General features: G+C 36.2%; 2 protein-coding genes and 1 non-coding gene across 4 annotated transcripts; 2 read left to right on the top strand and 1 right to left on the bottom strand.

The window, feature by feature from the left end:
* The first annotated feature begins 30392 nt into the window (after positions 1 to 30392).
* On the top strand, positions 30393 to 35378 carry LOC104087730 (lipid phosphate phosphatase delta). Of its 2 annotated transcripts, XM_009592287.4 has the most exons (8): positions 30393 to 30726; positions 30832 to 30927; positions 31008 to 31082; positions 31208 to 31338; positions 31880 to 31983; positions 32060 to 32188; positions 33502 to 33617; positions 34810 to 35378. In XM_009592287.4, the coding sequence occupies exons 1-8, from the start codon at positions 30565 to 30567 to the stop codon at positions 35218 to 35220; spliced, it is 1224 nt and encodes a 407-aa protein (XP_009590582.1). In that variant the 5' UTR covers positions 30393 to 30564; the 3' UTR covers positions 35221 to 35378. The 2 variants fall into 2 exon arrangements, with proteins under 2 accessions (XP_009590582.1, XP_070053024.1); XM_070196923.1 differs by lacking the exon at positions 30832 to 30927 and having other exon boundaries at positions 30424 to 30726.
* A 5893-nt stretch (positions 35379 to 41271) lies between these two features.
* Positions 41272 to 44407, bottom strand: LOC104087731 (fatty acyl-CoA reductase 2, chloroplastic). The gene is made up of 9 exons (XM_009592288.4): positions 43659 to 44407; positions 43362 to 43465; positions 43073 to 43272; positions 42888 to 42988; positions 42600 to 42810; positions 42342 to 42503; positions 42174 to 42255; positions 41682 to 42079; positions 41272 to 41605 (listed from the first exon to the last, which is right to left on the bottom strand). The coding sequence occupies exons 1-9, from the start codon at positions 44026 to 44028 to the stop codon at positions 41440 to 41442; spliced, it is 1794 nt and encodes a 597-aa protein (XP_009590583.1). The 5' UTR covers positions 44029 to 44407; the 3' UTR covers positions 41272 to 41439.
* Positions 44408 to 49464: 5057 nt separating this feature from the next.
* TRNAG-UCC (transfer RNA glycine (anticodon UCC)) lies at positions 49465 to 49536 on the top strand. The gene has a single exon. It is a non-coding gene; the product is annotated as a tRNA-Gly (tRNA).
* The last annotated feature ends 22553 nt before the right edge of the window (positions 49537 to 72089 follow it).

Genomic DNA, 72089 nt, shown 5'->3' with positions numbered 1-72089 from the left:
TCATCTGATGCTGCGATCACATATATAATTCCAGTTTGCCATAGAGATGCTTCAGTTCTATTTGATAGAGGATCTACTTATTCCTACGTGTCCTCCTATTTTGCTTCATATTTGGTTGTGCCTTGTGATTCTCTGAGTGCTTCTGTGTGTATCTACACCGGTGGTAGACTCTGTTGTAGTAGATCATGTCTATCGTTCATGTGTGGTTACTATTGTTAGTCTTGAGACTAGTGTGGATCTTCTACTTCTTGATATGGTAGATTTCGATGTCATCTTGGGTATGGATTTGCTGTCACCTTATCATGCTATATTGGATTGTCATGCCATGACAGTGACTCTAGCCATGTCGGGGTTACCTCAGTTAGAGTGGAAAGGAACTCCTGTCTATTCTGCCAGTAGGGTTATTTCTTATATGAAAGCTCGGCGTATGGTAGAGAAAGGGTGTCTCGCTTATTTGGCTTATATTCGCGATCCAGTGTGGATGTTCCTTATATGGACTCAATACCAGTTGTTCCTTCTATGGCCCCGTCGGAGTTGAAAGAATTGAAAGAGCAGTTACAAGACTTGCTCGATCAGGGATTCATTAGACCCGGTATCTCGCCCTGGGGTGCACCGGTACTATTTGTAAAGAAGAAAGATGGCCCTATGCAGGTGTGTATAGATTATCGGCAGTTGATCAAGGCCGCTATCAAAAACAAATATTCGCTGCCAAGAATTGATGACTTATTTGATCAACTTCATGGTGCCAAGGTATTTTCGAAGATTGATTTGAGGTCTGGTTACCATCAGTTGAAGATTAGGGCATCTGATATCCCTAATACATCTTTTCGGACTCGGCATGGGCATTACAAATTCCTAGTGATGTCATTTGGGTTGACAAATGCCCTAGCAGCATTTATGGATTTGGTGAATCGGGTGTTCAAGCCCTATTTGGATTCTTTTGTGGTTGTATTCATTGATGATATCTTGATTTACTCCAGCAGTCGAGAGGAGCATGAGCAACATCTTTGGAGTGTGCTTCATACTTTGAAGAATAATTAGTTATATGCCAAATTTTCAAAATGTCAATTTTGGTCAGACTCAATTGCCTTTTGGGGGCATGTTTTATCGGCAGAAGGCATAAAGGTGGATCCTAAGAAGATAGAGGTTGTTCAGAATTGGCCTAGACCTACTTCAGTTATAGAGATCCGCACTTTCCTGGGTTTGTGTGATGATCCAAAATGTCATATTTAAATTTAATAATTAATTTTTTGTTCTAAGACCTCGAAAAGCACTAATTATCATTCCTCGACTTGCGTGCGTAGTCCGTAAAATTTTCCGGAAAGTTTTCAGGTGAAAAATGGATTAAAATGTGAATTAGAGGTGTAAAACTCAACTGAGTTGACTTTGGTAAACATTTTGAGCAAATGGACTCGGATTAGTATTTTGACAATTCTGGTAGGTCCGTATCGTGAATTGGGACTTGGGCGTATGCCCGAAATCACATTCCGAGGTCACTAGCCCGAGATATGGAATTTTGATGAAAAATTAAAAGTTTAAGTTCAAATAGTGACCGGATGTCGAATTTTGTGCAAACGACCTCAGAATAGAATTTTGATGATTCCAACAGCTCAGTATGGTGATTTTGGACTTAGGAGCGTGATCGGAATTTTATTTGGAAGTCCGTAGTGAAATTAGGCTTGAAACGGCTAAAATAGGAATTTAAAGTTTGGAAGTTTGACCGGGGAGTTGACTTTTTGATATCGGGGTCGGAATCCAGTTTTGAAAATTTTTACAACTCCGTTATGTCATTTATGACTTGGGTGAAAAATTTGAGGTCAATCGCACTTGATTTGATAGGTTTCGACATCGAATGTAGAAGTTGGAAATTCTAAGTTTCATTAAGATTGAATTGAAGCATGATTCGTGATTTTAGCATTGTTTGATGTGATTTGAGGTTTCAAATAAGTTGTATGATGTTTTAGGACTTGTTGGTGTAGTGGGTTGAGATCCCGAGGGCCTCGGGTGAGTTTCGGATGGTTAACGGATCAAAAGTGAGACTTAGCTGCTGCAATATTTCTGCTGGAATTGCTGTCAAAAATCGGGCGGCCAGTCAAAAATCGAGGTCCCTGACAAATTGAGGTCCCTGACAAATCGAGGTCCCTAACAAAATCGAGTTCCTGACAAAAAGAGGTCCCTCACAAAATCGAGGTCCCTGAAAAATCGAGGTCACTGAAAAATCGAGGTCCCTGACAAAATCGAGGTCCCTAACAAATCGATGTCCCTGAAAAATCGAGGTCCCTAACAAAATTGAGGTCCCTAACAAAATCGAGGTCCCTGACAAATCGAGGTCCCTGACAAAATCGAGGTTCCTGACAAAATCGAGGTCCCTGACAAATTCGAGGTCCCTGACAAATCTGTAAGTTATAAAAACATGGGACTTCGTCACATTTGCCTTTTTGACAAATTGTAGATTGAGGAGAGGCGATTTTGATATATTTTCAAGGAAAAATATTTGGGTAAGTGATTCTAACTCGGATTTGGTCAATATACACGAATACATCATTGTTTTCACCATTTAATTAGTGTTTTGAGATAAAAATTTGGGAAACTTTTAGAAATCTCATAGAAACGAATTTTTGAGATTTCGGTGTCGATCCGGAGTCCAATTTGAGTGAAACTGGTATGGTTGGACTCGTAATTGAATGGGTTATCGAATTTTATAAGTTTCACCGGATTCCGAGACGTGGACCCCACGGGTAATTTTTGAGCTAATTTCGGATTTTATTGAAAAGTGTAATATTTTCTTATGAAATTGATTCCTATAAATTTTGTTGACTGTATCGAATTAATTATGACTAGATACGAGTCGATCGAAGTCGGAAAAATCGAGAAAAAAGCATAATACTTGGTTAAATTGGAGCAAGTCGAGGTAAGTGACTTGTCTAACCTTGTGTGGGAAAAATTTCCCCTAGGATTGGTATTGATGTGATTATTGAAATGTGTTGAAAGTTATGTGCACGAGGTGACGAGTGTATACACGGGATAAATGTGAAGGATTATATTTTTAAATTGTGTAGATCATTGTTGTGCATTTATTAAAATATTCTATCTTATTATATTCTTCATCATTGATTAAATGTTTATAATTTAAATTTGTTTGACCTTCTCCTGCTAATTGTTTTACCTGTTAGTTGAAACTTGATTTTTTTTATTTTGTGCATTATTTGAAGGTTGATTTTTTTTAAATTAAATATTATTAATATGAAGTATTTGACATTTTTAAACTTGATATTGAAGCAACGTATTAAAGATTTTGAAATATTATTTTTCCTGAATTATTTACTCCTGAATATTTTTGTAAGATTTTCGTACTCATTGTGATGAAACAGTGAGCTCTTTATTATGGAAAAATATTATTGTTGAATTATTTTGACATGATCCGTGAGCTCTTTATTATGGAAAAATATTATTGTTGAATTATTTTGACATGAGCCGTGAGCTCTTTATTGTGGAAAAATATTATTGTTGAATTATTTTGACATGAGCCGTGAGCTCTTTATTGTGGAAAAATATTGTTGTTGAATTATTTTGGCAAATTAAATTATTTGAGCACCTGAGAGGCAAATTGTGACATATTGTGATATTGATACGCATGCGGTGGTATAAGGTCTGGATATTGAAATGCATTCGGTGAGATAAGGGTGGCTTGATACGCGTGGCTAGTAGGGGGAACTACTAGAAGTCATGCGATGTGATAAGGATGACTAAAACGCGGGATGCTATTTCGGAAAAAATATTTTCTTTCAAATAAATTGTTAAGGCTCCCGCGGTGAGATAAAGAAATGAGATATTGTGAATTTTTTTATAATTTGGGAGTACGAGGCGGTACCTCGGGAGTGCCCATGTTGATATTGATTTATGGCCGCAGTTGCCTTTGATTATTGTTGTGATTTTCTTCAAGTTGAAAAGAATTCTGTTTTATTTCCACGAGGTATTTATTTGCCATTATTTGATGTAATTAAATGTGACATACTACTTGATTCATTTCCTTTGTCATTTTATCTTATAATATTGTTTAAACATTTTACCATGCCATTATTTATTCTCCAATAGGGTCTGACCTGACCTCGTCACTACTATACCGAGGTTAGGCTTGGCACTTACTGGGTACTGCTGTGGTGTACTCATACTACGCTTCTGCACATCTTTTTGTGCAGATCCAGGTACATATTATCAGACCACGCATCAGTAAACTAGTTGTATGAGGAGACTTCGAGGTATATCTGCCAGCGTTCGCAGACTCCGGAGTCCCCTTCTATCTTGCTATGTTGTCTTCCGTATTTGCTTTAGATTTTGATGTATAGAGACATAGAGAATAAATTCTTAGAAGCTTGTGACTTATTTCTACCGGGTTTTGGGAGTTGAAATTATAGTTTATTTATTTCAGATATTTATTATTATTCCGCATTGATAGGCTTACCTAGTCTTAAAAATTAGGTGTCATCACGACATCCTACGGAGGGAATTCGGGGTCGTGACAGTTTGGCAGGTTATTATCGTCGGTTCGTGGAAGGGTTTTCATCTATAGCAAGCTCATTGACCAGACTAACCCAGAAAGGTGTCCCATTCAGATGGCCAGGCGAGTGTGAGTTGAGCTTTCAGAAGTTCAAGACTGCTTTGACTACGGCGCCAGTGTTGGTATTACCCACAGGTTCAGGATCATATACGGTATATTGTGACGCATCTCACACTGGTCTTGGTACAGTATTAATGCAAGATGGCAAGGTGATTGCATATGCGTCACGGCAGTTGAAAGTTCACGAGAATAATTATCCTTTTCATGACTTAGAACTGGCAGCCATTGTTCATGCGCTGAAGATTTGGAGGCATTACCTCTACGGTGTCTTGTGTGAGGTATTTACTGATCATCGTAGCTTTCAGTATCTGTTCAAACAAAAATATCTTAATTTGAGGCAGAGAAAATGGTTGGAGTTGTTGAAAGACTATGATATCACCATTTTGTATCACCCCGGAAAGGCTAATGCGGTGGCCGATGCTTTGAGTAGAAAGGCTGTGAGTATGGGCAGTCTTGCGTATATTCCGATTGGTGAGACGCCATTAGCTGCAGATGTTCAGACTTTAGCTAATCAGTTTGTGAGGTGAGATGTTTCAGAACTCAGTCGGGTTCTAGCTTGCACAATCGCTCGGTCTTCTTTATATGAGCGCATCAGAGAGAGGCAATATTGTGATGACCCAAAATGTCATCTTTAAATTTAATAATTAATTCTATATTCTAAGACCTCGAAAAGCACTATTTATCATTCCTTGACTTGCGTGCGTAGTCCGTAAAATTTTTCGGAAAGTTTTTATGTGAAAAATGGATTAAAAGGTGAATTAGAGCTTTAAAACTTAGTTGAGTTGACTTTGGTCAACATTTTGAGCAAACGGACTCGGATCAGTGTTTTGACAGTTCCGGTAGGTCCGTATCATGATTTGGGACTTGGGCGTATGCCCGAAATTAAATTCCGAGGACCCTAGCCCGAGATATGGAATTTTGATTAAAAATTAAAAGTTTAAGTTCAAATAGTGACCGGGTGTCGAATTGTGTGCAAACGACCCCGGAATAGAATTTTGATAATTCCAACAGCTTCGTATGGTGATTTTGGACTTAAAGGCGTGATCGGAATTTTATTTAGAAGTCCGTAATGAAATTTGGCTTGAAATGGCTAAAGCAAGAATTTAGGTTTGGAAGTTTGACCGGGGAGTTGACTTTTTGATATCGGGGTCGAATCCAATTCTGAAAATTTTTATAGCTCCGTTATGTCATTTATGACTTGTGTGCAAAATTTGAGATCAATCGGATTTGATTTGATAGGTTTCGATTTCGAATGTAGAAGTTGGAAATTTTAAGTCTTATTAAGCTTGAATTGGAGCATAATTCGTGGTTTTAGCGTTGTTTTATGTGATTTGAGGTTTTAAATAAGTTCGTATGATATTTTAGGACTTGTTGTTATATTTGGTTGATGTCCCGAGGGCCTCGGGTGAGTTTTTGATGGTTAACAGATCAAAAGTTGGACTTAAAACAGCTGCTGCAATATTTCTCTTCTGCTGTAAATTTTGGGCTGTGATCGAGCCCAAGATCGAGGCCCATGATCGAGCTCCCATGATCGGACACTAGGACTGAGCTCCCTGATTGGACTCCCTGATCGAGCTCCCTGATATCGGACTCCCTGATCGGACTCCCTGATCGAGCTCCCTGATCGAGCTCCCCATGATCGAGGTCCAGAATCGGACTCCATGATCGAGGTCAGCCTGGACAGATCTGTAAGTAATAAAAACAGGGGGGCTTCGTCCCATTTGCCATTTTTGACGAATTGGAGCTTGAGGAGAGGCGATTTTGATATATTTTAAAGGAAAAATATTGGGGTAAGTGATTCTAACTCAGATTTGGTCAATATACCCAAATATATCATTGTTTTCACCATTTAATTAGTGTTTTAAGATTGAAATTTGGGAAATTTTTAGAAATCTTATAGAAATGAATTTTTGAGATTTCGGTATCGATTCGGAGTCGGATTTGAGTGAAATTGGTATGGTTGGACTCGTAATCGAATGGGTTATCTGATTTCGTAACTTTTGCCGGATTCCGAAAAGTGGGCCCCGCGAACGAAATTTTAATTAATTTCGGAATTTTTATTGAAAATGTAGTATTTTCTTATAGAATTGATTCCTATAAATTTTAGTGATTGCATCGAATTAGTTTTGGTTAGATTCGAGCCAATCAAAGTTGGATAATTGAGGAAAAGTGCTACTAGTGAATTAAATTGGAGCAAGACGAGGTAAGTCTCTTGTCTAATCTTGTGAGGGGAAAATTACCTCATAGGTGATTAAATTAAATAATTATTGTTAATTGTGGGGGCTACGTATGCACGAGGTGACGAGAGTCCGTGCGTAGCTACTATTAATGCTAAAGTCCGGGTAGTTTAGGACTCAAAAGTATGAATTACTTATATAAAAATATATATATATATATATATATATATATATATATATATATATATATATATATATATATATATATATATATATATAGTGAATTGTTAGGGAAGATATTAAAGGATGAAAATCTCATATGCTTAAATTTTCTGTTTAAACTAATTAATTGTTAAGAGAAATTATTCTTACTCCTGAATTTATCTTATAATAAATATACTCTCATTCCAAAGGTATATAAGAAAATGTCCTCCTTTCTTGTGGAGCGGGCCGAACGCTTCGGCATGATAGATGCATCTATGGATCGTGCCGCTCGTCCCTCGGCAGTGTACATGACATTCTGGATCGGGCCGAACGACCTCGGCAGATAATTACACGATACTTTGATAGTTTATTGTAGCTTGTGAAGCTAATTGATAAATTTGGAAATCTTTGGAATTTAAGGATTAGTATCCCTACTAGCTAAGGAATCATTGTTATTCCTGTAAATGAGATTAATTGATAATTTAAAAATTTATTGGAATTGAAGGAATTTAGTTAATATATTGAGAATTGTTGCATTTGAAGAAATTTAATTATTTTAGCTGGTTAAATAAATTATTATATTCTGTGAATCATGTTGAATTATATATTCTAGTTTTATTTCAATTATTATTGACCCGTATTGAGTGTCAAAGTCGGCCATCTCGTCTCTACCACTTCGAGATTAGGCTTGATACTTACTGGTTACACGTTGTTTACGTACTCATACTACATTTGCTGCACTTTTTGTGCAGGACCTGAGGCAAGTACAAGTGGGGGACATATCGTCTTACACCTACGTTATCCAGAGGCATAGTGGTGAGCTGCCTTTCTAAACTGTTCTGCAGCTACCAGTGTCTCTTATTATATTTACATTCTGTCTATTTTTTTCAGACAGTATTTGGAGTTTTTGTATAATCTAATAGATGCTCATACACTTATAACACCATGTCTTGGCACACACATTGGTTGAATTAAGAGTTGCTTATTTTTCTTGGTTATTTTAAATTACTAGTTGGCTTGCCTAGCTGTAGTGTTGGGCGTCATCACGACCTATAGGTGAAATTGGGTCGTGACAAGTATGATGATCCTCATTTACTGGTCCTTAAGGACACGGTGCGGCCCAGTGATGCCAAACAGGTTGTTGTGGGGGAAGATGGAGTTCTGCGAATGCAGGGTCGTATTTGTGTGCCTAATGTTGACGGGTTTCGTGAATTAATTCTTGAAGAGGCACACAGTTCCAGGTATTCTATTCATCTAGGTACCGCCAAAATGTATCAAGATTTGCGGCAACATTATTGGTGGAGGAGAATGAAAAAGGATATAGTTGCATATGTATCTCGGTGTCTGAATTTTCAGTAAGTTAAGTACGAGCATTAGAGTCCTGGTGGTTTGCTTCAGAAGTCCCATATGGATAAGTTTCTTCAGGAAGCTTATTTACAATGGAGTACTAAATGAACATCTATAATATAATATTGTCACGACCCTAAATTCCCACCTTCGGGACCATGATAGCGCCTAATATTTCACTTGCTAGGCAAGCCAATGTTAGAATAATATTATTCATTTAAAAATAATTTTTAAATTCATGTATAAAAATAGAAACAAATGCGGAAGTAAGGTCTGCAATGTAGTGAATAATCCATTCAATTAACGGTGTCTAAATACCATTCCAGAATTGGTATCACAAGTGCACGAGCTTCTAGAATAATACAAATAAAGGTCTGAATAAAATAAAGCTGTCTAGAAACAAACAAACTTTGATGACCCAAAATATCATCTTTAAATTTAATAAGTAATTATGTGTTCTAAAACCTCGAAAAGTACTATTTATCATTCCTCGACTTGTGTGCGCAATCCGTAAAATTTTTCGAAAAGTTTTTATGTGAAAAATAGATTAAAATGTGAAATAGAGCCTTAAAACTCAATTGAGTTGACTTTGGTCAACATTTTGAGAAAACGGACCCGGATCAGTGTTTTGACAGTTCCGGTAGGTCCGTATCATGATTTGGGACGTGGGTGTATGCCCGGAATGTAATTTGGAGGTTCCTAGCTCAAGCTATTCCCATTTAACGGAAACTAGTAATTTATAGGCTAAAGATTTCCAAGTTTGACCACGGGATTGACTTTTTGATATCGGAGCCGGAATCCAATTCTGAAAATTTGAATAGCTCTGTTATTTCATTTAGGACTTGTGTGCCAAATTTGAAGTCATTCCGGATTCATTTAATATGTTTTGGCACGAGATTTGCAAATTGAAAAGTTTAAAACTCAAAGTTCGAATCGGGATGTGAATTGTAATTTCAGCGTTGTTTGACGTGATTTTAGACCCCGAGTAGGTCCGTATTATGTTACGGGACTTGTTGGTATTTTCGAATGGGGTCCCAAGTACCCCGAGTGTGATTCGAATCGAAATCGGAACAAGAATTGGACGTAAGCAAAATCTGAAATTTGGCCTTCTGGTGTAATCGCACATGCAGATTTTTGACCGCAGATGCGAGCTCGCAGAAGAGAGCCTTCCATCACAGATGTGCCCAAACGTGGCTAGGCAAAAGTCCGCAGGTGCGGAAACTTACACACACCCGCGCGTCCGCAGAAGCGGACTGTTCGATCGCAGGAGTGGAAGGCAGCGCATGTGCGCATTTTTCCTCCGCATATGCGAGGCCTCGCCTGGCAGCCCCACTTCGCAAATGCGAGGCCGCAGGTGCGAAAATATACCCCGCAAATGCGTAAATGCTGGGCAGAATACATAAAATCGGGTCTTAACCATTTTTACTCATTTTTGAACTGGGTAAGTGTTCTATAATCAAAAGTGATTATATTACATAAATCCATGTCTATAATCATCCTTTATTTCGAATTTAGATACAAGAAATTGGAATTTTTATAAAATCTTCCAAAAACAAAAATTTAAGTTTTGAAAGTCCATTTGACATCGGAATTGGATAAATTTTATATGGTTGAACTCATATCGGAATGGGTGTTCGGATTTCGTAAGTTTTTCCGAGATTTGAGATGTGGGTCCCATTGTCGAATATTTAAATGAATTTCGGATTTTTATACGGAAAATTAGTAAATTCATATGGAATTAATTCTTATGATACGTATTGAGTATATCGAATTGTTTGTGTATAGATTTGAAGCTTTTGGAGACAAATTTAAAAGGAAAAGCTGTGATCGAGTAATTGATTGAAATTGCAAAGCGCGGTAAGTGTCGTGGTTAACTTTGACGTGAGGGCCTTAAACTATTTATTATGTGAAATGCATGTGAACAACGTATAGGCGAGGTGACGAGTGTCTATACGTGGTCAAATTAATTGTTTGCATATTTACTTGAAAAATCATAAATTGTTTTAATCATGAATTAATTATTTTAATAATTGCTTCTTTCCTATTCTTTAAAAAATATTAATTTTTGAATTTCTGCAATAATTGTTACATGCTATTTGATTTATGTGTATTAATTGCTACTTGACATTTACCATATTTAACATTAAACTGCCTATTTTTTCCCTAAATTCTTTAATAAATTGTTATTTGTCATTGTTTGTTTCTTAAATAAATCATAATTATTGTATGTTTGTAGTCTTAAAACCTTTATATTAATTATTGCATTCATTGGAGTAATTTCTTCTATAAGAATTGGTAAATGAATATATTGGAGGAACGGGTTGCATGCCACAACAGAATTGATTGGAATGAATATATTGGAGGATTGGGTTGCACGCCGCAACAGACTTATTTAAAAATCGATATATATATATATATATATATATATATATATATATATATATATATATATATATATATATATATATATATATATATATATATAAAGTCTGTAATTAAGAAAATAGGCAGTTAATATTTAGTATGCTAAATGTCAAATAACAATTAAGACGCATAAATCAGATAGCATGTAACAATTATTGCAGGAATTCAAGAATTAATATTTGACAAAGAATAGGAGAGAAATAATTATTATAACAATTAATTCATGATTTAAAACGATTTATGATTTTTCAAGTAATTATGCAAACAATTAATTTGACGACGTATAGACACTCGTCACCTCGCCTATACGTCTTTCACATGCATTTCACATAACAAATAGTTTAAGGGTTCTATTACCTCAAGTCAAGGTTAACCATGACGCTTACCTCGCTTTATAAATTCCAATCAATTACTCGACCACAGTTTTTCCTTTTAAATTTATCTCCAAAAGTTTCAAATCTATTCACAAATAATTCGATATACTCAATACGAATCATAGGAATTAATTCCATATGAATTTACTAATTTTTTGGATAAAAATCTGAAATTCACTTTAAAGATTGACAGTGGGGCCCACGTCTCTATTCTCGAAAAAATTTACGAAATCCGAACACCCATTCCGATACGTGTTCAACCATACAAAATTTATCCAATTTCGATGTCAAATGGACCTTCAAATCTTAAATTTTTATTTTTGGAAGATTTGATAAAAATCTGATTTTTCTTTCAAACTTTCACGGATTCATGATATAAATGAGTATGGAATCATGAAATATAATCAATATATGATAAGGAACACTTACCCCAATATTTTTCCGTAAAAATCGCCCAAGAATCGCCTTACCCGAGCTCAAAAATGAAAAATGGTTGAAAATGGGACGAATCCCATTTTCCAGAACTTAAGTTCTGTTTCTTGGATTTTTACCTTATGCGATCGCGTACAATGCTTCGCGATCGCGAAGCGCATTTTTGGCTGCCCAGCTTTTTACTCTATGCGAACGCGGAAGGGCTTATGTGAAGCACAACTTCTCAGCCTTCCGCGATCGCGGACCACCTTGTGCGATCGCATAGCACAAATTTTGTGCTTCAGGTTCTGCCTTATTCCTTCTACGCGAACGTGGCTTGGCCCTCGCGTTCGCGGTGATTTGCATGTTGTCACTGTGCGATCGTGAACCTCGCTATATGATCGCATAGTACAAATTTCATCAGTGACCATTAAGCCTTCGCGATCGCGGACACAATCACGCGTCGCATAGAAAGAAACCAGTAGCAGCAGGTTCAGCAGTTTCATGGTTCCAAAATGCACCGATCCTGATCCGAATTACACCCAAGCCCTCGGGGTTCCAAACCATATATGCACACAAGTCCTAAAATATTATACGAACTTGCTCGCACGATCAGATCACCAAAATAACACCTAGAACTACGAATCAGATACCAAATCAAAGGAAATTTTCAAGAAAATTTTAAAACTTATATTTTTGCAACCGGACGTCCGAATCACGTCAAATCAACTCCTATTCTCACCAAATTCGGCAGACAAGTCACACATACTATAGTGGACCTAAACCGGGCTCCAGAACCAAAATACGGACCTTGTGTCAATAAATCCAAAATTAGTAAATTCTTAAAAGTCATTAAGCTTTCAAACTTTTAATTTTTCATCAAAATTCCATATCTCGGGCTAGTGACCTCGAAATTCGATTCCGGGCATACGACCAGGTCCTAAATCACGATACGGACCTATCGAAGCTGTCAAAACACTGATCCGAGTCAGTTTTCTCAAAATGTTGACCAAAGTCATCTCAATTGAGTTTTAAAGCTCTATTTCACATTTTAATCCATTTTTCACATAAAAACTTTCAGAAAAATTGTACGAACTGCGCACGCAAGTCGAGGATTGATAATTAGTGCTTTTCGAGGTCTTAGAATACATAATTAATAATTAAATTTAAAGATGTCATTTTGGGTCATCACATTCTCCACCTCTAAAACAAGCGTTCGTCCTCGAACGAAGTTAAAAAAAAGAATCTGAGCTGGTGAATAAGTGTGGATATTTACTCTGCATGTCCGACTCGGACTCCCAGGTAGATGCCTCTACCGACTGACTTCTCCATTGCACTCGAACTCAAGGATAACGCTTAGACCTCAATTGTCAGACCTGCCGGGCTAGAATAGCCATCGGCTCCTCCTCGTAAGTCAAATCTTTGTCCAATTGGACTGAGCTGAAATCTAACACATGGGATGGATCACCATGATATTTCCAGAGCATAGACACATGGAATACCGGATGAACCGCTAATAAACTAGGTGGTAATGCAAGCCTGTAGGCTACTTAACCCAACCTTTCAAGAATGTCAAAGGGTCCAATATACCTAGGGCTCAACTTTCCATTCTTTCTGAACCTCATTACACCTTTCCTAGGTGAAACCCGGAGTAATATTCTTTCTCCAACCATGAATGCAATATCATGAACTTTATGGTCGGCATAACTCTTCTGCCCAGACTGAGCTATACAAAGTCGATCTTGAATAACTTTGACCTTATCCAAAGCATCTTGTACCAAATCGGTACCCAACAACTGAGCCTCTCCCGGTTCAATTCAACCAACTGGCGATCGGCATTGCCTTCCGTATAATGAATCATATGGAGCCATCTGAATGCTCGACCGGTAGCTATTATTATAAGCAAACTCAGCAAGTGGCAAGAATTGATCCCATGAACCTCCAAAGTCTATAACACAAGCGCGAAGCATATCTTCCAATATCTGAATGGTGCGCTCCGACTGTCCGTCTGTCTGTGGATGAAATGTTATACTCAACTCAATCCGCATGCCTAACTCACGTTGTACAGCCCTCCAGAAGTGTGAGGTAAATTATGTGCCTCGATCTGAAATAATAGACACGGGCACACCGTGAAGGCAAACAATCTCAAGAATGTAAATTTCAGTTAACCGCTCTAAAGAATAGGTAACTACCACAGGAATGAAATGTGTTGACTTGGTCAACCTGTCCATAATGACCCAAACTGCGTCAAATTTTCTCTATGTTTGTGGGAGCCCAACTACAAAATCCATAGTGATACGCTCCCACTTTCACTCAGGAATTTCTAACTTCTGAAGCAAATCACCAGGTCTCTGATGCTCGTACTTAACTTGCTGACAATTCAGACACCGAGCTACAGATGCAACTATATCCTTTTTCATTCTCCTCCACCAATAATGTTGCTGCAAATCTTGATACATTTTGGCGGTACCTGGATGAATAGAATACTTGGAACTGTGTGCCTCTTCAAGAATTAATTCACGAAGTCCGTCAATATTAGGCACACAAATATGACCCTACATTCGCAGAACTCCATCTTTCCCCACAGCAACTTGCTTGGCATCACCATATCCTTAAGGACAAGAAAATGAGGATTGTCATACTACCTCTCTCTAATGCGCTCATATAAAGAAGACCAAGCGATTGTACAAGCTAGAACCTGACTGGGTTCTGAAACATCTAACCTCACGAACTGATTAGCCAAAGTCTGAACATCTGCAGCTAATGGCCTCTCACTGAAGGTGTCCCATTCAGATGGTCAGACAAGTGTGAGTGAAGTAGGTCTCTGTAACTGAAGTAGGTCTAGGCCAATTCTGAACATCCTCTATCTTCTTAAGATCCACCTTTATGCCTTCTGCCGATACAACATGCCCAAAAAAGGCAACTGAGTCTAACAAAAAATCACATTTTGAAAATTTGGCATATAACTGATTATTCTTCTAAGTATGAAGCACACTCCGAAGATGCTGCTCATGCTCCTCTTGACTTCTGGAGTAAATCAAGATATCATCAATGAATACAACCACAAAAGAATCCAAATAGGGCTTGAACACCCGATTCATCAAATCTATGAATGATGCTAGGGATTTGTCAACCCAAATGACATCACTAGGAATTTGTAATGCCCATACCGAGTCTAAAAAGCTGTATTAGAGACATCAGATGCCCTAATATTCAACTGATGGTAACCAAACCTCAAATAAATCTTCGAAAATACTTTGGCACCCTGAAACTGATCAAATAAGTCATCAATTCTTGGCAGCGGATATTTGTTTTTGATAGTGGCATTGTTCAACTGCCGATAATCTATACACATCCGCATAGAGCCATCTTTCTTCTTTACAAATAGTACTGGTGCACCCCAGGGCGAGACACTGGGTCTAATGAATCCCTGATCAAGCAAGTCTTGTAACTTTTCCTTTAATTCTTTCAACTCCATCGAGGCCATACGGTATGGTGGAATAGAAATGGGCTGAGTGCCCGGAGCTAAATCAATACAAAAGTCAATATCTCTGTCGGGTGGCATCCCCGACAAATCTGCAGGAAATACTTCTGGAAATTCACGAACAACTGGTGTTGAGTCCATAGAAGGAACATCCGCATTGGCATCACGAATATAAGCCAAATAGGCTAGACATCCTTTATCTACCATACACCGAGCTTTCATATAAGAAATAACCCTGCTAGCAGAATGACCAGGAGCTCATTTCCACTCTAACTGAGGTAACCCTGGAATGGCTAGGGTCACTGTCTTGGCATGACAATCCAATATAGCATGATTAGGGGACAGCCAATCCATACCCAAGATGACATCAAAATCTACCATATCAAGAAGTAGAAGATCCACACTAGTCTCAAGACTACCAATAGTAATCATACACGAATGATAGACATGATCTACTATGACAGAGTCTTCCACCAGTGTAGATACACACACAAAAGCACTCAGAGAATCACAAGGCACAACCATATATGAAGCAAAATAGGAGGACACAAAGGAATAAGTAGATCCTGGATCAAATAGAACTGAAGCATCTCTATGGCAAACTGGAATAATAATTGTGATCACAACATCAGATGACTCGGCCTCAGTCCTAGCTGGAAAAGCATAAAATCGGGGCTGGGCCCCACCACTATGAACTGTGTCTCTGGGACGGCCTCTAACTGACTGGCCTCCACCTCTAACGGTCTGACCTCCACCTCTAATGGCTTGACACCACCTCTAATGTCCTGAAACCACCTATAGCTGCTTTACCCCTACCTCTAGCTGGCTGAGTAGGAGGTGAAGCAACCGATGCTGGTATGATGGCATGAGAATCCTGCCGAGATTTGTTACTCGCTAACCTAGGGCAATTGTAACGACCCGGCCGGTCATTTTGAATATTATAAATCCATTTCCCTATTTACTGCTCAATTTATGCCTTGCTATTTATTTATGACTTATCGGGTTAGTTGGTTCGGGTCCGAAAGGAATTCGGAGTGAAATGAGATACTTAGTCTCATAATTGAAAACATATAAAGTTAGAAAAGTGGACCGGATATGGAACTATATGTAAACGACCTCAGATTCGAATTCTGATAAATCCAATAGCTTCATATGGTGATTTCGGACTTAGGAATATGTCCGGAAGAATTTTTGGAGGTCCGAAGAGGAATTAGACTTGAAATGCCGAAAGTTGAATTTTTTGAAAGTTTGACTGAGGGGTTGACTTTTTGATATTAGGGTCAAAATCTGATTCTGAAAATTTTAATAGGTATGTTATGTCATTTATGACTTGTGTGCAAAATTTGAGGTCAATCGGACGTGGTTTGATAGGTTTCGGTGTTATTTGTAGAAATTAGAAATTTCAAAGTTCAATAGTCTTGAATTGGGGCGTAATTCATGGTTTTTGCGTTGTTTGAGGTGATTTGAGGATACGACTAAGTTCGTATAATGTTTTAGGACTTGTTGGTATATTTGGTTGAGGTCCCGAGGGCCTCGGGTGAGTTTCGTATGGTTAATGGATCAATAATTGAACTACATCAATTGCTGCAATTTCCTTCTGTTGGAAATTTCTTTTGCCAGATTCGAGCCCAGAAATCTCTCAGAATCGAGGGCCACGATCGAAGCCATGATCGAGCCCAGGGTCTAGGGCCACGATCGAAGCCATGATCGAGTCCAGGGTCGAGGGTCACGGTCAAAGGCAGGGTCGAAGACATGATCGAAGGCCAGGGTCGAGGGTCATGATCGAGGCCTAGGATCGAGGATCAAGATCGAGGCCAAGGATTGAGGCCTAGGATCGAGGACATTGATCGAAAGCCAAGATCGAAGGCCAAGATCGAAGCAGAACTGAGGTTGTTATAAAAACAGGGACTTCGTCTCATTCGCCATTTTTGACAAATTGGAGCTTGAGGAGAGGCGATTTTTTATATGTTTTCAAGGAAAACTTGAGGTAAGTCCCTTGTGATCATTTATACTCTATAATATTGAATTATCATCGAATAATCTGACTAGATTACATGATTTTGAGGTGTAAATCGGAGATTGGAACTTAGAAATATAGAAATAAGATTTGTAGATTTGAGGGTCGAGTTGAGGTCGGATTTTGGTAAAATTGGTATGGGTAGTCTCGTGGTTGAATGTGCTTTCGGATTTTGTAACTATTGTTGGGTTCCGAGACGTGTATTCCACGGGCGATTTTTGAGCTAAATTTTGGATGTTTTTTGGAAAATTAGCATTTTCTTAAGGATTTAATTCCAATAAATTTTATTGACTGAAACGAATTTTTTGTGACTAGATTCGAGGCATTCGGAGGCCGATTTGCGAGGCAAAGGCATAGCAGAGTAAAGAGTTTCACGTTTTGAGGTAAGTAACAATTTTAAATCTGGTCCTGAGGGTATTAAACCCCGAATTTTGGTATCATGCGATTATTTTGGAGGTGACGCACATGCTAGGTGACGGGCGTGTAGGCATGCACCGAGGGGATTATGACTTGGTCTATCCCGGAAAACTGTAAAGTTGAATAATTTGTTGTTAGCTATATGCTCTCTATGTGTTGATAAAATTTGACTGTAAATAATGTTATAAATCATGTTTAGGCTATGTGATAATACTGTTGGGACCCACAGAGGTCACATACTTGTTGAATTGCCTGCTAAATGCTATATGTACTCAGTCTCAGTTTTTACTTGCACATTTTATCTCAGTCTCTGTTATTATTATTGATACATCATATCATTGTTGTTTGGGTTGATTTCATGATTAGCAGAGTAAAGAGTTTCACGTTTTGAGGTAAGTAACAGTTTTAAATCTGGTCCTGAGGGTATTAAACCCCGGATTTTGGTATCATGTGATTATTTTGGAGGTGACGCATATGCTAGGTGACGGGCGTGTGGGCGTGCACCGAGGGGATTATGACTTGGTCTGTCCCGGAAAACTGCAAAGTTGAATAATTTGTTGTTAGCTATATGCTCTCTATGTGTTGATAAAATTTGACTGTAAATCATGTTAGAAATCATTCTTAGGCTATGTGATAGTACTGTTGGGACCCACAGAGGTCGCGTACTTGTTGAATTGCCTGCTAAATACTATATGTACTCAGTCTCAGTTTTTACTTGCACATTTTATCTCAGTCTGTGTTATTATTATTGATACATCATATCATTGTTGTTTGGGCTGATTTCATGATTAATGAGATCCCGAGAGACTGGAGAGATTTATGACTGAGAGAGGTCGAGGGACTGATTGTGAGATATTGATATCATAACACGTGAGTTGTCCGTGCAGCACGTGAGTTGGTCGTGTAGATCCTTATATTATACTATAGCACGTGAGTTGGCCGTGCGGATCCTTATATTATACTATAGCACGTGAGTTGGCCGTGCAAATCCAGATATTTATATTATGGCATGTGAGTTGTCCGTGCAGATTATAGCGCTTGGGCTGTAGGAGCCCCTCCGGAGTCTGTACACCCCTAGTGAGCGCGGGTACCCATTGAGAGTGAGTGATGAGGGCTGGGAGCCCAGTGAGTGATTGTTGTCCTAAAAGGTTGCACTTGATTTCCATTTGTTGTTGCACTTAGTTGCTATCTGTCATTGTTGCGAAATCTCTGAAAGATTGTTGATATACGGATTACATGAACAGGAACTGTATAAAATTGATTTGACATTAAACTGCCAAATTTGATAGCATGTCTATTCTTTGCTGGAATTACTGGAAATGAACCATAACTGTGTAGCTCGTTACTATCTTCAGTTCCTTATTTATTATTATTACTTGCTGAGTTGGTTGTACTCATGCTACACCTTGCACTTCGTGTTCAGATCCAGGTGTTTCCGGACATAGCGGGTGTTGATCCTTTTGCGCGGTTGATTTTCAGGAGATTTTGAGGTAGCTGCCATGTTTCGCAGACCTTGTCTCTCCTTAACTATCTCTTTGTTTACTGTATTTGGTCTCAGACTATTATAGACTATATTTTTCAGACTTCCGACAGTGAAGGTGGTTGGAGTTGCTTAAGGATTATGATATCACCATTCTCTATCATCCCGGAAAGGCCAATGTGGTGGCCGATGCCTTGAGTCGTAAGGCAGAGAGTTTGGACAACTTAGCATACTTACTGGTATAAGAGAGACCTTTAACCTTGGAGGTTCGAGCCTTGGCTAATCAGTTTGTTAGATTATATGTTTCCGAGCCGAATCGAGTTTTGGCCTGTGTGGTTTCTCGGTCTTCTTTATATGATCGCATTAGAGAGCGCCAGTATAATGATCCACATCTCTTGTCCTTAAGGACACGGTTCAGCATGGTGATGCCAAGGAAGTTACTATTGAAGATGACGGGGTATTACGAATGCAGGGAAGGCTATGTGTACCTAATGTAGATGGTTTGCATAAGCTGATTCTCCAGGAAGCTCACAGTTCGCGGTACTCTATTCATCCAGGCATCTCGAAGATGTATAAGGATTTGAGATAGCACTATTGTTGGAGGCGAATGAAGAAAGATATAGTTGGGTTTGTATCTCGGTGTTTAAATTGTCAATAGGTAAAGTACGAGCATCAGAGACCAGGCTGATTTCTACAGAGACTTGAAATTCTGGAGTGGTAGTGGGAGAGTATTACCATGGACTTCGTAGTTGGACTCCCACGGACTTTGAGAAACTTTGATGTTGTTTGGGTGATAGTAGATCGGTTGACCAAATCTGCGCATTTTATTCCAGTCGGTACTAATTATTCTTCGGAGCGATTGGCTGGGATTTATATTCGCGAGATTGTTCGCCTAAACGGTGTGCCGGTGTCCATTATTTCATATCGAGGTACGCAGTTTTGAAGGGCAGTGCAGCGAGAATTGGGCACACGGGTTCAGTTGAGTATAACATTTCACCCTCAGACGGACGGACAGTCCGAGTGCACTATTTGGATATTGGAGGATATGCTACGCGCTTGTGTCATTGATTTTGGTGGTTCTTGGGATCAATTTCTACCACTCGCAGAGTTTGCTTACAATAATAGCTACCAGTCAAGCATTCAGATGTCTCCGTACGAAGCTTTATATGGGAGATGGTATCGGTCTCCAGTGGGTTGGTTTGAGCCTGGTGAGGTTAGACTATTGGGTACTGACTTGGTTCAGGATACTTTAGAGAAGGTTAAAGTAATTCAGGAATGACTTCGCACGACACAGTCTAGACAGAAGAGTTATGCCGACAGGAAGGTTTGTGATGTTGTTCACATGGTTGGGGAGAAGGTTCTGCTCAAGATTTCACCCATGAGGGGTGTGTTGAGGTTCGGGAAAAAGGGCAAGTTGAGCCCTCGGTATATTGGGCCTTTTGAGATACTTAAGAAAATTGGGAAGATGGCTTATGAACTTGCTTTGCCACCTAGTCTATCAGGTGTTCATCCAGTGTTCCATGTATCCATGCTCCGAAAGTATGTCGGGGATCCGTCTCACATTCTGGATTTCAGTACAGTACAGGTGGACGATAATTTGACTTATGATGTGGAGCCGGTGGCTATTTTAGACCGGCAGGTTCGAAAGATGAGGTCGAAGAACATAGCATCAGTGAAGGTGGAGAGGCCATCCAGTTGGAGAAGCTACTTGGGAGATAGATCAGGAGATGCGGAACAAATATCCACACTTATTTGAGACTCCAGGTATTATTCTAAACCCGTTCGAGGACGAACATTTGTTTAAGAAGAGGAGAATGTAACGACCAGGCCGATCATTTTGAATATTATAACCCAATTTCCCTATTTACTGCTCAATTTATGCCTTGCTATTGATTTATGACTTATCAGGTTAGTTGGTTTGGGTCCGGAAGGAATTCGGAATGAAATGAGACACTTAGTCTCATAATTAAAAAATAATTAAGTTAGAAAAGTGGACCGGATATGGAATTATGTGTAAACGACCTCATATTGGAATTCTGATAATTCCAATAGCTCCGTATGGTGATTTCGGACTTAGGAGCGTGTCCCAAAGAATTTTTGGAGGTCCGTAGAGGAATTAGACTTGAAATGCCGAAAGTTGAATTTTTGGGATGTTTGACCGAGGGGTTGACTTTTTGATATCGGGGTCGAAATCTGATTCTGAAAATTTTAATAGGTATGTTATGTCATTTATGACTTGTGTGCAAAATTTGAGGTCAATCGGACATGATTTGATAGGTTTCGGTGTTATTTGTAGAAATTAGAAATTTCAAAGTTCAATAGGCTTGAATTGGGGCATAATTCATGGTTTTAGCATTGTTTGAAGTGATTGGATTCGACTAAGTTCGTATGATGCTTTAGGACTTGTTGGTATATTTGATTGAGGTCCCGAGGGCCTTGGGTGAGTTTCGGATGGTTAACGGATCAAAAATTGAACTACAACAACTGCTGCAATTTCCTTTTGTTGGAAATTTATTCTTCCAGATTCGAGCCCAGAAATCTCTCAGAATCGAGGGCCACGATCGAAGCCATGATCTAGCCCAGGGTCGAGGTCCACGATCGAAGCCATGATCGAGCCCAGGGTCGAGGGTCACGGTCGAAGACAGGGTCGAAGACATGATCGAAGGCCAAGGTCGAGGGCCATGATCGAGGATCAGGATCGAAGCCACGATCGAGGCCTAGGATCGAGGGACAGGATCGAGGCCTAGGATTGAGGACCTCGATTGAAGGCCAATATCGAGGCAGAACCGAGGTCGTCTGGGCAGAATTATAAAAATAGGGACTTCGTCCCATTCGCCAATTTTGACAAATTGGAGCTCGAGGAGAGGTGAGTTTTGATATATTTTCAAGGAAAACTTGAGGTAAGTCCCTTGTGATCATTTCTACTCCATAATATTGAATTATAATCGAATAATCCGACTAGATTACATGATTTTGAGGTGTAAATCGGAGATTGGAACTTAGAAATTTGGAAAAAAGATTTGTAGATTTGAGGGTCGAGTTGAGGTCGGATTTTGATAAAATTGGTATGGGTAGACTCGTGGTTAAATGGGCTTTCGGATTTTGTAACTATTGTTGGGTTCCGAGACGTGGGTCCCACGGACGATTTTTGAGCTAAATTTCGGATTGTTTTTGGAAAATTAGCATTTTCTTATGGAATTAATTTCAATAAATTTTATTGACTGAAACGAATTATTTGTGACTAGATTCGAGGCATTTAGAGGCCGATTTGCGAGGCAAAGGCAAAGCAGAGTAAGGAGTTTCACGTTTTGAGGTAAGTAATAGTTTTATATCTGGTCCTGAGGATATTAAACCCCGGATTTTGGTATCATGTGATTATTTTGGAGGTGACGCACATGCTAGGTGACGGGCGTGTGGGTGTGCACTGAGGGGATTATGACTTGGTCTGTCCCAGGAAACTGTAAAGTTAAATAATTTATTGTTAGCTATATGCTCTCTATGTGTTGATAACATTTGACTGTAAATCATGTTAGAAATCATGCTTAGGTTATGTGATAGTATTGTTGGGACCCATAGAGGTCGCGTACTTGTTGAATTGCCTGATAAATGCTATATGTACTCAGTCTCAGTTTTTACTTGCACATTTTATCTCAGTCTCTGTTATTATTATTGATACATCATATCATTGTTGTTTGGGTTGATTTCATGATTAATGAGAGCCCGAGAGACTGGAGAGATTTATGACTAAGAGAGGCCGAGGGTCTGATTGTGAGATATTGCTATCATAGTTGTCCGTGCAGCACGTGAGTTGTCCGTGCAGCACGTGAGTTGGTCGTGCAGATCCTTATATTATACTATAGCACGTGAGTTGTCCGTGCAGCACCTGAGTTGGTCGTGCGGATCCTTATATTATACGATAGCACGTAAGTTGGCTGCGCAACACGTGAGTTGGCCATGTAGATCCGGATATTTATATTATGGCATGTGAGTTATCCGTGTAGATTATAGCGCTTGGGCTGTAGGAGCCCCTCCGGAGTCTGTACACCCTTAGTGAGCGCGGGTACCCATTGAGAGTGAATGATGAGGACTGGGAGCCTAGGGAGTGATGAGGGCTGGGAGCCCAGTGAGTGATTATTGTTCTAAGAGGTTGTACTTGATTTCCATTTGTTGTTGCACTTAGTTGCTATCTGTCATTGTTGTGAAATCTCTGAAAGATTGTTGATATACAGATTATATGAACAGGAATTGTATAAAAATTGATTTGACAATAAACTGCCAGATTTGATAGCATGTCTATTCTTTGCTGGAATTATTGGAAATGAACCATAATTGTGTAGCTCGTTACTATCTCCAGTTCCTTATTTATTATTGTAACTTGCTGAGTTGGTTGTACTCATACTACACCCTGCACTTTGTGTTCAAATCCAGGTATTCCCGAACATAGCGGGTGTTGATCCTTTCGCGCGGTTGATTTTCAGGAGATTTTGAGGTAGCTGCCGTATTCCGCAGACCTTGTCTCTCCTTCTCTATCTCTTTGTTTACTGTATTTGGTCTCAGACTATTATAGACTATATTTTCCAGACTTGTATTTATATTAGATGCTCATGTACTCAGTGACACTAGGTTTTGGGGAGTGTTTGTATTGTATTTAAATATTATATTTTCAACCTTAAAGAGAAGTTTTGGTTTATTGAGATTATCCGCTTGCCTAGTATCGAGATAGGCGCCATCACGACAGGTTGGGATTATGGGTGGTGACAACACTACCTCCTGATGTGACCAATATTCCCACACTCATAACACCCATCCTGATGTCGTGGCTGCTGAAATTGAAGCTGACCCGAATGGGCCAGATAACCGATGTAGTAACTCTGGAGTGGTGGTGCACTGATAGGAGCTGAATATGCACTAAATGTTGGCTGCCCAAAGTAAGGCATAATAGGACTGTGACTCCCTGAAGCACCGTGAGATGCATGAAGTGCTGAATCAAACGGTCTGGGAGGAAGACCCCTACCAAACTTACTCCTGCCTCCAGACGAGGCACCACTGAAACCACCGAACTGATGAGGCCTCTTATCAGGCCTTTGCCCTCTCTCCTGTGCAAGAATCATCTCGATCCTCCTTGTGACATTAGCAGCCTCCTGAAACGAAATCTCACTTCCGGTCCCCTTGGCCATCTGAAGCCTAATAGGGTGAGTGAGTCCCTCAATAAACCTCCTTACCCTCTCTCCCTCAGTAGGTAGTAAAATGAGAGCATGACGGGTCAAATCCATAAAACGGGACTCATACTGAGTATCAATCATATTGCCCTGCTGTAGACGCTCAAATTGCTTGTGGAATCCTCTTTCAGTGTGATAGGGAGAAACTTCTACAGAAATAGCTGAGAGAACTGCTCCCGGGTAAGTGCAGGCAATCCAACTAGTCTAGTCAATGTATAATCTCTCCACCACCTCTTGGCGGAACCCGCCATCTGAAATACAGCAAAATCAACCCCATTGGTCTCAACTATTGCCATGTTCTGCAGCACCTCGTGGCAGTGGTCAAGATAATCCTGTGGGTCCTCAGGAGGTGTACCACTAAAGTGAACTGGAAAGAGCTTAGTAAACTTATCCAGTCTCAATAAGGCCTCAAAATACATGGCAGGCCTATCACCGGTCTGTGCCGCAACAACTGGCTGAACTACCCCAACTGGCGGGGCAGCTGGAGGCTGATTCTGGGGAGCCATCTGCTCCAGAGCAGGAGTAGTGGGAGTTTGTGCTCCTCCCCCAGCCTATGAGATGGCTGGTACCACTGGAAATATACCATTCTGGGCCACGCCCTCTATAAGACTTACCAAACGGACTAGAGCGTCCTGAAGTACTGGAGTGACTATGAATTCTTCCGGGACCTGAACTGGTCCAAATGGTACATTCTGAACTGGAACCTCCCCCTGAAGGACAGCCTGAGGTTCTACAACAGGTGCAGCTGCTCGAGCTCTGGACTGAGTTGTACCTCGGCCTCTAGCACGACCTCGGCCTCGACCTCTACCCCTGGCCATAGTTGCCATCGTGGGCTCTGGTCCCTGTCCATCGGTAGATGTATTAAATGTTCTCACCATTTGCGAGAGAATAAGAGTAGAATGGTTCAATCATCAATGATAGAATAAATTCGCACGATAAAATAAGGAAAAAGTGATATTGTTCCTAAACTTCATAGCCTCTGAGAGATAAGTACAGACGTCTCTGTACCGATCCTTCAGACTCTACTACGCTTGCTCGTGACTCGTGAGACCTATGTAACCTAGTGCTCTGATACCAACTGTTACGACCCGAAATTTCCACCTTCGGGATTGTGATGGTGCCTAACATTTCACTTGCTAGGCAAGCTAACGTTAGAATAATATTATCCATTTTAAAATAATTTTTAAATTTATTAATAAAAATAGAAATAAATACGAAAGTAAGGTCTGAAATGTAGTGAATAATACATACAATTAATGGTGTCTAAATATCATCCCAGAATTGGTGTCACAAGTGCACGAGCTTCTAGAATAATACAAATAAAGGTCTAAATAAAATAAAGCTGTCTGAAAACAAACACACAACTAAAGTAAAGTAGATGGGGACTTCAGAACTGCGGACGCTGTGCAGTTATACCTCAAGTCTCCTCTGGTAGCTGAAATTCGAGCAAGTCTATAGTACGCCGCTGGGACCAACTCCGAAATCTGCACAAGAAGTATAGAGTATAGTATCAGTACAACCGACCCCATGTACTGGTAAGTGCTGAGCCTAACCTCGACGAAGTAGTGACGAGGCTAAGGCAGGTCACTTACATTAACCTGTACGCAATATTAGTAACAACAACAAACAATAGAAATAAATCAGGTAACTCATTTATAATAGTTGAAGCCAACTCAGCAGTCATAACCAATTATTAATTCAACCAATTTCCGTTCCCACAATATATTCATTTTCAATCCTCCAATATATTTATTTTAATCAAATATATATATAGACTTTTAAATAAATCTGTTGCGGCGTGCAATCTGATCCCCCAATATAGACTTTTAAATAAGTCTGTTGCGGCGTGCAATCCGATCCCCCAATATAGACTTTTAAATAAGCATGTTGCGGCGTTCAATCCGATATATATATATATATATATATAGACTTTTAAATAAGTCTGTTGCGGCGTGCAATCCGATCCCCCAATATAGACTTTTAAATAAGCATGTTGCGGCGTTCAATCCGATATATATATATATATATATATATATATATATATATATATATATATATATATATATATATATATATATATATATATACACACACACACACACACACACACACTTTCATTTACGTTGCGGCGTGCAACCCGTTCCCCCAATATAACTTTAAACAACTCATAAATGTAATAAAAATTACTCCAATAATTACCACGTCCAATGAGAAACTATTAAGCATCAAGGCACACAATAATTATAATTTATTTATAAACCAACAATGGCAATTAGCAATTAATTGTGAAAATCGTAGAGAAAATAGGCAGTTAATATTTAGTATGCTAAATGTCAAATAACAATTAAGACACATAAATCAAATAGCATGTAACAATTATTGCAGAAATTTAAGAATTAATATTTGACAAAGAATAGGAGAGAAACAATTATTATAACAATTAATTCATGATTTAAAATGATTTATGATTTTTCAAGTAATTATGCAAACAATTAATTTGACGACGTATAGACACTCGTCACCTCGCCTATTCGTCTTTCACATGCATTTTACATAACAAATAGTTTAAGGGTTCTATTCCCTCAAGTCAAGGTTAACCACGACACTTACCTCGCTTTGCAAATTCCAATCAATTACTCGACCATAACTTTTCCTTTTAAATTTGTCTCCAAAAGCTTCAAATCTATTCACAAACAATTCGATATACTCAATACGAATCATAAGAATTAATTTCATATGAATTTACTAATTTTCCGGATAAAAATCCGAAATTCACTTTAAAAATTGATGGTGGAGCCCACGTCTCAAATCTCGAAAAAACTTACGAAATCCGAACACTCTTTCCGATACGAGTTCAACCATATAAAATTTATCCAATTTAGATGTCAAATGGATCTTCAAATCTTAAATTTTCGTTTTTGGAATATTTTATAAAAATCTGATTTTTCTCCCAAAATTTCACGGATTCATGATATAAATGAGTATGGAATCATGAAATATAATTAATATAGGATAAGGAACACTTACCCCAATATTTTTCCGTAAAAATCGCCCAAGAATCGCCTTACCCGAGCTCAAAAATGAAAAATTATTGAAAATGGGACGAATCCCATTTTCCAGAACTTAAGTTCTGTTTCTCGGATTTTTACCTTATGCGATCGCGTACAATGCTTCGTGATCGCGAATCACATTTTTGGCTGCCCAACATTTTGCTCTACGCGAACGCGGAAGGGCTTATGCGAACGCGAAGCACAGCTTCTCAGCCTTCCGCGATCGCGGACCACCTTGTGCGATCGCATAACACAAATTTTGTGCTTCAGCTTCTGCCTCATTCCTTTTACGCGAACACGGCTTGGCCCTCGCGTTCGCGGTGCTTTGCCTGCTGTCACTGTGTGATCGCAGACCTCACTATGAGATCGCATAGTACAAATTTCATAAGTGACCATTAAGCCTTCGCGATCGCAGACACAGTCACGCGATCGCATAGAAGGAAACGAGTAGCAGCAGGTTCAGCAGTTTCATGGTTCCAAAATGCGCCGATCATGATCCGAATTACACCCGAGCCCTCGGGGTTCCAAACCATATATGCACACAAGTCCTAAAACATCATACGAACTTGCTCGTGCGATCAGATCGCCAAAATAACACCTAGAACTACGAATCAGACACCAAATTAAAGGAGATTTTCAAGAAAACTTTAAAACTTATATTTTTACAATCGGACGTCCGAATCACGTCAAATCAACTCCGATTCTCACCAAATTCGGCAGACAAGTCACAAATATTATAGTGGACCTATACCGGGCTCCGGAATCAAAATACGGACCCAGTGTCAATAAATCCAACATCAGCAAATTCTTAAAAGTCATTAAGCTTTCAAATTTTTAATTTTTTTATCAAAATTCAATATCTCGGGCTAGGGACCTCGGAATTCGATTCCGGGCATACGCTCAAGTTCCAAATCACGATACAGACCTACCTGAGCTGTCAAAACACTGATCCGAGTCCGTTTGCTCAAAATGTTGACCAAAGTCAACTCAGTTGAGTTTTAAAGATCTATTTCACATTTAAATCCATTTTTCACATAAAAAATTTCCGGAAAATTGTACGGACTGCGCACGCAAGTCGATGAATAATAATTAGTGTTTTTCGAGATTTTAGAACACAAAATTAATAATTAAATTTAAAAATAATATTTTGAATCATCACTAATATATTTATAACAAATGAGATATAGTAATAGTTTTGGGCTAAAGTATAACTATTGAAGATCTTGTAATTCTTTTTCATGAAAATCGGACAAAGTTGACCAATTCTCTAGAAATTGATATATAGGCCATTTTCTAGGCCCTCCCTCACTGCACATAGAATTAGCCGTCAAAATAGAATATATCTAAAAAGAATTGACTGTTTGGACTCTCCGCGCCTTAAAGATTCCACGACTACTTGATTTAAGAGGATCTAAATGACTTGTGAAAATGTCAATATTTTTCATATTCCATCCGTTTCAAATTAGATAAATTACTTTTTTTTAGTTTATTTCGAAATAAATAATATATTTTTAAATTTAAAAATAATTCAACTTTAAACTCTTTATTTTACTTATTTTATCCTTAATAAAAAACTTTTAAACCACACAAATATCATGGCCCCACAAAATTTTTACCCCTTAAACTTTTATGACCACAAGTTTCAAAAGTTTTTTTTTTTGCGTAAACTTTGTGCCGAATCAAACTACCTCATCTAAATTAAAACGGAGGAAGGTTTTTAAGGATTTGTTCTTTCCTTAGGTTTTAAATTTTAGCATAAGTAAAAAAATATTAAGTGTTTTTTTCTTATTTATAGACAAAAATAATATAAAGTGATTTCTTTTTATTTATCTAAAGTTTTGTAGACAGAATTATCTGACACTTATACTAGAAAAATAATAAATATTTAGTGGAATAATCGCGAACAGGGGCGGATGCAAGATAAAAGAGCCGGGTACAATTGAATCCATAACTTTTTACGCGGAGTATAAATTTACGTGTAAAAATTTACTAAAATTGTAACAAATAGTAGATCTGAATCCATAACTTTAAAAATATAATGAGTTCAAGACTAAAAACATTAGAGTTGAACCCATAAACTTTGAATTCTGGATCCGCCTCTGAATTCGAACATCACTTTTATCCCAAAAATAAGGGGGGGGGGGTGCTTAATGATATTTCGCCTAATACTGTGGCCTGCATTTTACATGTGCAACTTGGTGTCGATTGGAAGGTCAACTTTCGCACAACAGCCTTTAGAGTTCTGACCAAGACCATATCAGATCTTTGACAATATATAAATACTAAGTAATTAGTAATAACCGAATTATCAAATATGTTTGACTAGTAAAAGGGATTTTTATTTCTCTGTGTATTTTGTAAGGTACTGTTTTGGTTCAAATATATATTTTAATATCTTAAACTTCATAAGTACATAGTCATCTGGCATGGTTAGTGACAATAAGTTTTAGCAGTGATGTACATAGCCTATTGTTAATTTGTTATATTTCAATTTTTAAGTGATTCTTATATGAGACTCAACGGATTTAAGGTATTATTTCATGTCTTAAATTAATACTTATTTTGTATTATTTGTCAAGAATGTCAGTGTAGTGCATATAAACATATTTCTTTTCCAAAAATATTACTCTATTGAAAAAATAAATACTACTCTTTTATTACCCTCTAAAAAAATTAGTGTGATGACCCAACTGTATCTTAATCTTTATAATTTCAATTTATTAGTTGTCCTTGTTTGTTATTTAACCACAAGAAGAAGAAGAAAAACAGAAGGTTGGGATAAACATCAATTAATTGGTTATTTTTTTGTTTGAAAAATGGAAGTGTTTCAACGGAAAGTTCAAGGGAAAAAATATGCATAGTGACAACCGACAAAAGGTAAAGGCCGGATAAAAAAACAAAAGAATAGCGAAAAACAAAAAGAAAAGAAAACAGTCTGACAAAATCCAAAGTCACTAAAACAATTAACTCATCATCACTGCCGACGGCAATTGGAATTTTTCATAATTTGTGTGTAAAATAAAAAATTGTCTTAGAGATCTTTTTATAGTCAAGTCAAACTTACTCTTTCTCTGCCAGCCAAATCCAACAGGGAAATTAGTTGTTGCCTAGAAAAATACTGTTACCATTTTTCTAAAATTTAAAACTAAAAAGGAAAACAAGAAACCAGAGAATCACTTGTTTCTCTCTCATCCCCCTGTAGTTTCAAATTTAACCTTTTTTCCTTTTAGCTGTCTCGGAAGAAATAAGGAGGAGAAACCTCTGTGGTTTCTTCAATCTAAATTCTTGAGAAAAAGGGGTAGAAGAAAATAAAAGGAGAAATTTGAAAAAAAAAATATAGAGATGGAGAGCATCCCAGGGTGGGAGGTGGCGTTTTTGTGTGGAATTGCAACATGGGTTGTTTTGTCTTCAATTTTTAATGTGACCCAAAAGACTAGATCTTTCACTCAACATTGGGTTTCTAGTTATGTTGTTTCTGGCACCCCCATTACTTTAAGGATCCAGGTTTGCTTCACAATATGCAAAATTCTGGAGATTTTATGATAAAGTTTATGTCTTTTCTGAATTCTGTTTGATGGGGTTTTCTCTCTTCTTTTTTTTTTTTTGTAGAAATATCAGCACAAATATTTGGATGCCTTGTTTTCTGGTCTTTCTTGTGTTGTTTCTGTGCCTTTCTACACTGCTTTCCTTCCCTTGCTATTCTGGGTATGTTTTTCAGTTTTACATTTGGAGCTCAAAAGTTTAAAGCTTTCTGTTGTAAGTTTAAGGCATTTTTTATGTTGCAGAGTGGACATTGCAAATTGGCTAGACAGATGACCCTTTTGATGGCCTTCTGTGATTATGTTGGTAACTGCATAAAGGTACTCTCTTTTCTATTAACTTTACTTATCTTGTCAGTTTTAATTTTGTTAGGTCATGGTTGGTTTAATAATGAGCTAAATGTGTCATTTCCAAAATAATAATACTAAGCTAAATGTGTGTGCAGGATGTGGTATGTGCTCCTAGACCCAGTTCATCAGTTGTTAGGAGAATAACGGCGACCGAAGATGAGAAAGAAAATGCTCTGGAATATGGACTTCCTTCTTCACACACCCTCAACACTGTCTGCTTGTCAGGGTACACCTCTTCTTTATGTTGTGCCACTTGATATCTGCATTGATGGAATTAGCTGAAGATTCCTATAGATTGGTGTGTGCACATTATATCCGTCATATGTGCTGAGAACTTAACGATATTGTGATCTAGGAAAAATCAATAATGTTTCACGTCAAAGAGAGTTACTGTTTCGACAGGCATAGATCTATATTTCTCTTCCTAAGGTGAAAAACTTAATGCTTCTTTCGCATTATTGATAAAAAAACATATGTTTACTACTTCTGAGGGAGAATAGTCCGGCAGTACTTTGATCATGTTTCTTTTTGTGGTTGGCCAAAATGGTTTATCAAGTGTTTGAATATGCCCATTCCTCCAAACATTTTCTTTTCTGTGAATTGGTGGCCAGAAGGGGCAGTATCCAACCACCTCTTGGGTTGTAATGTATACTATAGAGAAGGAAAAATACTCAACGTGCTGCATTTTTGGTAGCAAAATGCTTTACTCATGCCTCATCTAATCAGCATATTCTTACTCCTCTTATTCTCTTTTATGGATAAATCAGGTTCCTTCTTCAGTACATCTTATCCTACACACAAAATGAAGATGCCATTATTGGATTAGCTGGATTTGCAGTCGTTTGTTTGTTTGTTTTCTTGATTGCAGTAGGTAAGTTTTACCTTGCACAAGGCTCCTATCTTTCTTCTTTAAAACGTCCAGGATTGAATATTTGCTTATTTATCAGGAAGAATATACCTGGGAATGCACAGCTTGATTGACATCATTGGGGGTCTAGCTTTCGGATTGGCAATCCTGGCATTTTGGCTCTCTGTTCACAAATGCATTGATGATTTCGTAGTCTCGGGGCAAAATGGTATGTGTGCTGCTACCTGTTTGAATTTGCTTTGGTCTTAAATGGATATGGAGTCAGGTTCTTAATGTATTGGCGTAAAGGTTCTTAATGTATTGGCATCTGTCGGAAAATCCTCTTGTTCTTCATATATCGGGTGTTATAACCTCAGAGCTGGATGAGAGAAGACATAGCTCTTTGCACCAATATCGATGGTAGATTTTTTGGACGGCCTTTTGCGGACTTTCTTTGAGTTCTTTCATAATAAAAGAGTATAAATCAGTCATTACAGACAGATATAATCGCTTTAAGTTCCCTCTTGAGCATGAAGATGCCCTGTGCTCTGCTTCAATATCATTTTCCCCTGAATCCTAATGAGGGGCTTTGTCAGTATTTGGTTCTTATCAAGGATTTGAATGAAAGTTTGATATGGGTAGACTGAACCTAACTTTTAATAATGCCCATATTCAGCAGCAAATTTTATCGAAGAGCAAATATTTTCTGCTTAAAATCTGATGCTATATATCTAGTATCCGTTGGCGAAAAATAACATAAAGTTTAATGCGCATGCAATTAGCTGACTCAATAAATTCAGTTATTGTCATTAGGCAACTCCTGCAGTCATATTAAGATAGCTTAATTTGTATGTGCAATTTTGTCTCGTAACAATGCTTGTTTTATCCCTACCAGTCAATTTGAAAGAATTGTGTTCTTCGCATAACCCCCAAAAACTCTATGCTGGGAAAGCTAGATGCTTCACCTCGGTTAACCCCAGCGCTTCAGTGCAGGCTGAATGTCTTAAGGAGGACAACACTAAACAAGAAAATAGAGATATCGAGGATATACTAATTGTTAAGGAAACTTTATTGATGAATGTTAATGATAAGGTAGGAAGATTTGAAGTTTAGTAAAAGAAAATTAGTCACTAATTTGAACTAGGAACTTGCATCTAAATCAGAAATTTAAAATGATCTTTGAATTTGATTTACATGGTTTGTAATTCTTTGGTCCGTATAAGTAGTGAACATATTTACAATTATTATTTTGCAATATATATTTTAATCTATTTCTTTCATTTGCGCTCTTTTTCAGTAACGCTCATGCTTTAATTGCTCTTAAAGTCCTAATAGATGTTTGACGCTTTTCTATGCTTTTTGCCTTTGATTCACTGGAAAGAACATTGGTTATGAGAAAATTCTATCTTTTGATTATTTAAGAAAGAAGAAAGTCAATTCTTTGACAAATGGGAGTTTTTCCAAATTTTTATATCATCTTTATTGCATATTTGCATGATTATATATCTTGTCCGTAGTTCTGAGATTTGGCATCTTTTGCAGTTTCATCCTTCTGGGCTGTGCTCAGCTTCTTATTGCTCTTTGCTTACCCAACACCGGAGATGCCAACTCCAAGTTTTGAGTTCCACACAGCCTTCAATGGTGTGGCATTGGGAATTGTAAGCACACAACAGTATTTCCTTGACTTTATCTTGTGAAGTTCATTTTTCTTCTTCCACCTATTCCTTTGTTGAGACCTCCCACTGAGATTTGTGTTCATTGACCAGATTGTTTCAGTATGTTTGCATAAAATTTGTAGAACTGAAAAATGACTGTATAGCGAAAAATGTGGGCAACAGCTATATCTCTGTGCTTAGCATATGATTGTAATATTTTGCTTCTCCTGATTCATAGTTCATGTGAATCAGTTATCTAGATATATAAAAAAAGGAGATATTGTTTTGCGAAGTTACTTCTTCCGTGCTGCTTTTCTCCTTGATGAGTTAGTCAGAAGGTAGTCGTCTATTTAGAAAGTGATTGTCTTTGGACAATTTGTTGGAGAAAATGGACTTTCGACTGTTCAACCTAACATTTTCTTTTACTCTTAGTAAACTTGTTATTTGTCGCACTTTGACTTGTATGATTAACATGGTTCTGTTGGTAGTCATCAAACTCCATTTAAATTGAATGACTAATAGTGCAAAGGCATCTTAGGATTAAATATTGGTGCGGGTAGGCTGTCCTGAATTAGAAGCCATTTTGTGTTGCTACCTTGGTCTTGGTAGCCAAAAAATAAAGAGTATGCATGCTATTTATTGGCTATCAACGAAACAACTAGATATGTCAAGGAGTAGCATAAGTGTCCAATTCCTCCTCTCATATTTCGTTCGCATAGCTATTATTTAAGCAAAAAATGGAATAAGTAGAATTGTTGGAGAGGGAGAGAGAGGTGTCTGCTCTTTTCCTTGTAGGTCCACAGTCAATCTTAACTTGTGTCTTCTGCTCAAGCGCCATCCTTTTTGATTCCTACTCCTGTTTACATTCCTGCTCAACACCTCACTCTCTCTGGGGATGAGGGCTAATAATCCTGTAGACCTTAGTTATTGTGGATTCAAATGTTTAGGATTGAGGAAGAACTACTTGGTATTGGTTTTCTCTATGAGAGTTCACGTAATGAATTTCATTCCTTTTGTTCTAACTTTTGGCAAGGTTACTGGCAGTAATTTGCTTTTAGTTATGATGCATGTCCTTGTGCTCTGCCTTTTTTTGTTTTCTGGACGTAAGAAAGGATGAAACGATCTCTTATAGAAGATAGGTGTACAGGGTAATTGCAAGTGTCTCTAATTTCATGAAAAAAATTCTTCTGTCCAGGTAATTGGCGTCCAGCAGACATATCATCAGTTCCATCATGAGAGTGTTCCTCGTGTCTTCACTCCCCATCTTTCTTTTCCTGCATTTTTGGGAAGAATGCTAGTAGGATATCCGACGATACTCCTTGTGAAGTTCTGTAGCAAGGCTCTAACCAAATGGATGCTTCCCATACTTGCCAGTGCGTTGGGTATCCCAGTGAGATCAACCAGCTACGTCCCATCACTAAGCTTTTCAGCTTCCGCTAAAAAGTCAGATGAAATAAAGCAAGCAGGTTATATTCAAAAGCTATTATTTTTCTCCCGTCAGGACTCGTTTGACGTGGATACTGGTATAAGGCTCCTTCAGTACACTGGTCTTGCATGGTCTGTGGTGGATCTTGTGCCTTCTCTATTCTCTCACCTAAGCCTATGATGCTTGGCATATCATGTATAATAGAACATATTTTTTGTGTTGATATGTAGGAATACGTTCTTAGCTGACCATATTGAACTCTTGTATGACAATTTTGAACTTGTGTAATATATCATTACTAATGAAAATGAGGTATATTCTGCGGGTTCCGAAAGCAATACTCTCATCTCAATTCAAAGAGGATTGTTTGATCTGTAGAGAGATAATTCGAAAAATATTATCCCCTATTTAGTTCAAGGATCGGGTATGGGATAATTGTTGGAATTAGATTTTCTTATGTGATTTACAAATCTATTATTATTAGCAACTTAATAACATTTAATTCGGACAACAAAAAACATATAAAAATAGATGATGTGGTTTAGTTGTGCTGATTTAGCTTCTCTTTACTCTAAAAGTAAATAGAATATTGAAAATCATTGAATTTGTTTGTTTGTTAATCAACAGTGTGCTTGACGCACTACCCACTTACACCATGTCTCTATTTCCAGCTCCTCCTCCAGTGCTGAAACGCATGGACAAATTAAGGAGAGATTTTCTTTGGAATGGCAATAAACTATCAAAGCCTATTTGCCTTGTAAATTGGAAAACAGTCATCAGAAACAAAAGGAAGGGGGTCTGGGAATGAAGAACCTTAAGAATCATAATGAAAGTCTTGTGATGATTCAACAGGGAGGAAAATGCACTTTGGAGGAGAACTTTGGTGGAAAAGTTTTCGTTGGACAATCCATGGCGCACCAAAGAGTGGAGAGGGTAGGCCTCTTGCTACAAATGCTAAGCAACGCTGTTTTGGACCACAGCAAAATGGACTCTATCAGTTGGAAGGGTCACTCCAAGGGCATTTTTCCAGTTAAAAGTTGTTACAATATGCTAGGTTTTAGCAACAGTGAGTTATGGCCTTGGAAAAAAATATGGTACAACATGGCACCTTTAAAGGTTTCTTGCTTCTCTTGGATTGTCGCTAAGGAGGCATGCCTCATAGAAAACAATCTCCAGAAGAGGGGTTTCAAGCTGTGCAGCAGATGTCTTTTATGTGAAGAACAATCTGAAGATGTTACCCCCCTTTTTCTGCATTGCAACGTTACAAACCATTTATGGAACATGTTCTTTTCAATATTTGGTATGTCTTGGACCATGCCTAGCTCCATTTTAGAATTGCTGAAGTGCTGGACCAGGGAGGGTCTATGCAAGAAAGCTCAAAAGACCTGGAACACTGTTCCTCAAGTTATCTAGTGGTCTGTCTGGCTTGAAAGAAACATTAGAATTTTTGAAGAAATTTATAGTGCCTTAAACTTAATTGCATTTTGTTGATCGCTTTTTGGTGCAAACTGGTTCTTGTACCAGATGTAGATGATATTTTAGACGCAATTGCTGATTTGCACAACCTGTAATTACGCCCGTTGCACTGGCTTAGTGCAAATATTTATACAATATATATTATTTACCCATAAAAAAACAAAATATGATAGGCCTTGAAGATTACTGTCACGACCCCAATTTCCCTCCGTAGAATGTCGTGACGGCACCTAGTCTCTAAAACTAGGTAAGCCTAACACTTGCTGAATTAATAGAAGAATTTGATTAACAATTAATAATGATGAAATAGAGCCTTGTTACACAACTTACAATTCTCAAAACCGATAGTACAAGTTATAAGCTCTACTGAGTTTACTACAAAAACCTCTAAATACAACTGTTTCGAAATAGAGATAAACAGTGCAAGTACAATACAAAAGGTGACTCCGAGGCTTGTGAACGCAACAACAAGTTTACTTGAGTTTCCACAACAAGATCCGTATAGCTAGCTACGATCGACTGACTCCGAATTACCTGGATCTGCGCAAAAATGTGCAGAAGTGTAGTATGAGTATACCACAGCGGTACCCAGTAAGTATCAAGACTAACCTCAGTGGAGCAGTGACGAGGGAAAGTCAAGACACCTACTGGACTAGATAACCTGAACAAATATAGGTATAGAACTAACAGAGTATGATACTCTACAGAACTACGCATAATGACAACAATAATACGGTGCTTGCAGTAGGAAGTAGAAGCAACAATTTGCAGCGGGATACCACAAGTAATAACACAGTAGAGTAAGCTGGACACAGTTTAAATCCGGTGAAAAACAAGCAAAGGAAAGACAAGTAGCAACTTGATAGGAATAATTGCTTTCGCACCAGGTTTATTCAATAATCCCCACGAGGTACCAAACCTCAAAACTCACACAATTCACGGGTCCCAATTCACGAACACTAATCACTTGGCATCTCGTGCCCTCGTTATAACTGATAACTGCAAGGACGACTTACGTACCAATATAACCAATCTCACATATAAGACAAGTAGACGGAGTACGTACAGATGATCGGTAGCATCAGTGTTCATCTTCTTAAACCGATAGGGTGGTAAAGTACGTGTATGCTTGTGCAAGTGTTCTATCAAGTTCGGGCCAACGAATAAGAGTAGAGAAAAATGAACGACACATAAGGAACGATCCTCACAATTTGCACCAAGTAAAACTCACACAGGTTAGGCACGCCACTACATAAATATCAACAACAACAACAATGCCCCGAGGCCATCACAAGTTATCACAAATCAATCCCCGACATAGCCCATCTTGTCTCGTCACGTGCACAATAATAAAGTAAATGCCTACCTTGTCTCGCCGCACACGCATAATAATTTTTCCACCTTGTCTCGCCACATGCGCAAACCCACATATATAGCCCGCCTTGTCACGCCGCATGTGCATATATCAATAGTAACAATAGCACGGCAGAAACCTCGTGCAAACAACCGAACAAACCTCCCAACAATATCACGTGCCAAAAACACAACATCACGATAGAATGACTTTCACAATATGTACTCATATACCACAACATTTCATATAAACAGTGTCAATACCACAACCGCACGTAGCCCTCGGCTCAATAAACTGAGTACAACAACAACAACAACAATAATAGCACAAGAATACGACAAGTAAATCAACTCAAGAGCTTTGGATCACAAAGAAGCGGTAGAACGAGCTCACAAAGAATAAACACAATAGGGAATACTAGCCTCAATAAGAATGGCTCAACAAGGGAGAAATAATATGTAACAAATTATTCTAAATACGGATGAGGCAACTACGTTAAAGGATAACTATACTTCGTTTAGGGTTGAGCAATTACGAAGAGATGCAATAAATTCAATTAAGGATAAGCAACGGAAAGGATAGCATGTCAATCGAAGAGGCAACAACTTCAGTTAAGGCACACAATAGTCAAATAGGCAATAAAGGTTGAACATGAAGCAATTAATTCCAATCAAGACACGTAGAGTGAAACTAGTAACTGGGAAACTTAACATAACAAAACAACTTCATATCTAATTAACATAAGAACCTAAGAGCCCTAAAGGTCAACTTTCCATAAATCAATCACGTACTCGTCACCTCGCGTACACGGACTTCACATGACACAATTAGCACCAGAGACTCAATACCTAAGGGGTAGTTTCCCCCACACAAAGTTAGGTAAGATACAAAGTTAGGCAAGATACTTACCTCAAAGAAGCTAGACCGATACACTAAAAAGACCTTCTCGAGTGAAACAACCTCCGAACGACTCAAATCTAGCCAAAATAACTTCAAATCATAAATAAACTCATAGGAAACTATTCCGGATAGTAAAGTTTCGATTTTTAATTAAAACTAAAAAGTCAATCCAAAAGTCAACCCCCAGGCCCGCACCTCAGAACCGGACCAAAATTACAAAATTTGAACACTCATTCGATAACGAGTCCAACCATACAAGAATTACTCAAATCCGACCTCAAATCGCCTTTAAAATCCCCAAAATTTAGTCTAAGAAGTTTTCATAATTTTTCCCCAAATTTTCAACTCAAATCACTAATTAAATGATGAAAATAACAATGAATTCGTGTAATATAGCCAAAACCGAGTGAGAATCACTTACCCCGATAATTTTCTTGAAAAATCCACGAAAAATCGCCACAAACCGAGGTCTCTAGGTCCAAAAATAAAAAATGAGATGAAACCCTCATTTATATGGTACCACATCTGACCTCCAAGTGCTGACCGCACATTTTTTGTGCGGTCCGCACATTCTAAGTTCCGCGGCTGCAATCCAAATTGTGCGGCCGCACTTCAGCAGCATTTGCACTACCAGGCTTTAGTAAATTGAGCATAACTTTTTGTACATATATCCAAATGATTAATGGTTTATCTTTCTGGAAACTAGACGCAAATGGCTACAACTTTCATTTTTGAATCATCTCCAAATTTCTTATATATTAAAAGATACAAGCTTCCGAAGTGAGACCATCAAACTTGCAGATTCCCCTTTCTGCGGCCGCAAGAGGATTTCTGCGGTCCGAACATTTTCTACTGCGATTTGCACATTTTCCACTGCCTCCGCACTTTGGGAGTTTGCGGCCGCACACCAGCACTCCAAAAATATGCCCTCCGCACTTCAACTGCTCCTGAACACCATCAAAGTGCCGAAGTGCCCAAACTTGTTCAAAACTCACCCGAAACACACCCGAGGCCCCCGGGATCTCAACCAAACATACTAACAAGTCCTAAAACATAACACGGACTTGCTCGAGGCCTCAAACCACATCAAACAACGTCGAAACTACGAATCACATCACAAATTGAACTCATGAATTTCTAAATCTTCCAGCTTCCAAAACTCGTGTCGAAACATATCAAATCAACTCGAAATGACGTCAAATTTTTTCATGCAAGTCCCAAATGACATGACGGAGCTAATCCAACTCTCGGAATCGCATTCCGACCCCGATATCACCAAATTTAACTCTCGGTCAAACCTCCCAACCTTCCAAAACTTCAACTTTCCATTTTTTTGCTGAAATCCTTCAAATTACTCTACGGACCTCCAAATCCAAATCCGGACGCACGACTAAGTCCAAAATCACCATACGGAGTTATTGAAATCATCAAAACGTCATTTTAGTGTCGTCTACATAAAAGTTAAAACTCCGGTCAACTCTTACCGCTTAAGCTTCTAAAACAAGAACCCTTCTTCCACATTGACCCCGAATCATCCGGAAACCGAACTTGACCACATACGCAAGTCATAACACGTAATACGAAGCTGCTCGAGACCTTAAGCCGCCAAACGGGACGCTAATTCTCAAAACAACCGGTCGGGTCGTTACAATTATAATGGTGAATCGTGTGATGGGAAACCTTCCCGCATAATTCTAAGAGTACTGAATTAGAATGGGAGATTTACCACCTTATCATTGCATGCAAGTGTTTTCCATAGTTCAATAAGGAAAAGAGAGAAGAGCAGCCGATTAAATATATTAAATCCTGATTCGATCTTCATACTTTCCCGGTGTCATAGGTTACCTTTATATCTTTCTCTGCCATGACATGCCTAAGTAGGGTGTCCACTTTTGTGTGATTCATGAAAGCCAGGCTATCACACTCTTGGGTATTCGGGAATATATAGAAGGGTATCCTAAAGCTACTTCTATCCCCATTTTTGAACTTTTCTAGTGTCATTAGGTTACCTTTCAATCTTCTCCCCTCCCCTGTGACATACCTAAGTCGGTTGTCAGCTATCATATTTACAGGGATCCAGGCATGGTAGGGTCTTTATCCTGATTCCTGAAGCTAATCCAGGATAAAAGAGGTAGAAGTGGAGGTAGTGTTGGAGTAATATTTGTGAAATTCTCTAAGTTCCAACCCAGTTCCAACAATGCACTTCTCGGCACATCATCGGTAGGGGAAAGCGGAACTGCTTGATGCTGTATACTAAATACAACAAGCCCAATTCACATCATTATGCTCAATAAAAGGAACAACTCTTCAAAAACCCAGGGTGATCCGACCCCTTCGACACTTTTTTCGCTATATACCCCCTCCATCCTTCGGAAGTGGAAGAAAGGGTAGTCTAATTTGACTACATAGTAGGGCCCCAGAACGCTAATGTTTTTCCTTATAAATACAAAGAACTAAATAAGTGTATAACCTAGGCTGCACGTATATTTCTAATCCATGTAGAAGCTGAAGAACCCTAAACATTTTTCATGGTAGACTTACATTGAAGTGATATTACATCAGTGATATGATTTATTAATTGAAATGATATTACATCAGTGATCCTTGATTTTGTCCGGAAATCATTAGTCTATACTTGTATTACAGTAAGATGCAGAAACTTAAAGGGATTAACTGCATGATCCTCTTCCTTTCATCACATGCTTCCTTAGCCCTGGAATGTGGACGTTAGAGATGTAATCTTTCCAATCTATGTTCTCTACATCAAATCCAAATTGCCATCTTTCTTCTTTAGACATGCATTCCATCAACCTTTGAGTATTGCTGTTGTCAAATCTGGAAATTTTGGAATTTTCGTTTAGTTTCATGACAAACTTTATATATGCATAGGGTTATGTTCTTAAACTCTTACCTTCCTCCATAGAAAGTGTACGGTTCATAGATATTAGCCAAGTACTTTGCTTGCTCCACTGACTTTCTACAGATATTCTCAAGTTTCTTGGACAAGTTGCCGTTTGGATCAGCCAAATCTGTTAGGCCACTCCTGTTAATGGCGTCTTGCCAAAGGTGGGACGAAAAATCCTCCATGGATCTCAGCAGCGTCATCTTTGGAACATGAATTGGTCTTCCTTTGGAATCGATGTATGGTGAATGATTGAAGTGATCAAATAGCATTCTTGCCAAGTCCTTGAAGACTAATGGATTTACAGCAGATGAAGCAACCTGGTAAACACTACTTCCTGTTTTTCCTTCTGTCCCATGTTTTGCCATGGCTGCCAACGTTGCATTCACAACCATGTCAGCTGGAACCTATAAGAGACACAAAAATATTGTTGATTACACACTACCCTTTATATTACGATTCATCTGCAATAAAATTAAATCACTGGCTTGAAGAACTTGCCACATCAAGAACTCCATTAGGGTCTACAAGAAATCCTGTGAGTTGCCCTTTACCATAGTACAAAATGATTGGATCCATCATCCTGCATAAGATTTCAAGGTTAATATTATTCGGAAATTACGTTAGCTTAAGGTAAATGGAAGTGGTCTTTTAGGTTAAGTAGAATACCTGCTCCCTTCCATCCATCCTGGAAATGGTTCCTTGTAGGTGCTCTCAATGACACTTGGTCGAATAATAACTACCGGAATATCACCTCTCATGCTGTCTATCATCATCTCTCCCATTGCCTTTGTGAATACATAAGTATCTTGCCAACCAAATTTGTTTGCTCTGATCAATTCAAAACTCTTTGTTAAGCAAATAAGTTGTGTTTATATATTTCTTAAAGTTTATAATGAAGCAAATGTCTAGTGTTGTTATATATACCTCTCTAAACCAATTTCTTTCATTTTCTGAGTCACTGAATTGTTGTCTAGAGCTTGTTTAGTCTCCAAAACTAACTTTATCTCATCTTCAACATTCAAAAAGGGGAAGGAGTTGTGATTGACTCCAGAGAGAAGATTCTCCCTTGCTATACTATCTCCAACGCAGAATGGCTTTTCCATAATTCTACCTTGTCGCTGTCCATTTACATAAGCTGTTTCCAACATGAAACAATCCAGTAAATCGATAGACACATCATTTTAGTTGAATAAGATCAACAGTGTAACTTGCCTGTAGATACTTGAAGAAAGAGTTTAAGATTGTGGCATTGTTTTGCAAAGTTCATAAGGCGGCTTGGTCCTCCAGTGTTTATATCAAGTGCAATATCGTACCTGACTTTCATTACATATTTGTTAGATATACTTGAGAAAATATGGAAAGACATACACAATTCCAAATGTAAAATTTCCATCAACCTTTCATCAAAAGTTGTATTAGCAGCTGAATTCACAATTATGTCAACCTCTTTGGCCATCATTTTGGATGTATCTTCATCAATTCCAAGATTAGACTCACAAACATTTCCTACCACAGGTACCAACTTGTTCAACATGAAAGTCTGATAAGATTTCCCATGGACTTGTTTGAGGGACTTGAATATATCAGCACTCAGGATCTAACAGTCCAAACATGTGAAAAAACTATGTTAAAGGTTGAAAAGGACCAAAACATAAAAATATTATGACTAAATAAGATTATGCATACTTCATTCTTCAATCTCTTCATAGCATGTTCTTTGTTTTTTGCCTTGATCAAGATGAATATTTTGTTCACATCAGGTGCTGTCCTCAACATCTTCTCAATTAGAACTGAATTTCCAGCAGAGCGAAAAAGGTGTTAGGAAAATCAATAGCATAGAAAGAAAAAATGAACAACAACAATCTCAATCCCAAGCCAATTGGGGTCGGCTATATGAATTATCACTGTCCATATTGCCTCATTTAAGCTCATCTTAGTCTAATACGACATCAAGAAAAAAAAAAATTATGCATTGGAAATAACCTTTTCCCAGAAAACCAGTTGCACCAGTAATGAGAAATGATTTGCCTCTCAGAAACTTGGTAATGCCTATACCATCATCATGCCTTTCGTAAGGCACCAAATCTTTCACCTTAATTTCAGCTTGGCTGCTACCATTTGAACTCAAAACCAAACTTCCTGCAGCCTCCATTAAAGCTGTGCTATGATCCGAGCTAATCACCGATGACCTCTCACTTATAAGAGAAGACAATTTTATAGCATTTGTACCACTACTTTGGCAATATATCATGTTGTCAACTTTCTTGGGAGGGCATCTTCTGGAATTATTAGACAATTTCAAAGCAGTTCTTGATATAACAGAGCAAGAACTTAGAGTGCTCAAAGCCTCCATTGATGCAAAGGAAAAGAAGAAAAAAAAGTTTAAAGGAAAATAGCAGGAAAGGTTATAGCTATGAGGTGCAAAGATGGCCTGCAACCTCTACTAGCTAGCTAATCACTGTTTTCTTGATTTTTTCTTTTTTCTTTTTTACTTTTCCTTTCCTTAAAGAAAAGACAGTGAGAAACAAGTCAACTAACAAGTTTCTATACTATAAGTGAGTTTGGTTTGATCTAAGAGGGAGCGAAAGATTGAGGGAATGTGTAGAAAAAGAAGGTTTGGTTTAGGGATATTTAAAAGGAAGAGGAGATGAAAGTTAGGAGAATGAAAAAAAAGGCACTCTTTTTGCCTCTTTCTTCACACTTATAACCAATGGCTAACTTGGCGGGAGTAATTTATATACTTGTTCTCGTTTGATTATTCAACTTTGGTGTATAAAAAAGTCAAGAAAGTATATAAGAATAAAGAGTGTGATAATTGTGGGAAGAAAATTGTGCTAGAAAGTTATCACCAGTAGCGGAGTCAAAATGGGAAATGGCACCATTGGTCAGCTATTTTAGTGTGGAGAAAACATTACTATTACTTTCCATTCTTATAGACCAAACATTATTAATTTTTCATTCTTACAACTTGTGACTTAATATGTGGAAACATAGGGCGGAATGTTGTATGTATCATGATTCATGGCCATGGGGTAGGACGTTAGCCATATAAATTTGTGGAAGCAGAGGGTGGAGTATTTTACCTATCATAGGCATGGGGAAATGACACTTTCGCTCTAGATTAGTTCAGAATTAATAGTCTTTTAGAGGAGCTGTATTATAGTGTTTAATATATAGCTGAATAAGATTGACTTCCACCTTGACATGATTAAACTTGATTTGCAAAAGAAAAAGCACACGGTCTATTTCCTCATCATAGGAGGAGTAGATTGCAATTGCTGCCTCAATGGCCAGATCTTCCATATGTGATTGAAGAGCTCAAGGTGGAAAATGCCTTTGATTTAGAGAACTAGCCATCCATATTTTTGGCGAACCCTAATAAACAACATAGGTATGCTAGGCATTAACGTCTTTACTCCTCCTATGAAGGTTTTTAAAGACCTCTAGGTTAGTTCAGAATTAATAGTCTTTTAAAATACAACCCCTTTTTTGTACACTAGTAAGATGTTAAAGATATACTATTTTCTTTGTAATTAATCCGTTTCAAAAAAAATGACAGAATTATATATTTGGAAACAATTTAACTTTACCCTTAATGAGAAGTTTAATTCGCTAGTTACACAAATATCATGGCCAACAAATTAAAGTTTTTGACCTTAAGCTTTTTAAGATCATATATTTCAATAGGTGGAGGAAAAGTATACTTTCGGCCAAATACGACCTCTTGTTCGTCCCTCCTTTGGGACAATTATATTATATTAGAAGAGGGATCTTCTAGAGCTACCCCTCCCTCCCTTTTCTTGTTTTGTTAATGACTTAAGTCAAAATTGTCATCATCTTCTTGTCCTTTTTTTCACATATTATGCTACTCCGTATATATCGTTATTTGGTTAAAGAAAGTAGAATGTCAATGTGTATATTACGTTCTTGACTGCAAGTTTACTTTGAAATTTGACTATTTCTGTCCTTTGAGTCTTAGATGATAATAATATTTGACCGCACCCACTTTAGAGTTATCACGACTCATGTAGCCAAGGTTTTACATCATTTTAGTTGAACGCAACAAATTAAGTGAAGGAATTTGCGCTGTTTTTGTTCCAGAAAGTGACACCCAAAAGGCCAAAATAGTAGAATATTTGTCTTGTAAAAGACCCTCTCAATGAGGACTAGATTAACGTCCCCTATTGATGCAATTTCCTTCTCTTTTCCAATTTTATTTTTCGAATATGAATGGTCGACTACTTTGATCAACACTTGAAACAAAAGCAATCAAAAGTGATATATCATATCTGAGAAAGTTCATACATTTCATAATTTGTATATCACTACCTATAACTGCCTTTTTGAGTTAAAGTTGATTGTATAAATATTTTTTATATTTTTAGTACATCAAACTTAAACTCTTTATATAATATTCAATGAGTTATCAAGGGCTAGTAAAGAAGGTACGCATTTGAGCTGGGCTTTTTCAAAAATGGTTCGCTACACTAACAAATACCACAAAATTGCACCGATTGTTCCCCTAAGGAACTAGTCTTGAAATATTATGCCCATTTTATATTTTATTATAAAAATTAGATTTTTTCTTCACCAAGAACAATCATAGTTCAACATTTGTAGCTTTAAATTCTTGTTTCGGGGGTAGAAACTGAAAGTTAATGATCGATTATTATTAAAATTAAATGAAGATTGATAAGTTGTGTTTAAATTATTAGGTCAACACTCATATAGTAATCTATTTTAAAAATCTCAAACCTTCATTGTTGTTCCTTAGAAAGTATTGAAGAAGAGAAAATGAGTCTTCTTGATTTGGTATTATTTGACTAAATTGGTGATCGGGGATCGTTTGTGTTAGTATTTAGAGGTTTTGTTTCAAATTTGGGACATTCATAGCAGATTTGAGGCGGTTTAATCGAAATTGCAATTGTTATTTTAAAGAACACTTTGTTGAACAACACAAATAAATTATGTCGATCGGGTAGACTTTGATGAACAATTTAACAGATAGGTCGATTGTAGATAACACAAAGTCATGCAATCTGGTAGAGTTTGGTGAACAATTGAACAAGAACAAAATCATGCTAACCAGGTAGGTCAGTGAACAATTTGACAAATAAATCAAATGCAGATAATACAAAGTCATGCTAATATGGTAGAGTTTGGTAAACAATTAAAAAATCACAAAGTCATATCAATTGGGTAGAGTTTGTGAACAATTAACAATATAGGTAGAACAAATATAACAAAAAATCTTCCAATCTAGTAGAGAAATCTCTGACAAGTAATAAGTGTGTGGGGCCAAGGGTTATTTTCTAAATACTTTTAAAAAGCAAAAATAATATTTAAAGACCAGCCCCGGCCATTCATGTCAATCACCCTATTAATACTGGAGGAATTTTCAGAAATCACTATTGTTTAGTGGCTATTAATTTCTTATAGCTACCATATACATAATTACTTCCTATAGCTACTATTCAATTGTTACTGTAGTGTATTCGTTGTATTCACGCTGATGTATTCATGAATACAACAACAAAAATCGCCTAAATCACTACAGTCCAGTTGTACGCACATGTATTCACATGTATTCGCGTTGTTGTATTCATGAATACACCAACAAAAAAGCGCCTAAAATCAGGGCAGTCTAGCTGTACACGTATGTATTCACATGTATTCGCGCTGCTGTATTCATAAATACAACAGCAAAAAGCGCCTAAAATCAGGGCAGTCTAGCTGTATGCGTATGTATTCACATGTATTCGCGCCATGTATATATGAATACAGTAACGACAATCACCTTAAAAATAGGTATGTCCAGCTGTCTAATAACGAAAATAATATCAATTAGCGTGATACACTCCTAATATAACTCAACAAAATTAATTCTAATATACCTCATTATTAACCCAATTAATTAGAATGATTTTTTCAGTTGTATATAACTGCTTTATTTAGTGTGTTTCAATATATTTTTTTACTGTTGCATTCGTTAGATTCAATATTTATATTTACTGTATTTGCTATTTTATATATTCACATATATTCAAATGAATTTGTATTAACAATATTTTAGTTATTCCTAATACATGTTATTATTGTTGTATTCGGTATATTTCACTGGTTGTATCCACTGTATTTCTATTTGTATTCCGTATATTTTACTGTATTTTAAAATTAAATGTATTCACTGTTTATATTCTGTTCTATTTTAATGTTTGTATTCAGTGTATTTCAATATTTATATCCTATATTCATATATGAAAACAAGTGTATTAAGCTGTATTTAAAAAATATAAACCTTCGAAATACATAAATACATGCAAAAAATAATGTATTTATATAAAAATATAATGTATTTGAGTGAATTTGTATAGAATATAATGTGTTTGTATCATTGCATGTGACTAAATAGCAAAGAAGGGAAAAAATGTATTTATATAAAAATATAATGTATTTGAGTAAATTTGTATAGAATATAATATATTTATATAAATACATGCAAAAATACATGCAAACCTTCGAAATACATAAATACATGCAAAAAATAATGTATTTATATAAAAATATAATGTATTTGAGTGAATTTGTATAGAATATAATGTATTTGTATCATTGTATGTGACTAAATAGCAAAAAAGGGAAGAAAGTTCGCCGAAGATGGCGTTTTCCAGCAAAGCAAAATATTGTATACATTGTATTAAAACTAAAAATGGAGACGGACAAAAACCCCGACCCTCAAATATTCTATGGCATAAAAAATATTGCAGTATCCGTGTAGAGGAATCCATTGCAATATCCGACGTAGATAAAAGTCGTAGTCTCTTTCTTTCTAATATTGCAGTACAAATCCGTTGCAAATATCCGGCATAGAAACTAAGCAGTACAAATCCATTGCAATATCTGGCGTATAAACTAAGCAGGTATTTTGCTCGAAGAGAGAGGAGGAAGAGAGAGAGAGAGAGAAAGAAGAAAAAAATTGTTGGGATTTTGTGAGAAAATCGTGTGTGTTAATTGAAAGAAAGAGAGAAAGAAGAAAAAAGTTGGGAAAGAATCTTTTGTTAATTGAAAGAAAGAGAGGAAAAACATAAATAACGTATTTCATGCCTCTATAAATACTTATTTTGCTATAAAATATAAAATATAGCTATAAAAAATAATATTTTAAAATAATTTTTATTTATAATAAATAGGGTGTCTCAAAAGTCCATATTTCCAAACAATCGTTTTATATTAGAAACTTTTTAACATGGAACACTTGGTTAAGTTCAAGTACCATGAAGGCTTATACTAACGCTGATGGATTATTTCACATGATTTGTCTCTTCTTCCTTTTTTTTTTTTTTTCGTGGTTTGAATCTCTATCCATATTTTAATACAATAATATATTGAAGGTTAATTTAACAGGATAAATTGACTTGACTAGTTGACTTCTGGCTTAGTGAAGGTCAAGAGTGAAACAAGTGATGCAAATTCAACTGTTAAGAAACCGCGTTTGCTCCTCTTTATTTGACTCCTTCTATTTTGTGTATGTAAAAACTCTCCAAATTCAGAAAATAATTTCTTTTTTTTTACTTTTTTTACCATTATTCTCCTCCTTTTAACCTAGCTGCAGGCCAATTTTGATTGGCTTTATCCGAACATCCGCTACTGATGAAGAAATCTGTTCGAAAAGAAATATTTATTAAATAATAACAGCGAAAACATCCCTAGTTAAACTTCAGAGCACATAACAACACAATTTGTTAAGGACATCTTCAAAATTTTAATACAGAACTTAATAATATCAATAGCGTTTGTAGTCCAACGGTTAGGATAATTGCCTTCCAAGCAATAGACCCGGGTTCGACTCCCGGCAGACGCAATTATTTTGCATCTTTTGCTTAATTTATTTACCTATTCTGTGCATTTATTTGTTATTTATTTCTTTTATTAATGAAAATCTGCACATATCCTTTCGGTCTATAAAGTGTGGTATGTTTTTTTTGTTTGGTCAACCATGGTATGTTTATTTTGTAAGATGACAAATTGCAGGTCCAGGGTGTTTCCCTTTCTGTGCATTTATCATATATTTATTTTGCTATTTCGAAAATCTGCATTTATTCTTTCGGTGTATTTTTAAAAAGTTTGGTAGGTTTATCTAGCCCCCTTTGGCCATAAATTTTGCCAAGTTTTTTTCAAATTTATTTTGGCAAAACCTGTTTGTTTATAAATTTTATCCATATTTTGACAGATTTTGAAAATCAAAATTTTCAAATCCCAAAACTAGCTTTGCACATGTTTTTGGCCTAAATATTACCTTTGAATTTTTTAATAATTTCAAAAATTATCCTAAACTTTTTTATTTTATAAAAAAGTGCACCATCTATTATGACCCAACTAATCTACCAGCTAGTTACTATCATTATTTTTTATTGATGGATCTTGTAATACTATTACAATTTGACGAATTGTAGTACTAGTGATTGTGTTATTAGCAGTTGATATTAAAATATCAGGTTATGATTTTAGGATAATGTATTATGTAGTTCATTAGAAAAATGATGATTTTATTCCAATTTTATCTATGTTCAGGACTATGGTTTGTAATAATGATAATTAATGGCATCGATAAAGGTTATGTATTTACAGGATTAGCAAGTTTATTTGTTTGGTATTGTTGGGTATTTTTGATAGTTTTTAGAACTTATGGGTATAAGTCACATTTCATAATCAGGTTTTTCAAAATAAATTTGGGAATTTATGGTCAAACGCTAGCCTAGTAACTTAAGGAACTGCAGGTCTTGAGTATTTCCTTTTCCCTGCATTTATTTGTTTACTAATTTCTCAACATGTGCGTTACATGCGTAAATGTCGAATCATGTAATAATAATTTTATAAAATAATATCAATATTATTAAAATAAAGCTTTGAGTTAATAATTATACATAAAAGAATAAAGTACAAGGTTAATTATCAATTTAAATCGACATACGATGACTTGTTTGTCGAGTTCAGGATAATTGGATATATATGTAAAATGATGCAGATATTTTTATTAAAATAATATAAAACAAATGTATGCTAAGCGTTTCTAGAATACTATATTTACGAAAGTAATTTCTCTATATGGTGCAAATAGTTAAATAAAAATTCTACCCTCAAACATAGTGTCTTCTCAAGAAATCAAAGTTGTACTTTAAGATTTTTCTAACACAAAAACTCAAGAAGTCTAGAAGTTAAAATAGAAGATTGAAGGAAAAAGGAACGTACCCTGTTTGTAGGAATGAAGAAGAAGCTTTTAGCAGAATATTTGTAGAGAAAAATGGCTCTCTCACTGTTGCCTTAATAGAGTAAAAAACCTTTAAATATATGTGTCTTTTGATTTTAAAGGCAGCCAACGGTTGAAGGCAAATTTAAAAGATTGGTTACAAATGGAAGAGTTGCAACTCTTGGAAAAGAGTCAAAGACACATTCTTTTTATATATACTAAAATCAAAGGGCTATTACTTTCATATTTTGATAATTTTTAGATTTTTTATAAATTTCGAGATATAAGCTTCCAAAGTCAGCTCTGTGTATCAGAAATTTCGCACACTGCTGTAAAAAAAACTAACAGTTAAAAATGATCTGAAACTTACTCGAGGCTCTTGGGACCTCAATCCAATACACCAACAAGTCCTAATATATCATACGAACTTAATTAAAACCTCAAATCACATAAAACAATGCTAAAACCACGAATCATACCCCAATTCAAGGTTAAGGAATCTAAGAATTTCCAAATTCTACATTCGATGCCGAAACCTATCAAATTAATTCCGATTGACCTCAAATTTTGCACACAAGTCATAAATGACATAACGGATCTATAAAAATTTTCAGAACTAGATTCTGACTCCGATATCAAAAAGTCAACTCCCCCGGTCAAACTTTCCAAAAATTCAACTTTCGTCATTTCAAGCAAAATTTCACTACGGACTTCCAAAAGAATTTACGGACACGCTCCTAAGTTCAAAATTACCATACGGAGCTATTGGAATCATCAAAACTCTATTTCGGGGACGTTTACACATAATTCACTATCCGGTCAATTATTTCAACTTAAACTTCCAAAACAAGAATTGTTGTTTCAATTAAATCCTGAATCATCCGAAAACCAAACTTGACCACCCTCGCAAGTCATAATACACATTTCAAAGCTGCTCGAGACCTTAAGCCATATAACGAAACGTAAATTTTTAAAACAACAAGTCGGGTCGTTACAGTTTAATAATTGGGTATTTTTTTAATATTACGCAAAAATATTGATAAAACAATATTATTTGAGTAGAAAAATAGTTAAATTATAATATAAACATACATTATCGTGGGGTATTTTTTCTCAATTTTAACTCTTTATGCAGTTCATTTAATATTACTTTTAATATTTTTGGTATTGGACATTATGGAGTGGTAATGTATTGCCAATATAGAGGATTCTGATAAAATTAATTTTATTAAAATTTTCTACATATTTTTAATAATAATTTAATAGATAAATTTTATTAATTTTAAAATATTAAATATTAGCATAGAAGGTATTGTAGTCCAAAAAATAAGTTATTGCAGTTATGCCCTTTACCTATGAGTTCTTATGTTTAATATTTTAGGGCTATTTTGGTATATTAATGTTATATCTATGCTTTTATAATAATATAGGCTCTCATTTTTCTAAATGAATTTTGACAATATAATACATTCTCATATTAAATTAGTAAGAGGACATTATAATACATTTTCGAATTAAATTAGTAATAGAAATTTTTAAGAAGTATATCCTAAAAGTAATAGAATTACATGACTAAAGATATTTACTTGTTCAATTTTATATGAATTAGACAGCCCGAAATTAATTATATTAATAGGATTCCTAAAGGTAATCATATAGGTTTCCTAACGTGTAGTATTATGTCCTAAAACTAATAGGATTATATGACTAATATCTAGAATTCCAGTTATGTCCTGTTGGCCCAAGTAAAGGATAGTTTTGAAGATTGACAAATGAACTCAGAGATGAACCAGGTCCATCACTAGTAGGCATAGACACGGGTAAATTCAAACCACGTGAGATGCACATACATGAGATAAACGAAATCTGGCATAATAATAGATATCTCCTGATCGAAAAGGGTTGTATAATTGATAAGGAGAATGACTCCTTAATCAAAGAGAACACTATCTAAGATAAGGGAGGAGTTAGAGGTTGAGATCAACTAGAACTCTTCCACCAAGGAAGAGTAGCATTAGAACTCTAGTTATTTTCTACTCTACTAACTCTATAAATCGCAGGATGTTCTCATTCTACATGGGACGCACAAAAGCATAAGTTAAACGTGAATTGAGAGCAAAATAGCAAGGCATTTTGCAAGCAGTTCGTGTGTGATTCAAGTGTGCGAACCTGAAGCTACATGAACCAGATAGAAGAACCAGCTCCAAGTGTCTGTCTTTTATTCTAGTTCAATTGTAGTAGGTGTTTTCATATTGTACCTTTCAGCTTTATCTAGAGAAAATTGTAATAGGTACTCAGAGTATTCAAATTAGAGTTAACTTGAAGTTGTCGTAGCAGTTAGAGGCTGGTTGCCACAACAGGATTAGAGTTAATCCTAGGTTTATAAAAGTATTTTGTAAATATAATTTTTGGCTCAGTGATTTAGTGGAGAGTTTGAAAAAATTCTACTGGGAAATCTGTACACGCGAAAAATTGGACGCACACAAATCACACCCCCTCTTGTGTGGTATTGAAGTTAAAATATCATGTCCTTTTATTATGAGTTATTATGCTTAATATTATAAGGTTATTTTTGTAAACCAACATTGTATTCATGCTTTTATAATAATACTAGTCTCTATGTACGTGCGTTGCACGAGAAATGCATATTGAAAATAATAAGCTTTCAATCGCTTATACTGTTGAATATGCACAAAGTAGGAAGTTTAATAATCAATTCTTTAAAATAAAAAAAATATAATATATAATTCAAATCAAGTTATCAACAACATTTTTGAATATAGGAGGAAAAAATAGAACTAATTAAATATTTTAGAATCACAATGTTATATCATTAAAATTATAAACTCACTTTAAAATACGATATTATTCACTATTATTTGTGAATCGATACTGAATAAGTATGAAGTTCAACAATTCTTAAAAAAACATTATATGTTATCAAAACCAACTCATTAATAAAGTTTTGACACAATCTAAAGATAAAATGAAACTGAATATTTTGAGAATTATGTTAAAAGATTTAAGATCACTTCGAGAATGCAACAAACACTTATGGGAAGGTATATTCAAAATTTGTGATCACGCCACATAATAAATTAACTTTGATAACATAAGGCGTAAATATTACTATTTGTGGTAAATTTTATATTTGGTTCTATGGAGAAGAATTGAAATATATCTAATGTTTGACTTGTTTTGGTTCCAACACATAATTAACTTCCCGAACTATAGATAATATTTTCTTCACACTTGATTGTCTAATATTTATAGTAAGAATTATAGATAATGAATATAGAATTTGATTTTCATTAAAATAATGAATGGACGAATACGTTTTCTTTACGAAGTGGACTCTAAGAATGATATTTTGACTTGAACTCTACAATATTTGAATTGCTTTTCCGTTTTTAGACATTAATATTTAAGATATAATTTAATTATGGAAGGGCATAATAGGCAGTTAATATTTTAAAGATATTTTTATCGTTCAACATTTAGCGTAGAACATTCATACTTTTATAATAATATAGATATAGATAGATAGATATATATTTAATAGTAGTTAATATACTGACTCAAAATAAAGGAAAGACGATATTGAGTATTTATATAATACCTAACTAAAGGTAGCTAAACAAGCCTTGAAACTTTGGAATGTACGATATGTTCATATCGTACGTGAATTCTTCTTCTGTAATGGAGGCGTAGATCAATATGGACTTGCACTATATTATGTACAATACAAGTACTTTAGATTAAATTCATTGAAAGCGACTTTTCACTTTCTTACATAGATAGATAATCTCATCCAGAGAGTGTCACAATTGCTCTATCTTTCCAATTTAAGCTAGATTGAGAAAACTTTAGTGCCATCAAAATAATATTAACAACTAATATCAAAAGTAATTTTTAATCATTAACTTAATATCCTCGTGCTTTAAATATCTTCAGTACCATATTCATGGGCAACTCTAAATCATATTGTTGACTAATATAATGCCCAAAGCATTAATATTTCATGCTCAAGTTAAGGTATTGTTATCTCAAATTATCATATATATATATATATATATATATATATATATATATATATATATATATATTATAAGTTTTACTCATGTGAAGATAATCTTTCACATATTTTCATGTGCGATAGAAAATTATATATTAACGAATCAATTTCATTTGGTAAAAGATATAATTATAATAATAGCCTGAATTATCCCTAACCATAACATACATGCAAGATACAAAATAATTATGATATTTGGATCCTTGTGACAAATTGTGATAAATGTGTCTAAGAAAGGTATTATACTATTTTTTAGCAGCTATTGATAAATTTTTCAAAGAAGAAGTACTATCATTTATAATTTATTATTAAAAATAAATAAGCATTCGAATGAAAGGGAATTCTTCCAGGACTTCTTGAAAAGCTAGAGCACCGCGCTTGTCTACAAATCTCAGGTGCTACTTAAAACATTTTAAAAGTTTTTGAAGAAAAACTATATACACACACAAAATTTTATACTAAAGACAACATTTTATTTTCCCACTAAAAGCAACGAATGAGTAGAGTTTAATTTGGATATTTAGCTACATATTAAAAGGACATAACCTTTTAGAAAAGACACTTAAAATTAAATTAGTTTTTTTTCTAATAAAACATTAAATTTTTAAAAAGGGTAGTAATTTAATTTTTTAGATTAAGGGTTCCCACTTTTATAATAACTAGTTTTAGTTTACGTGCTTTGCGCATATTCCCCGTCTTAATGAGTAATTTTAATTTAAAAAATTACATAAATATTATTCAAAAATTATGTTTGAGTTATAAAATAAAAATGTGAGAACCTAAAATTAATGAATATTGATCCTATATAATTAACTTAATAAACTAAGAAACTTTGTCTCAAATTCACTTTAAACTCTATTCTAAACTCTTTCAGCAAGAACACATAGTCTTTAAAGATTTAAGAGTTTTTCTAAAGATACTTTTGAAAAGCTATGTCACGACCCAAAATCCACTATAGGTCGTGATAATGCCTAATGCCACCGTCAGGCAAGCCAACAGTGATTTACCAATTTGATTATTTATTTTATTACCTTTGAAATCACAATTTTAATAAGAAAAAGGAGATTTACACTTCTAAATCCACGGGAACGTACAACCTTTGTAGTTTATAAAAGAAATGAAAGGCGATAATAATATACGAAACCATAAGCATCAACTAGTATAACCCCAAGATCCGGTGTCACAAGTACATGAGTATTTCTAAGGAGTACAATAATAATACAACATCTGTCCAGAATATAAATAAGACAGGATAAAATAAATAGTACGATGGAGACTCGGTGGACTGCGATGCGTAGCCTGGAATAAAGCTCACATAAAGTCTCCTCAACAGGTGCGCCCACGCGCCAAGATAATCACCAAATGAACCTGTCAGATCCTGCATATTTAGTGCAGAAGTGCAGCATGAGTACGTAAATCAACGCGTACCCAGTAAGTATCTAGCCTAACCTCGAAGAAGTAGTGACGAGGGGTCAACATCGACACTTACTAGAGGTCTAACAAAGCAATATAATAAAATAATAAGCAGATGTGAAACACACAGCCATAATGGGGTTAATCTGTGAGTTACCTAATCTTTCAAATATTTCTTTTAAAATACGAATTTTCCAATCTTGTATTCTACCTCATCAGCTCAGATGTATCAAGTACCAGAAACAAACGGATAAGAAGTACCATGTAAAATATCGGGCATCAGTGCGAGGATAATCTCGTGAGTGTTCGGACTACCATCGATATAACGCACGATTATGCCGAGGTCGTTCGGCCTGATCCAGAATAATATGCACACTGCCGAGGGTCGAGCGGCACGAACCATAGATGCATCTATTATACTGCCGAGGCATTCGGCCCACTCCACAAGAAAGGAAGGAAATTATCGAATCATGAGACACGTACTTACAATACAGTACATGTCTGCAAGGTGAATATAATCTTTACCGTTTCTCCATAACTAGCCAACAACTCAAGGTGATAAGGTTCGGCCTAGTATACATACATTTATTTCTACATCAATTTTAATTATAAATTCAAAAATTAAGCCAGTAAAACGAGTCCAAAATAATTCAAATATTACATGATAAAGTCCTAAGTCTACCCGGACATAAATATGCTTTATCCACGTACGGACTCTCATCACCTCGTGCGTACGTAGCACCCACAACTAGTTGCACATAACAATATTTATCACCTAGGGGATAGTTTCCCCCTCACAGGGTTAGACAGGAGACTTAACTCGCTCCGAAGTACCTTAACCGGCTCCAATGCCACTCTAACACTCAACTCCAAGCCAAACGTTCCGAAACTAGTCAAACAATGAGCAATTCAATCAAAATATACTCCAATGCTTATAATTAATCAATTTATAACAATTCTCAACTCCGCTTTAAAAGTCAATAAGTCGACCCTCGGGCCCACGTGCCCGGATTCCGAAACTTCTTAAAGATAAACTTTACTCATAATACCATTAACTCAAATATATAATTTATTTTAATTTCTATGTCCAATGTCATGGTCAAAATTCAAGAATACCAATTTCTAGGTTTTCTACCAAAATCCCAAATTTTTACTCATTTCCATGTTCAAATCCACATATAAACTATGTATTTAACTCACAATGTGAAGAAATAACTTACCCCATAATAGATGATGAAAAATAACAGTCCAAAATTACTCTAAGGTCGGATCCCATGGAAGAAATAAGTGAAATTGAGCCAAACCCCCATTTTAAAACCTCATTGCCCAGCCCGTCCTTCGTACCTACGACCAAACTGTAGCTCCTGCGACTCCGCACCTGCGGAAAAATCCATCGCAGGTGTGGTTCCTTCTAAGGCCAGGTAAATCCGCATCTACAGACAAAACTCTCGCTCATGCTCAACCGCTTCTGCGGTTCACCTCACGCTCTTGCGCTCCCGCACGTGAGGAGATCGTCCACTTCTACGACCCCAGCTGTCCAACTCGTATTCCGCTTCTGCGGAGCATTCATTGCATCTGCAGGCTCGCAGATGCAGAAATATCCTCGCATCTGCGGCCATCCCGTATCATTCCAAATGTCGCTTCTGCGACTACAAGGCCGCACCTGCGGGCTCGCACCTGCGGCCCTTTCCACGCAGGTATGATTGCGCCAGATCCCAGCTGCCTCGGCACTTCTCCCAAGCCCAAACTCGATCCTCTTTTGATCCGATCCGCACCCAGGTGACGAGCGTAAAACACACACTTAAATATGCTCGCTAGTCGAATATAATATAATATAATATCGTATCCACATGGATTGGAGTTAAACAGTATTATCGTAGTTTGTAGCTAGATTGCTATCCAAGATGATAAACAATTTAGATTTATATGGTTAATACTAAAATTAATTAAGAATCTAAAATCTACAGCTATTGACTAGTGACTATCGAAATAAGGAATAAGCAATTAAGGTTATCAGTGGAAGAGGATAGGGTTTTGATAAAATAAGTGCAAGATAATTATTCGGGATCTAACTCTAGATAATTCACTTTCAATGTTCAAGTGAGTCTCTCGAATTCACTCTATTATTAGATCAAACGTTCAACAAAAACTCCTCTCTCGATTAAGTCTTAACCTCACGAGATGAACCAATTTACGCACTGTGAAGATATGCAAGAATGCGTAGTGGATCGGTCTTTAGGAAAACCTCTTTCGATTATTCTCCTAACTAAATTTAATCAATGATTTAACTAGCCTCTTTCGATTATTTAGAAGAATCTATGAACTCAACCAATAATATAATTCAAAGATATCACAAGTTATGCCTCTTTCGATTACAAGAACAAGTAAATATAGATGCAACAATTAAATCTTCCAAAAATAATTCAAATACATAAAAATAGAGTAATAATCTACAAACAATCATCAATACACCCAATCCATCAAAACCCAAAAGGATCTATTTCATATACATGGAGAAGTTCTTCACAAATATAACTAGAGTATAGGAAAACATAAATTCAATCCAAACCCAAATCTTGAGTGAGGAAGGAATGATGAAGTCCTTGTGCTTGTATTCTTCCAACTCCTCCTTAGCCTCGTTAGGTCGAAATTGTGTCAAAAGTCCATCTAAAATGATGTTTTGGTGTATTTAAGCCGCCCCCAATAAACCCCGAACGAAATTACCCTTTCTTAACCGAAATGTGACGTCACTCTAACATTTTTGGGCTACCACGCCCCGCGCCGCTCCATGCGGCGCTCATGTAGGGAATTCCAGAACGTGCCAAAAAATCATTTCTAGCCGCTTTTTGCACTGTCGCGCAGCGCCTTACGCCGTCCCATGCGGCGCGGCAATGTAAATTTGGCCAGAAATTGAGTTTTGTTTCACTTTGCAGGAAAATTACACTAGCGCTACGAGGCCCGCGGGGCGGTAGTGTAATTTTCTAAGAGTGAATTCGTTTTCTCCTGTTTTGATATCCAGACTTGGTTTTCGACCCCCGAACGTGATCCCGGCTTAATTGCTTGGGCTTCTACTCAGATTTTAAAGCTGCAAATACTCGAATTAGCTCCACAATATCTACATAACTCGAAAATTACTCCTACACGGCATAATACATAAAATAAGTGCAAAACACTACTAATTAAATCTCAACACAAGTAAAGTGTATTGAATTAGAGTGCAATAACCGACTAAAATACGGGATTATAGCTTACCATCACTGGGCCCCCGGTGGGACCAACCCCGTCCAAATATACCAACACATCCCAAAATATGACACGGACTTAGTCGAAGCTTTAAACCACGTCAAACAACATCAAAATTACGAATCAACGATCGAAATCTTTCTTTAAACTTTCAAACTTCGCCGAACGCGTCCGAATCACACTTAAACATTCCAGAATGGACGCCAAACTTTACGCACAAGTCATAAATCACATTACGAACCTATTCCAAGGCTCGAAATCTCAAACGGACATCGATAACGCTAAAGCCTACTTCAAACCAAACTTAGGATTTCGAAATGATAACCTTCCATAATAAGCGCTGAAATGATCCCGGACCACCCGATACTCAACCCGAACATACACCCAAGTCTGAAATCATCATACGAACCCATTGGAACCTTCAAATCCCGATTCCGAGGTCGTTTACTCAAAAGTCAAACCTTATTCAATTCTTCCAACTTAAAGCTTCCGAAATTAGAATTTTCCATCCAAATTCTTCCAACGCGCTAGAGCTCAAAACGACCGGTCGGGTCATTACAACTATTCTCAGATTCATTCAAGGAGACACAAACAAAATGAATTAGCTGTATTCTTATTACGATTCTTCAAAGATCAAATAACACAAAATATTAACAGTACGTGAATTGATTATTTTGGGGAATTAATTCTACACGAGTTGATTATTTTATATAATTAGAACAAGAATTTTAAATGCATATTTAATTTATTTTGCTTTGAAACAATTTTACGTGCTTCGTGTACTTTCCTTGAATGTATTTTTATTTTTGTTCTTTGGTGATGATCTAGTAAACTATACTCTTCATGTTACGCATATTTATAGTACACGCACTATCTCAATGGGTAAATTTCATTTAAAGAATCGTATAAATATTATATTAACATATTGTTTTAAATTATATAATAAAAGTAGATGTTACTTTAAATATGACATTGATCCTATATACATAACTCAATAATAGAAGAAAATATCCCATAAAAGTTCTCAATTATTAATCAATATATTCAACTAAAAATATGTTCTAATTTTATAATTCCATCACTTCAAATTCACAAGTTGTTATGCTTCCTTTTTCAGTTTCGGCAATCACATGTAACCTTTGAAAATGTAAGCGTTTCTTAAAAAAAAATTGATAAGCTATTCACAAGTTCATTTTACAAGACACAAACAAGATTAACAAATTGATAGAAAACAATAATTTTTCTCTCACAAGTAAAATGCAAATTGTTATATTTTTTTACAATAAACAATACTCCTATATGAATTGTTTCCAACATGTTACAAAAAAATTACTATTACTTATTTTTTATAATCTAATTACATAATGAAGACAATGAGTTCTGAAAAAGGAAAGGAAAATAAGGACTACTAAACCTAGAGTATTTTAAGCAAAAAACAAAATCTCGTAAACGTGAAAAAAGGATTTCTAAAATTGGAAAAAGATAAAGGAAATAAGGACTCCTAACCAAATTTTATTAATGATTTCTTTCTAATTTAATAAGGAAATATTTTTATAAATAAAATTCTAGTTGATTCTAAATTCCTAAATATGAGAAAGTAACTTAAATTATAATTTTGTTCAATGTACAATCTGTATCTATATTCTATATCTATATCTATATTATATTAAAAGGAGGGTAGTATGCATTGTGATTAAGACAAGTGGCAAGCTAAAATGAAGCCACTTGGCAATTTTAAGACAACATTAATAATTAGAAATTATAAATGAAAATATAATTAATGGAAGTAGTTGAATGAATCTTATACATAATCTAAATAGATTTTACACAAATCTAATATGTATATCTATATTTATATCTATACCTATTTATATATTGATCCACTCATAAAATTTCTTCTATATTAGCTAGAAATATGGAGTTAAAGAATTAATTAAAAACTATAATAAATTAAAACAAATATAGAAAGACGTAAATTGAGATAACCTATGATTATTTATACTTTGGAGTAATTTAAAATATAAAATAAAAATAAAATTTACTTAAGATATTAAAATTTTGATCAGTTTAAGAACTAAAACATTTCAAGCATAAAAATAAGATCTTACATAAAATATACAAATTATTTACAAAGTAAGAGAAAAACTTAAATAATTATTAAAATATTTTAATAACAAGAATAATAAATCCTTATTAATATTGACAAATCAAAAAATGAATATTTTATACGTAAATAAATATTTTTATATAATTAAAAAAATTAAACTTAATAAGAACAAATTATAACCATTCGGATAAATGACAAATGGATTACTATGTGAAAGAATATACATAAAAGATAATGTTATAATATTAAGTATTGAATAATATACTAGCAAAACTAAGGAACTTATAGATAAGAAAATCAAAAATTTCATCATACAAAAGAAGAAGGATAAAACTTATTTAAATTTGAGATGAGAAAGTTTTTGTTTAAGTATGATAAGAATTGACATGCATGTATATAAGGACAAATAACTAAAGTCTAACAGATAAAGAAAAAATTAAAAATATTGAATAATAAAAATAAATTAGAGATAATGTGAGGATATTTATACTAAGAATTACTTTAGAAAATAAAATAAAGCAAATATGCAATAATTAAAATTTATTGATAAATTTAAATAATTTAAGAATTTCAATCAATTGTTTAAAAATAAAAAATTATTTAAATAAAATAAAATTACATATCTATCTAAATTATATTAAAAATAGTAGTAGATAAAAATATTAAATAAAGTGAAAAGGTAAAAACAATCACACGAAAACGTGATAATATTACATATTAAATAACATTATAGCAAAAGTAAGAAAACTAATTAAAATTCAAAAAAATCTATATTGAAAATAAAAGAAAATTACTATTTGAACTTGAGATTAGAAAGTTCTTAAAGTTATGATGAGAACGCTCAAAATACGGATATGACCACTAAATTGAAGTCTTGCCAGATAAAGAAAAATAAAAATTTGATACAAAATTAAAAATTTAAATATACTAAATAAATATATCATGTAGGTAATTTCACTAATGAAAATTAAAAATCAAATTTGTATCTTGAAACTAAAAGAGAAAACAAAATAAATGTACGTAATACAAGAAAATTATTATAAGAAAATTCAATAGATTTGAAACATTATAAAAGAACTTATGTATTATTCCTCCCGTTTCAATTTAGATGACCCATTTTGCTTATGGAGAATCAAACTAAGTGAAGTTTGACCAATATCTTAAAATATATTTTATTATCGTATTGACATGAGAAAAATTATAGGAGTAACTTATAGTGCTTTTGGTGTAGTTTTGTATATTTAAATTTTAATTTTAAAATACTAAGTTGAACTAATTTAATTTAGCTTCATAGTTTAGTCAAGTTATCTGTCGATAAGCAAAATGTGTCATCTAAATTGAAACAGCGGGAGTAAATTTTAGACTAATTTGAAGTTATATTTTAAAATAAAATATAATATTATTTTGAGTATAGGTAAAATATTTATGTAAAAATCTAATTAAAATTTCGTAGTAGGAAAGATAATGTATAAAGAGGAAAATAGAGATAGTGCAAGGATACTTATATTTTTAAATTTATTTAAAAATAAATAAATAAAATTATTAAATAATACTCAAAAATATTATTAATATATTTAAATGATGAAAGAGATCCGAGTAAGAGGATAATAGTGTAAAAATACATTAAAATTCAAGAATAACTTTTTTTTATATTTTTTAATATGTAATTATAAAAAGGGTAATAAGCAAGACATTAAGTCAATTTATAAGCGAAAAATATCACATTACAGTATAACAATATTAAGTAATAAATAATGCAAAAACTATAATGTAACGACCCAACCGGTCATTTTGACTGTTAGAATCCCGTTCCCTAAAAACAAACTCCCCGTATGTGCTTTTAATAATTTATGACTTGCGGGGATGGTTGGTTCGGGATTTGAAAGTGTTTGGGTTGAAATCGTAATACTTGGTTCCTTAAGTTAGCCTTAAAAGGCCAAGTTTGACTTCAATCAACATTTTGAGAAAATGACCTCGGATAGAATTTTAATGATTCCAACAGCTCCATATGGTGATTTTGGACTTAGGAGCGTGTTCGGAATTTTATTTGGAAGTTTGTAGTTAAGTTAGGCTAGAAATGGCTAAAATAGGAATTTAAGTTTGGAAGTTTGACCGGGGAGTTGACTTTTTTATATCGGAGTAGGAATTCAGTTTTGAAAATTTTCATAGCTCCGTTATGTCATTTATGACTTGTGTGCAAAATTTGAGGTCAATCAGACTTGATTTGATAGTTTTCAACATCGAATGTAGAAGTTGGAAATTTTAAGTTTCATTAAGCTTGAATTGGAGCATAATTCGTGGTTTTAGCGTCGTTTTATGTGCTTTGAGGTTTCAAATAAGTTCGTATGATGTTTTAGGACTTGTTGGTATATTTGATTGAGGTCCCGAGGGCCGAGTGTGAGTTTTGGATGATTAACGGATCAAAAGTTGGACTTAAAATAGCTGCTGTAATTTTTCTCTTCTGTTGGAAATTCTGGACCAAGATCGAGCCCAAGATCGAGGCCTAAGATCGAGGCCCAGGATTAAGACCCAAGATCGAGGCCATGATCGAGGGTCATGATCGAGAGCCATGATCGAAGACAAAGGCTCGAGGGCTATGATCGAAGCCACGATCGAGGCCGAGGATCGATGTGATGACTCAAAAGGTCATCTTATGTTTTAGAACTTGAATCTATGTTCTTAAGCCTTAAAAATCTCATTTATACCCTTTTCGATTTGCGTGCACAGTCCGGGGATATTTCCGAAAAGCTTTTATGTTAAAAATTGATGAAAATAAGAATTTATGCCTTAAAAGTTGATTTTAGTTGACTTCGGTCAATATTTTTGGTTAACGGGTCCGAATCCGTATTTTGACAGTCCCGGTGGGTCCGTATCAAATTATGGGACCTGTGCGTATGTCTGGAATCGAATTCGGAGGTCCCTAGCTTGAGTTATGAATTTTTTTATGAAAATTAAAAGTCTGAAAATTATTTATTTTTAAGAATTGATTGATGTTTGGTATTGTTAGTACCGGGTCCGTATTTTGGTTCAGGAGCCCGGTACAGGTTCATTATGATATTTAAGACTTGTCTATGAAATTTGGTGAGAAACGGAGTTGATTTGACGTGATTCGGACGTCCAATTGAGAAAATAGAAATTTTAAAGTGTTCTTGAGAATTTCATTTGATTTGGTGCTAAATTCGGAGTTCTAGGTATTATTTTGGCGATTTGATTACGCGAGAAGGTCCGTATGATATTTTTAGACTTGTGTGCATGTTTGGTTTGGAGCCCCGAGGGCTCGGGTGAGTTTCGGATAGGCTACAGGATGTTTCAGACTTAGAGTTTCTGTTATTTTGCTGTTGCTGTTGCTGGTGCACAGGTATTTTGTGCTTCGCGATTGCGAAGCAACTCTCCCGATCGCGAAGTGTAAACTAGGCTGGGAGGTAAATTCTTCTTCGCGAACGCGAAGGACTGGTCGCGAACGCGAAGCATTGGAGGTGGTACCCTTCGCGAATGCGATCAGTCTCCCGCGAATGCGATAGGTTAAGGGACCTGGGGGAGGGGGTCATGTTCTTCTACGTGAAACGCGTCCACTGGGTCGCGAACGCGAATGCTTGGGGGGGAGCTGCCTTACGCGAACGCGTAGAAAGACTCGCGAACGTGAAGGCCTTAGGCCACTGTGCATCGCGATCGTGACAAGCCTCTCGCGAATGCGATGAAGGCCTGTCCAGTGTTTTAAAACAGACTTCAAAACGGGATTTGTTCAAAATTTCATATTTTCTTCCATAGAACTCGACCTAGGGCGATTTTTGAAGAAGGATTTCGACACCCAATCATAGGTTTGCACTTTCTAACTTGTTTTCTTCAATTTCCATCATCATTTATTGAATTCCTAGTCTTTAATCTTGTTCTTTAAGGGTAGAAATTAGGAATTTTGGGGGAATTGGGAATTTTACAAATTTGGGAATTTAGACCTCGATTTGAGGTCGAACTCCAGAACTAATTACATACTCGGGTTCGGGGGTGAATGGGTAAATGAATTTTGGTCTGAACCTCGGGTTTTGACCAAGCGGGCCCGAGGTCAATTTCTTTTGACCTTTCGGAGAAAAATTTGAGAAATTTAATTTATGCAATATAATTGATTTCTTTAGCAATATTTGATATTATTGAGTCATTTTTGAATAGATACGAGTGGTTTGGAGGTGAATTCTAAAGGAAAAGCTGTGATTGAGAATTAAGTGGCCTTCGATGCGAGGTAAGTGTTGTGTCTAACCCTGACTTGAGGGAAATAGGAACCTTAGATTATTTGTTAAGTAAAATTTATGTGAGCGGCGTATATGTGAGGTGACGAGTACTTATGCGCCGCCAATTTACCTGTTTTTTCATGTTTCTTCCGTTTTCTTATATTGTCTCTTCCTATGCCTAATTGCTACATGTTTATACTAGTATTGTTAAATTGATCGTCATTATCATGTTTACGGATTTTCTGTTGGTAATCGAGTATTTATTTAAAAGTTGAGATTTATATTGTGGAACCAAATGTTGAAGTAAGGTTTGTACTTGTTATTCTATCTCCCTGTTGTTATTTATGCATTGCATTATGGTAAGGGAAAGTGTTAGTGCACGAAGGGTGATGTCGTGCCATATTGTGAGTGTTAATGCACGAAGGGTGATGCCGTTCCATATTGTGAGTGTTAATTTATGAAGGGTGATGTCGTGCCATATTGTGAGTGTAAAAGCACGAAGGGTGATGTCGTGCCATGATATGAGAGTTAATGCACGAAGGGTGATGTCGTGCCGTTTCTATTGATTTTATGGTGAGATTGAGAGTAAAAGAATGAAGGGTGATGTCGTGCATTTTTCCTTACTGTATTCACTATTCCTATCGATTCATGGTATATTGAGTGCTCCGGTGATCATTCGGTTGTAGTTCTTTATCTTGTATTCCCTTCAGTATGTTCCCCTCTCGATATTTCCTATTTAGTTCTTCATTTTTGTTATTTGTATATACACTGTTAAATTGTACAGGTTGATTTGTAGGTGCCTTGCCTTAGCCTCGTCACTACTTCGTCGAGGTTAGGCTCGACACTTACCAGTACATGGGGTCGGTTGTACTGATACTGCACTCTGCACTTTCTGTGCAGATTTTGATACCGGCTCGGGTTGATCGAGATCTTGCTATTGGTCCGCTGTCCGAAGACTCAAGGTAGATCTGTCGACGTTCACATACCTTGAAGTCCCCATCTATCTTTTCTGTTCTACTGTTTCTTTCATTCAGACAGTTGTATTTCTTTCAGACTATTACTTGTAGTAAATTCTAGAATACTCGTGAATTGTGACTCCAGATCCGGGTGGTAGTAATTAATACAGTTTTATGATATTTCACACTTATTATATTTCATTTTAGTTAACTATTGTTAATTACTGAATGGGAATAAGGAATTGATTTAATGATTCTCTAACGTTGGCTTGCCTAGCAAGTAAAATATTAGGCGTCATCACGGTCCCGTCGGTGGGAAATTTTGGGTCATGAAAATCGAGGTCATGATCGAAGACCCATGCTCGAGGTCCATGATCGAACCACAATCGAGGCCGAGGATCGAGGGCTGCTTGGGCAGAATTATAAAGGAGGGCATTCGTCCCATTCGCCATTTTTGACAAGTTGGAGCTTGAGCAGAGGCGATATTTGATAGATTTTCAGGGAAAGACATTATGGTAAGTGATTCTAACTCGGATTTGGTCAATATACACGAATATATCATTGTTTTCACCATTTAATTAGTGTTTTGAGACTGAAATTTGGAAATTTTTTAGAAATCTCATAGAAAGGAATTTTTGAGATTTCGGTATCGATTCGGAGTTAGATTTGAGTGAAACTGGTATGAATGGACTCGTAATTGAATGAGTTATCGGATTTTGTGAGTTTCGCCGGATTTCGAGATGTGGGCCCCATGGGCAATTTTTGAATTAATTTCGGATTTTCATTGAAAAATGTAGTATTTTCTTATAGAATTGATTCCTATAATTTTGGTGACTGTATCGAATTATTTTGATTAGATTCGAGCCAATCAAAGTTGGATAATCGAGGAAAAAGCCTACTAGTGGATTAAATTGGAGCAAATTGAGGTAAGTCTCTTGTCTAATCTTGTGAGGGGAAAATTACCCCATAAGGAATTGAATTAATAATTGTTGCTAATTGTGGGGTTTACGTACGCACGAGGTGACGAGAGTCCGTGCGTAGCTACTATAAATGCTAAAGTCCAAGTAGTTTAGGACACAAAACATAAATTACTTGTGCAAATTATATTCTTTGTTTAATAAATATAATTTGATATATATATATATATATATATAGTGAATTGTTAGGTAAAAATATTAAAAGATGAAAATCTCACATGCTCAATTTTCTGTTTAAATTAATTAATTATTAAGAAAAATTGTTCTTCCTCCCGAATTTATCTTGTAATAAATATACTCTCCTTCCGGAGGTACATAAGAAAATGTCCTCCTTTCTTGTGAAGCAGGCCGAATGCCTCGGCAGGATAGATGCATCTATGGATCGTGCCGCACGTCCCTCGGCAGTGTACACGAAACTCTGGATCAGACCGTACGACCTCGGCAGAAATCATGCTTAATAATAATAATTACACGATACTTTGATAGTTTATTGCAGCTTGCGAAGCTAATTAATATTTTGAAAATTTTATTGGATTTGAAGGAGTTTAATTAATAGATTGAGAATTGTTGCATTTGAAGGAATTTGATTGATAAATTGGAAATTATTGAAAATTGAAAGAATTAATTATCTCTGCTTGTTAAGGAAATTATGGTTATTCCTGTAAATGAGGCTAATTGATAAATTAAAAATTTATTGGAATTGAAAGAATTTAATTATTTCTGTTGTTCAATAAAAATTATTACTAACTCTGTAAATCACGTTGATATAAATATTTCTATTTTCATGATTATTTAATATTATTGACCCATAGTGAGTGTCAAAGTCAGCCATCTCGTCTCTACCTCTTCGAGATTAGGCTTGATACTTACTGGGTACACGTTATTTTCGTACTTATACTGCACTTGCTGCACATTTTACTATGCAGGTGCATATATGTCTAGCGGCCTTGTGGGCGCAGAGGTGTGGTTAATTATTATGGGGACATAGGTGAGGTGCATTCTGTATTACGATCCGCAACTAATAGAGTCTTCCTTCAGAGTTATTATATTTTCTTGTCTAATTTGTATTCTAGACAGATGCTGTATTTTATTTTAAATTCCCTAGTAAATGCTCATGCACTTGTGGTACCGGGTTTATGGGAATGGTTATGAATTATTTAGAAATTTAGTTGCTAATAATATTTATCACTTACTCTATGAGTTTTATCTTTACTATTTCATTGAAGAAATGTTAATTCCAAAAATACTAGGTAATTAAGTTAATTGATTATGGTTGGCTTGCCTGACAATGGTGTCCGGCGCCATCACGGCCTTAATGGATTTTGGCTCGTGACAACATGGTATCAGAGCACTAGGTTCACTTAGGTCTCACGAGTCATGAGCAAGTCTAGTAGAGTCTTGCGGATCAACATGGAGATGTTTGTGCTTATCTTCGAGAGGCTACATGGCTATTAGGAATACTTCCCTTTTTGTTTCCTCATCGTGTGATTTGATTTCTTTGAAGCTTATGCCTACATTTCCTTCCTATTCAATCTTATGCGACGTGAAGCTCTTGTTATAAATTGGGGATCGAGAAAATTTTTAATGGTACTACAGATGTAGTACGTGATGCTTCTCCTTGTGTAATTAATTGGGCTATTGTCGTCGCCTTATGGAAGGCCGCTCTATCGTTTCAGTTCAGTATCAATACTACCTAAGGTTTTGAGATTTGGCATTGATTGTTATGACGATTCATGCGTTGTTATCGCATAGTGTTTATGTAATGGTAGAATGCCTGTCTATGTGTCAGGGTAGTAAACGACTTGAAAGAATATTTTTCCCAGTATATGATTCAGAGGTTCCATGTTTTATTTCCAACAGAGAAAAGGCAATCGGACTATGAATCTTCAGGTTTGAGGTTGATGGAGTAATGAAGCCTGATATTTTCGAGCGTGGTAGAGTTCTCAATTTTGATGTAGTGTCATCGCCTTGTTAAATGTGCTAAGGTTTGTTGGTGTTATAGTTTTCTTCAACTCGCTTTCACGGCGGGGTGTTAGGAATTGGTATAGGGGAAGCAGTTGTTAGAAATCGCGGTGTGCAGTGGTTAAGGGTCAAAGCAGTGTTCCTAGTATTGATGGCTCGAGAAGGATGATCCTCGGAAAGGTTTAAAGCTGGTAACGACCCATTGGTTCGAGTGCTACAGAGAATGATTTTTAGTTAAGGCAACAACTGGGCAGCGAAGGATGAGGAAGGACATGTGGAAGGTCTCTTGTGTTGGTTAGGTTCCGAGAAGGCCAAGTGTAAGAAAACAGAAGTTGAGTAGTTTCTTAAAGGAGATGGTTGACCAAAGTGGGAAAGTGGCAAGGTGGCATATGGGTTACGTGGTAGGATAACTACACGACTTGAGGAAAGTTTGAAGTAATTTGGGATTTAAGATGGACAATGACTAGGTCTACGGACTTAAGTTGTAATATTAGCTGCTATATTGAGGAAGATTGGATACAACAGGAGGGAGTTGCTTGATATGAAGAAGGACACAACATGACTTTGGATTGGAATGTATTGTCGCATCTTTAGTTGGCGTCCATGAGGAGTGAACGGACTGGTGCAGCTGGTGAATGAGCTCGGGGTCAGGATGATCTACTGATTTTGTAGTAATTGCACCCAGTGCAACGAGGTTGGAATATGTCGGCATGTAATTTCCACATGTGGGTTATCTCCTGTGAGCAAGTTAACGGTCACGTGGTGTTGATGAAGCTTCTGCGAAGAATTCTACTGGCTACCCGGTAAGAGATTTAATATGTAAATGTTGTTAGTGGTTCAGAGTGTTTATTAAAGGTTAATAGAAGGATTTTGAGAAAATTTGGTGAGTTGTGTATGCAGGATCATGTCAACGATGAAGAAAGAATCTTAGTGGATTCCAAAATTTTATAATTGTAGCTTCAAGCTAAGTACGAGAGCCCCACCGTCTATGATTGGATTGCGTAGTGTCAACTTGTGCAGTTTCTAGTTATCGATGTATCGGTGGGTCATTACGACTAAGAAAAGAAACATTGGTGGTAATCTGAGCAAAAGATTTGAGGAATGTGTGCTATATTTGGCCTTATCGATTCGTATTCAGGCTTTGGGAAGACTCAAAGTTTATGCTTCGTGTAGATGTAATGCACAGGGAAAGTGAGACAGTCGGGTGTTTCCTTGATAAAGTGCCCATGTGCTAGCAGGGCCTTGGAGTTGATCATGTTTGGGAACAAGTCAGAGCAAGTGACTCTCAATAACAGTCCTGGTGGGTTCAAAAATTTAAAGTACGGTGCCTAAGGATCTCGAGTCCATAGTATGGTTGAGTATCAAGCTTTTGCAGCAGATTATGAAATGGGGCTTGGAGTACTCTGCGTTATCTTCAGGTTGTGGTGTAGCATTAGAGAAACGGAAGAAAATAACTTCGGATTCATAAAAGAAGTATCAGAATGGGTGTACCAATTGAAGATGTAAAAGTGCGCACAAAGAGGGATATGAGATGGTTAGTGGGTTTTGAAACAACGTGGTCTTGTGAAATAAGGTCACTCGGGATGAGTGCGGATTTGAGTTCGTGATGTAATGAATGGAGCTATTATTATTTCTAAGGCAAGTTGAGAATAAATTGAGAAAAAGACGGGTCGGCTAACAATGGTTGAATCGGCATGATGGTGGCAATGATCAGTTTCTTCAACGCATAAAGTCACGCATGTAATTTGTAGCGGTACGTGCGAGGCTTGGCGGCCGTCGTAATTGATTTTATTTGGAGGAATTCAAGTATTATGGCATGTTATGTGTAGAGGGATCCCGAAAGAGTTATGGTGGTTTAGACCACTACTTGAGGCCGGTATTTTCTACGGATATGGGAATTCAGTCACGTGTTGCAATGGTTCTCTTGAAATGAGTTAAGTAGAAGGTTTATATATGATGAAGTGTTTACCCTATTAGTGGTTAGGGAGTTATGATGGAATTCTTGTACTCCTGCGCATTGCATGATTTAGTGCACTAAGTAGCATGGAATTCGAAAGTTGAGGATTCAAGATTTCGGTTCGGTGTTGACAAGGATGTCATGAGCTCGGATGAGAAGGAAAAGGATTTAGATGTTTAAAGTAAGATGGTATTGTTTTCGGCATCACCTAAGGTCGATGTCAGGTGTAAGAGACCTTGTGTATTGATTTGTGG

This window comes from Nicotiana tomentosiformis, chromosome 3 (genome assembly GCF_000390325.3).
Source record: "Nicotiana tomentosiformis chromosome 3, ASM39032v3, whole genome shotgun sequence".
Classification (NCBI taxonomy): domain Eukaryota; kingdom Viridiplantae; phylum Streptophyta; class Magnoliopsida; order Solanales; family Solanaceae; genus Nicotiana; species Nicotiana tomentosiformis.
Note: the sequence above shows the minus strand (reverse complement) of the source record. Positions and strands in the feature narration are given on the sequence as shown.

What these genes read in the sequence shown, in the direction of transcription:
- LOC104087730 (XM_009592287.4), top strand. Translation starts at nt 30,565, where the DNA reads ATGGAGAGCATCCCAGGGTGGGAGGTGGCGTTTTTGTGTGGAATTGCA. An exon ending in CCATTACTTTAAGGATCCAG is followed by an intron (nt 30,727 to 30,831) that starts GTTTGCTTCACA and finishes TTTTTTTTGTAG; the next exon opens with AAATATCAGCACAAATATTT. An exon ending in TCCTTCCCTTGCTATTCTGG is followed by an intron (nt 30,928 to 31,007) that starts GTATGTTTTTCA and finishes TTTATGTTGCAG; the next exon opens with AGTGGACATTGCAAATTGGC.
- LOC104087731 (XM_009592288.4), bottom strand. Translation starts at nt 44,028, where the DNA reads ATGGAGGCTTTGAGCACTCTAAGTTCTTGCTCTGTTATATCAAGAACT. An exon ending in AACTGGTTTTCTGGGAAAAG is followed by an intron (nt 43,466 to 43,658) that starts GTTATTTCCAAT and finishes CTGGAAATTCAG; the next exon opens with TTCTAATTGAGAAGATGTTG. An exon ending in AATACAACTTTTGATGAAAG is followed by an intron (nt 42,989 to 43,072) that starts GTTGATGGAAAT and finishes AATGAAAGTCAG; the next exon opens with GTACGATATTGCACTTGATA.